The 72,089-nt window shown below is 42.6% G+C and overlaps 1 long non-coding RNA gene across 1 annotated transcript; it reads left to right on the top strand.

The window, feature by feature from the left end:
* Nucleotides 1–14,312: 14,312 nt before the first annotated feature.
* Nucleotides 14,313–29,608, top strand: LOC111766090 (uncharacterized). Its single transcript, XR_002798236.2, has 4 exons — nucleotides 14,313–14,518; nucleotides 22,200–22,358; nucleotides 22,713–22,852; nucleotides 28,286–29,608. It is a non-coding gene; the product is annotated as an uncharacterized lncRNA (long non-coding RNA).
* Nucleotides 29,609–72,089: the final 42,481 nt, after the last annotated feature.

A 72,089-nucleotide genomic window follows, 5' to 3' on the forward strand; every position in this document is an offset into this window, starting at 1 on the left:
GGTGTCTTGATTTGGACCTTTCACAGCCTTGGAACTGTAAGCTTTTACCCAAATTAATTTCCCTTTATAAAAGCCAGCCCATTTCTGGTACTTTACATGAGCAGCCCTTTGGCAAACTAAAATAGATATTTTATATGAAAATCCATGTTTCCAACTTCTCCTGGAAAAGCAGACAATCTGATATCGGGCCCACATTCCCACAATGCAAGAATCTGCCAGGAATGGAAAATGGCCACCCATAGCTGACAATGCAAGAACTTTCCATTTCATCACAATATCTACTCAGCCCACTTCACACATTGATCTTATCTGTCTGGCTCTCATAGGCATTTGATTTGCAAGCCCCATTACAAACACACACATACACACAGAGTAATAAAATTAATCAACTGGTTAAACATTGCACGAATAGAGATCTTTGCAAGGCAGCCCTCTTGAATTGAATGGGCAGTTCCAGAATTCCAAACTTCCCCTTTGCCATATCTCTGCAGCCTCCTCACAGAGAGTTAAAAAAAGAGAACCACAAGTCCTCATCAGTTTTCTCCCTGCAGAATAAGCATTGCTGCAATGAATAGGAAAAGATCATTCTCAAGAACATTGGGAGATATGGAGGGGAAACCAGTTTTGAAAGACACTTAATGTGGCTGAGATTGCTAATTGTTTACCACAATCCACTTCTTCTTGGGTACATAGCTAGCCTACTTCTCTTGTGGTTAGGTGTGGCCACGTGATTGGTTCTCACAAATGGATACAGCTGGAGACTGATGACGACATGGCTCCAGAGGGTAATGCAAAGCCACAGGATGGTAGGATCTTGGGTCTCTGAGTCACCATGTGGAGGTGAGCCACCCAACAACCAGGAACACCCTCACTAGGATTGGCATGGGAAAAGAAATAAACTTGTGTTGGAGCCACTAAGCATTTATGTTGTTTTGTTTTGTTTGTTTCTATAGCATTTGTTTTATTTTTTTAATTTTAATTATGATAATAGACATACAACATAAAATTTCCAGTTTTCACCACTACCATGTAAAATACAGTTCAGTGATATTAATCACATTCACAAATGCATGCCACTAAGCATTTTGAGGACTAGTTGTTGCCTCAGCTTTGTCTAATCTAAAACACTCAATAAGTTTTCAAGAAAAATGTAAATGTAAAAATGTGGGTTTTTTTTTTAATTTAAAAAATGCAAATAAAAATACACATACAGGGCCACTTTTGTAGCTGCCATTTTTGAACACCAGTTATGTGCCAGGTGCTTTAGGTATTATTCCTGTTTTAAGAATAAGGAAACAGAGGCTCACAGGAGCTAAGTAACTTACCCAAAGTTACATAGCAACTAAATAGTTGGGTCTGGAATTGGAACTCAGGTTCTGATTTTCTATATGGATGCTCATCTCAGAATTCCTGTGATGGGCCAGTATTTGTGTGAGTTGTTGTGCCTATTTTTCTTCAGGTATTCCCACAAACCAATGACGTTAGTAGCTGCACTGTCTCTAGGTTGTAGCTGATGAAACTGAGGCTCAGAGAAGAAAGTACTTTTTCAAGGTCCCCATTTGTAAGTGTTAAATTCAGAATCATTACTTTCCAAACTTTCTAATATTTTCCATGAAATTTTGGAAAGGTTTGGCAAGACTGAAGAATTTTGACACATTTTGGCATTTTGATAAATGAATTCACAAATTAGAAATAATAAAGTGCTTGCTTTGTAAACACTTGTATTATCATTACATCACTTGTAATACCATTACAAATTATTTTCATCTATATATGTATATACTTGAAAGACCAACTATAATCAATTTACATGATAATGTCATATTATAGACACTACATTCTAGTATCATATTATAGACAATAAATGCAAAATGAATGAATATGAACAATGAGCTCATTAGAGCTCCCACATAGACATGGCTATTTCATGTTTCCATGACTTTGCCCATTCTCTTTTCATTGCCAGGGATATTGCCATCTCCCCCCTTTGTTACCTGACTACAGCAGTTTGATACACTTATGAATTCCAAAAATAGATATTGGATTATGTTTGTAATCTGGTCTGTACCTGGGTGTGATTAAGTTATGATTAGGGCTTTGATTGGGCCATGTCATTAGGGTGTTGAGTCCTCACCCACCAAGGGATGGGGACTCACAGATAAAAGACATGGCAAAGGACAGAGTTGAGGATGTTGGAGTTTTTATGTTGGAGTTTGATGCTGAAGCCTTAACTGGAGTAAGTTCACAAAGGAAAGAAAAGCCAGCTCCAGGAAGAGAGGAATCCTGAGCCCAGGAAGAAGCAAGCCCTGGGAAGAGAGGAACCCTGAACTCAGAGAGAAGCAAGACCCCAGAAGGGAAAAACCCAGGAAGCCTGAACCCCCACAGGTGTCGGCAGCCATCCTGCTCCAACACGTGAAAATAGACTTTGGTGAGGGAAGTAACTTATGCTTTATGGCCTGATATCTGTAAGCTCCTACTCCAAATAAACACCCTTTATAAAACCAACCAATTTCTGGTATTTTGCATCAGTACCTCCTCGGCTGACTAATACACTGATTAACTCTGCACACCACTCAAGACTCAGCCCAAGCATCTTCTCCTCCAAGATATCTCCCAAGAACACCCCCAAAGGTAAGTTCCCTTCCTCTGAGCTCCTACAGGGCATTATACCCCCTTTTTTTCTTGCATTTAATAGATTTTATTGAAATTGTCTGTTTTTCTGTGCCACTCCCACTAATCAGTGAATTTCTGAGGGCAAAAACGAACTATGTTTAATTTTTATATGAAAAATATTAGCATGTAGTAGGTGTTCAATAAATATAATTTCCTAATCTAAACAAAGGAGCATAGGCTGGAAGCATAAAGAATTTCCAATAACATGTAGGCAAAACATTGTACAACTGGTCCCTGAGAAAATCAAAGTCTTCTAATAGTAATTCCTCATGTTGGAGACTGACTGTCCCTCCTTCCCTTTCTTTGGTACCCTTGCATCACCCAGAATGATAAACCATATCAACTAAATTGGGCCACACACATAGCAGTTGCTCAATAAATATTTGTGGAGTGAATCAGTGAATGAATGAATGATTAATGCCAACCATTTAGGAGGTTAATACCATGCATAGGATGAGGAAATGCCTCAACAGCAATCAAAATTATTTTCTACCCATGAATCATGTCGTTGAATGTCTTTGAGTCCCGCACATGTAATGCAAATAAATTCCAAGGTCCAGTGTGACTTAGGCCCAACATGGAGTCACATATAAAGAAACAAAATGAAGCAGCCAAAGCAAATGAAAAGGAACTGCAGTCTTGACTTGGGTCTCACAGAGAACATTAAAGAGGAGCCAAGACATAAACCCCATGCAGATTTCTCCAAACTCCATACCCTTGCCTCAAATTTTTCTCACCCCAAAACATCACCAAATCCTCTCCTTCTTACCAAACCCCCAGAGAACTCTTCCTCCATGCCATAAAAATTATCTTTTCACCCTCCCTCACCCCTTCTCCTCTACTTTGACTTCCTTTTCCCTCCCTTCCTTTCTGCACAGGCAATAGTTCTTTCCCCTTTCCTGCCACTTCACAGTCTTGTTGGTCACCAACCTCCCAACCTTGTATCAGTAGCCCCTTGATGGCTCCACCACGAAAGCATTCATCAAAAGCGTCATGACAGTGTTCATTTCTGCCCTCCTGCCTGGGGAGCTCCTTGAGGACTGCGGCTGCATCCTATATAGCTCTCTATCTGCGGTGCCTCGTGCAGTACTGGGACAGTGTAGGCACTTGGTGGACACTGGTTGAATGAATTAATGGGAAATGCCTAAAAGCTCGCATTCTGGCCATGACCTGCTTGATGGAGGTTTCAGATTGGTTAAAATGTAAATACTCATGTAAACAATATTTTAAGCCTTCAGTCATTTCACCCATGTATTGGGAGGAGACAAGACCAGGAGGACACCGGCCATATAAAGAAAAAGTTGAATAAATTGGAGGCAAGAAGACTCTCCAGACAAATTTTCTTTCCTCCCAACTCTGCCCAGAGTTGGACTTATTCATTGGTGACCTTAAGAATCCTGGAGGTTTATCAGGAAAAGAAAGATGTAATGAATCAACAGCACAGAAGTCAAGTGTCTGAGGTCTCCCGCCGCCCCCCCCCCACACACACACACCAATTATCTGGCCTAAACAGGAAATGCAGTACTATAATCAGACAGTTTATAGGGTTTGAATTCTGGCTTTACACATGAAGTCTCTTGGCCTTCGTTATCTCATCTGTAAAATGAGGAATACAATGAACTTACCTGCAGTGGTTATTGGGAGGAACAAATGAGTTGTTATAGGTAGATTATGGTGTCTGGTTGTTTCGTCAAATGCTGGCCTAGATGTTGCTGTGAAGGGTATTTTGAAGATGGGATTTGCATGTACAAATCAGTAGACTTTAATTAAAAGAGATTACCCTCAATGAAGCCTAATCCAGTCAATTGAAGCCTTAAGAGAAAATAAGCAAGGTTTCCAAAAAGAAGAATAAATTCTGCTTCAAGACTACACCATGCTCTCCTCTCTGAGTTTCCAGCCTGCCAGCTTGCCCTACAGGTTTCAAACTTGCCAGCTCCCACACTTGAGTGAGCCAATTCTTTAAAATAAATCTTTTAATATATACATAGATACACACATGTCCTGTCAGTTCTGTTTCTCCAGAAAGCCCTGGTGAATGTAATGTATGTTCCATGCTTAGTTCAATGTCTGGCACATAGTAGGACTTAATGAATGTTTCCACTGTCATCTTTCAAATGTGACCTCTACTCCCTGGATAGCCCCAGTGTCTCTGTCAAGGGAAGACAGGTGTAAAATTCCTTGAACAGATGTCAGAGCAATAGCCAATGCTGGTACATGTATGAGAAGAAGGACAATAAACATGAGAAGGAAACAATACCAGAGGAGATGTCAAAGAGGGATCTGCAGACATGCAGATGGTCTCCACCTGATTCCTGCCTGTTGCTCCATGCCCACCATGGCCAGCTGCTGAGATGAGCTGCCAGCTAGGAATTGTCAGGAGAGAAATGCCACATCGTGGATCCAGAATTTGAGCAAAAAATACTACAAACTCAAAGGAAAAACATATGGTACAGCAGGAAAAAAAAATGGCTTTGAATGTCTCCAAGAAGCAGGACTAATCAAATGAAGGAGCCGCAGCAGCCACCACGAAGCAGTTTTCAAGAGAGCAATCTCCCCTAAATGAAGAAACTAAATAGGCAGCTCCCAGGTAACAGGAGCCTTGAAAAACCCTCACACAAAAAAAGAGAGTGCCTCCAAACCAAGAACGCCTGGGCAGGGACTGTCTAGCACACTGCAGTAGCACGCATTGCAGGCTGGAGGTGTGCCTGAGAGAAAAGCCATTAGCAGCTTACATTAATTCCCTGAGCTGATTTCCTCGTCTCCCTCTCCAGGCACCTTTGGGTAGGTTTACCTTCCTCAATAAGCAGGAAAAATAGTTAAGGCATCAAGTTGCCCAAAAAGCTAACAGTTCAAGCTATCTCCCCAAAGCCACCCCCGATGAGGTCTTTGGTCTCCCAGGCTCAGAGTTCCCTCCAAAGCAAGAGTAAAACCTGCCAGGATGAGGCAGATTTACAAAAAATTTAGTTCATTTACCCTGACAATGAACTTGGAAAGTTCCCTTTTACTTACAGCCTAAGTCTTTCCTGAGATCTTCTATGTCCTCTCAACTCCTTCTATGTCCTCTCCTGCCCCTTCAAGAAATAGTCCACGGAGAAGATGATACATGAGCAAATAGGAAATGAAGTGAGGGGGTCAGTTTTGTGTGCATCCAAGGAATAAGTGTTCCAGGCCATGGCACCAGCAAGTTCAAATGCCCTGCAACTGGAGTATGCATCTACTTGTCTCCTGATAAAAGGAGCCACTAGCATGTTTTTGAGGTTCATTATGCTGTGATAGATGCCGGACACCAAAGGTCACATATTGTATGATTTCATTTCTATGAAGCATCCAGAAAAGGTAAAAGCATAGAGACAAAAAGCAGATAGGTGGCTGCCCAGCACTGGGGGAAGAGGAGAATGAGGAGTGACTGCTACTGTTTAGAAGGTTTTCTTTTAGAGTGATGAAAATGGCCAGGAACTAGATAGAGGCAATGACTGCCCAACATTGTGAGTGCACTAAATGTCACTGAATTGTTCATTTTTAAATGGTTAATTTTTTTTTATGTTATATGAATTTCCCCTCAATCCCCTCCCTGCCCCCGCAAAAAAGAGCTACCTCTGAATTTTCTTCACATCCTTCCCTCCTAACCAAACTCACCACCCCTCTAGCTTTGTTACTATTTTTCTTCACGTGCTCTCTCCCACCATTTCCTCCCTTGGATCCGTGTGTGAATAACTTTCATAATTGCCAATTTGCCCAAAAGACCAAGCTAAAGGACATACTTGCCAGACCTTCCTCAAAGAACTGGTTGTCAGGGAGAAAAGCAAATCCTAACAGATAGAGGGAATGACTTCCTTGGACACTACAGCAGCCCTAACTAAAAATACAAGAAATATAGCATTTCATCCACTTTACCATCCACCCTCGACTTGTTTTCTCCCTTCTGCCCTCTTGAAAAAAATTTCATTATTAATAGACTCAAACCATCTCATGCCCACTTTTCTGTTTCTTCTGTTTCTTTCTGGTAGGTGACTTGTCTAACTCCAGCCTCTTACTGGACATTTGCTTCCCCATTTAGACCCTTCTTGCTTGTGTCAGAAAGAATTTTTAATAGAAATGTTATCATGTTAATTCCCTGCTCTGAAACAGCAGGTGGCTCCCCACTGCTAACATAACAAAGTTCAAAATCAAATAGAAGAACCACATATTGTAAGACTGCATTTGTATGGAATGTCCAGAATAGGAAGATCTATTTAAAGAGAAAAGTAGGTTAGTGATTGCTTAGGGCTGGGGAAATGGGGTTTTGAGGAATGAAGACTAAAGGGTATGGAATTTCTTTTTTGAGGTGATAGATATATTCTAAAATTGTCTGTGCCTTTGGTTGCACATATCTGAGAATAGACTGAAAACCAATGAATTGTACATTTTAAGTGGGTAAATTGCATGGTATGTGCATGACATCTCAATGACTCTGCTAAAAAATTCTTATTAAAAAGGCAAACAGGAGACCCCGTGGCAAGATGTCCCTCACCCCATCCTTCTAACTCCACCTCCATTCCTAAAGGATACAGCACTGTCTTCCACATGCTTTCACGTTTTGCATCATTACTTATCCATTGTCTGCCAGAAATCCTGTTCATTCATCCCTTTCTTGGCTATCAAAATCTGTCTCATCCTGATAAGTCCATCCCTGTCTCCAATTTGGGGACATCTCGGCCGACACCCACGCTCAGAGTTCACCTCCCTCTTCTGTTTTCAGTAGCGTATGTCAGACAGATGAGTTGACATTAAGTGGTAAAAACATCTCAGTCAGATCAGAAACACCTGTAAGTCCAGTACCTTGCTGTGGTTAGCTCTCCCTTGTCTACCACTGTGACTGGCACATGTGCACAAGTCATGGTTTATTGAAGTAAACAGGTTTGAAAATTTCCCAAGGACACCGAAAGGTTTTTCAGCAAGGAGTCCTAGACTTCCTGAACTTCCTTGCTTCCATAACAATGAGATCCTCAGCAGAGACCTTGGAGACTAATTAAGTATTCAGACACTTCTATACTCAGACACAGGCATCCCTGCACTTTGGTGACACCCACAGAATGGCACCATTGGCCATGTTCTCCTTTCTTCCCTCATTAATATTTAACTTCTCTGGCTTTCAGATGCCTTGAATATTTTAATTACAGAATCTTATTACATGCTCAGAGATTTTAAAAGAAATAGACACAATTTTCATAAAAGTTTTATGAATCTGACTCAATATGTGAATATATTTCAATCCAGTAAGTATTAATAGTAATTAAAATTTATGGTACACTTACTTGGTGCCAAGCATTACCTCATTTAATCCTGACTACAGTCTTAATGAGGTTCAGAGAAGTTAAGTATCTGCCCAAGGTCACACGGAGTCCGAATCAATCAACACTCCTCGCCACTTTAAGTTGATGGTCTTATTATTTTTTTATTTATTTATGACTAATACTTACAGAACCCTGACTATAGATGAGGCAGTGTGCTTGTTCCCAGGAATGCCAGGAAACCCATGCTGCCTTCCTCTCCCAGAGCAGCCCTCGCATGATGACTGATGATCAGGGTGGATAAATACCCCAACTCCCTTGCCCCTTGGGGCGATTAACTCAGAGGCCCACATTCTACAGATTCCCAGAGTTGCCCAACAGGACCCACACGATAAGCAACTGGATCACACACCATTACTGGATGCCTTCTCTCTCTTGCATTTTAATCTCACTCTCCAACAGTGTTTCTGGGTATCATCACCCAAATAAAGTCCTTATACTCAAGGCCTTGTCTGAAGATCAGCTTTTGCGAAGCCCAAATCAAGATAATGTTTTGCATCAAGGTCAACAAATTTTTTTCTATAAATGGCCAGATAATAAATAATTTTGCTTTGCAGGCCAGACAGTCTCGCACAACTAAACTCTGCCATTGTAGAACAAAGTTAGCTGCAGGCACCATGTAAAGGAATGGGTAGGGCTGTGTTCCTATGAAACTTTATTTATGGACACTGAAATTTGAATTTCATATGATATTCGTGAGTCATGAAATATTATTTTTTAAAAATTCTAAACCATTTAAAGCTGTCGAAACCATTCTTAGCTCACAGGCTGTTGTAGTTTGAATGTGTCCCCCAAAAAGATATGTTGACATCTCAACCCTGGATACCTGTGAATGTGATCATATTTGGAAAAAAGGGTCTTGGCACTTCTAATTAAGTTAAGATGAGGTCATAATGAATTAGGGTAGGCCCTAAGTTTAATGACTATTGTTCTTATAAGAAGGCCATGCAAAAAAACAAAAAGACACATATGGGAAAAGAAGGCTGTATGAAGACTAGGGCAGAAATTGGAGTGAGGTGCTTACAAAACACAGAAGATCAAGTATTGTTGGAAGCCACCAGAAGCCAGGAGAGAGGCATGGACAAGTTCTCCTTCAGAGCCTCCAGAAAGAACCAGATCCTGTACACCTCGATTTCAGACTTCTAGCCTCCAAAAGTGTGAGAGAATAAATCTGTGTCATTTTAAGCTACCTAGTTGTACTCTTTTGTTATAGCAACCACAAGTAACTAACACACAGACCATACCAAAGACTCTCTCTCCCTGGTGGCCACAGAAGTGGAGGGGAGCTGTGCATATCCTACAGGGCAGTGAGGGGTGGGGGACGTGACTTTTGGCAGCAACTCAGGTGCAGCCCCATTGGCTCCACCGCTCTGCAGAAAAGGATGTTCTACGCCTCCCACCCATGCTTGGATTTTGTCTGGGAAGGGATGGGTTTTTTTTCTGGAAGTCTCCCCTCCAAGGTGAAGGATTTGAGTCTGGACTCCAATCGAGGCAGAGGCTGCAGGGCCACAGGGTGCCTCCTGCCCTGCACACACCTCCAAAGAGCCTTGGAAGGCATAGCCTCAGGGAGCCCCTGGTGCCCCTGGAGGAGGCAGCAGAGTGTACCTTGGGTCTCTGGGCTGTAAAAGTCACAGCTCTGGGTTCCTTCAACAACTAAAAGAAGAGAGAAAGATATTCCCAAACACTCTTAGCACAGTTCCCCTTTGTAAGGTCTTCCCTCACTATGCTCAGAACTTCCCTCAATATGCTCAGAATAAAAAGATATCACACACACACACACAAGACAGATAATGGGCTGGATTTGGTTGACAGGCTCCAGGTGTCTGACCCTTGCTTTAATATTCTCTTGTAATCCTCCCACTAAACATATGAGATCAGAACCATCATTAATTTCCATTTTCCTGATGAGGGAAACTGAAGTTTAGGAAGGGTAAGAGGCTTTAGGATAACAAACATGCCCAAGTCCCAACCGATAATAGTGGTCAACCAGGTCTGGGAGTGATCCTCTAGAATATCCATTCAAAAGTTCTCATAGATCCGTCCCATGCCCTGATCAAGATGGGGGAGTGAGACACTTCAGGACTCCATCCCCCAAAGAAACTTTGAACAACCAGCAAGTACGGGCAGAAACATCTTTCTCAAAGCTCCAGGAAGCAGTTAAAGGATTGCAGTCATAGGGCAAGTGTCAAATTAAGAAAAAGGCAACTTAAAAGTGGTAGGATCTCCTGGTTCCCTGGCTGGACCCTTCCCCATCACCTCATCAGCTTGTTCCAGAACCTCCAGTGCTGCTCCCAGAGCGGATCCCTGATCCCACTTCTGGAGGGAGCTGAGTATAACCCTCATGCACATACTGGAAGAACATATGTATGCCTGGCCCAATCTAGATGGGGGTGGCTTGAGGGACATGCTGTCCCAGAACTTTCAACAGGTACTGTGAGATAATTGTTTCCTAGAGAAGAGGGGACATTGGCATCAGTATAAATGGAGAAATTTCTATGGCCACATGCATATGCCCAAGACAAAAGGCATGCCAAGAAAGGATCAAGGAGGTCCCTATGCTTTGGCCTGGAGCTATTCTCTAAACTCACTGTATAGATAAGCCCTGAAGGGAAGCACTCTTCAAAAACATGGAAAAGTTGTTTTCTTTCTTTCCTTCCTTCCTTTCATCTTTTCTTTTTGTTGTTGTTCTTGTTGTTAGCTCTTAGTCATGACACTACCTGGATAAAAGTTTAAGGAACAGATGCCTTAGAGCATAAATTCCAGCAATAATATGCTGAGATATCAAAATGCCCAGGTTTCAACAAAAGATCATAAAATAAAGAAACAGGAAGCAATGGGCCAGGCAAAGGAGAAGATGGAGATAAAAGCATTAGAAATCACCAATGAGGAGGACCAGACCTAGGACATTCCAGAAAAAGACATGTAAAAATGGTTCCAAATATGCTCAAAGAGCCAAAGGAATATATGGACAAAGAACTAAAGGAAATCAGGAAAATAAAATAGGAACACAAAGAGAATTTCAACAGAGAGAAGGAAATAATGAAAGGAACCAAACTGAGCTGAAGAGGAACAGAAGCTAAAAATTCCCTAAAGGGCTTCAACAGCAGATTGGAGCTGGCAGAAGAAAGAATCAGAAACTTGAAGATAAGACCATTGAAATCATCCAAACTGAGAAGCGAAGCAGAAAGAGGAAAGAAAGAAAAAAAGTGAACAGAACTGAGGAACCTGTGGGACACCATTAAGTATACCAATATATATGTGTTGTGGAAGGCCCAGAAAGAGAAGGAAAGGAAGAAGCAGAGAACATTCAAAGAAATAATGGCTGAAAACTCCCCAAATTTAATGTAAAACGTGAAAATACACATCCAAGATGCTCAACGAACTCCAAACAGGGAACACCCAAATAGACCCACAAAGCCACTATGTTATTATCAAATTATCAGATAAAGAGAGAGTTCCTGAAAGCCATAAGAGGGAAGCAATGGGTCACATACAAAGGAGCCTCAATCAGGTAAGTGCTGATTTTTCATCAGAAGCCATCAAGACAAGAAGGCAGTAGGATGACATCTTTAAAATGCTGACAGCAAACAATTGCCAACCAAGAATTCTGCATCCAGCAAAACTGTCTTTCAAAAATGAGGGAGGATTAAGACAGTCCCAGAGACTCAAAGGTTGAGGTACTTTATCACCACTAGACTGGCCCTGCAAGAAATGCTAAAGGGAGTTCCACATGTTGAAAGGAAAGAACACTAGGCATTGACTGGAATAACATGAAGAAATAAAGATATCTGATAAAAATAATGACATTGGTAAATAAAATACTAGTACTATTATACTTCTGATTTGTAACTCCACTTTTTACTTTCTATAGGATCTAAAAGGCAAATGCATAAAATGTAAAGATAGATCAATGGTTTTGAACTCACAGTTTATTAATATGTAATTTGTGACAAAAACTACATAAAGGTAGGAGAATGGAGAACTACAAGAATTTAGTCAGGGAAACGGACTTGGCCCAGTGGTTAGGGCGTCCGTCTACCACATGGGAGGTCCGCGGTTCAAACCCCGGGCCTCCTTGACCCGTGTGGAGCTGGCCCATGCGCAGTGCTGATGTGTGCAAGGAGTGCCCTGCCACGCAGGGGTGTCCCCCGCGTAGGGGAGCCCCACACACAAGGAGTGCGCCCGTAAGGAGAGCCGCCCAGCGCGAGAGAAAGTGCAGCCTGCCCAGGAATGGCGCTGCCTACACTTCCCGTGCCGCTGACGACCACAGAAGCGGACAAAGAAACACAGCAAATAGACACAGAGAACAGACAATCGGGGGAGGGGTGGAATTAAATAAATAAATCTAAAAAAAAAAAAAAGAATTTAGTTAATGTATGTTATTGAATTTGTTGAACTGGTATCAAAGCAAATGAGATTGTTATAGATTTAGGATGTTATATTCAAAAGAATAGATACTCATAGATAGATAAAGTAGAGTACAGTTTACCACCGGTGGGGGGCAGGGGCATTGGGGAGGTAATGCAAAATGAGTGTAGGGTTTCTGTTTAGGGTAAAAGGAAAGTTCTGGTAATGGATGGTGGTGAAGATACTGCAACATTGTAAATGTGTTTAATCCCACTGAATTGCAGGTTCAGGAGGGGGTGGTATGGGAAGATTTATGTTGTATATGTGTTTCCACAATTTAAAAAAAAAAGTAAGATAAACCAAAGAGATAATGACAATTAAATATACTACATGATACTGGATGGGATCTAAGAATGGAGGAGAAAGGCTCAAGAGGACATTATTGGGACATAAGGAAACACTGGAGTATAAATGAATGTAAGATTTATATGAATGTTAAATCTTTTGAACTTGATAATGATTTTTAAGGTGATTACATAGTGAATATACTTGTTCATAGGACATCTACATGGAAGTATTATGTGTTCAAGGAGTGTGATGTGTGCAATCTGTTCTCAAATGTTCACAAAATAGGTAGGAAAGGTAGCAAAATCTTAAAAGTGTTGGATCTGGGTAACTAGGGAAGCCACTGGGGGTATGTTGGATTTCTCTGGTGTTTGTAATTTTTTTTTTTTGCAACTGTCCTATAAGTTTGCAATTATTTAAAAATAAAAAGTTTTTTTTTAAATTAAGTATTCTCACAGCCCATCACTCTGGAGAATGAAGGGCTGACTTCCATTTCTGACTTGGTACCTTCCTCTCTACGTAACTCAGCTGAGCTGACAGAGCAGCATGGTAACTCAAATGTGAGAGTGGCTGCAGCTGAGCCCAGACACCAGCCAAAAACAACTTGCTGGAACATGCCTTGGAAACAGCTGCTTCTCCTTGGTTTGCTAAGAAACCTGGAGCACAGCAGCAGGACGGAAGAGCTTGAGAAGATTGGAGGGACAGCAGTGCAGCACCTTGGAGCCAGGAGACTGGAACACTCCTCGATTCGCCTGCTGTACTGTTGGCAGAGCCCAGCTTGCATTTCTCTATAGCGTTTTTTGTAGATATATAGATACCCTGTAAGAGAATGCAGAATACAGGGCATTACACACCAGGGGCTAAACAGAACTTGGTTTAGGGAAGCATGAAGCTCAAGCATGGGTTCCAAGTCCTATGTTTAGTCAATATAACATAGCAGAGGCTCTGCTTCAGACCATCCCATCTTCACAACACTCTTGGAATGTCCTTACCATGTTCACACAATAACCCCTCTAATTCCCCCCAGCAATCCTAAAGGTAGGTGCCACTGAACCCTACTTTACAGGCGAGGAGTCTTAGCAGTTAAGTAATTTGCCCAAGGTCTCTAAGCCAATGAGTGGCAGAGCTGGATTTAGAATCCAAGTAGGCTGACCCCATGCTCTAAACCAGGGGTCAGCAAGCATTTTCTGCAAAAAGCCAGAGAGTAAATATTTTAGGCTTTGCAGAACATGTATGGTCTCTGCCACAAATTCTTCTTTTTCTTTTGTTTTTTTTTTTTCTTTTTTTGTAACCCTTTAAAAATATCAAAAATATTCTTAGGTTGGAAGCTGAACAAAAAAAGACCAACACCCAGATTTGATCTGCAGGCTACGCTTTGCAAAACCCTTCTCTAAATGATTATTCTATGGTATGGACATTTGAGGAAAAAAAAAAAAGATCCACATTCTTCACATTCTTCACCACCATCACCCTGTTTCCACCTCTTGCCATGTGACTTTACAGTGCCCACCATTCTGATTCTGGGCTTGACTGTGTGACTTGCTTTGGCCAGTGGCATGTAGGCAAACGTGACACAGGCAGAGGCTTGCAAAGCATTTTCTAGTCGCTCACTATTGCATCTTTCCTGCTGTCACCACAAAAACAAGCCCACATTGTTCTGCTGGAAAATAACAGAGCAGAACCTGGTTGTCCAGTCACCCCAGTCTCCCCAGCAGCAGCCACGCTAAACTAGCCAACCCCCACACTACCCCAGACATATAAGAAAGCCAAGCCAAGTTCAGCAGAGCTGCCTCTCCAACTCACAGCCAACCACAGCTATACAGGTAAGCCCAGCTGAGACCGATTTTGAGCTAAATTCACGCTTATTATTGTATGCCATTGACTTTTGTGATTGTTATACAGAATTATAGTGGCAATAAGTAGCTGATATATATGACATGAGTTAAATCCTCGCATTGCAGCTAACAGAACTCCAAGTGAACCAGAAGAAGAAAAACACAGTGTTGTCATAAGGTTCCTAGAATGGTCCAAACCCTTCTCTGGCCTCCTGTCACCAGTCAGCACAGTAGATAGCACAGCCACCCACAGCCCTTAAATTTTATCCTTTAAGGGGAGAGACTGATAGACTCCCCTACCTCTGACGTGAGTCATGATTCCAGGGGAAGCTTTTCATTGGTTCTGGAAGGGGAGGTGCCTTGATTTGACCAGCTGGAATCAGACAACCAGACAGAGTCACATGAACACATGGCTGTTCCTGCTACCACTATAAGGATATGATGGAGAGATAATTCCTAGCAAAGGGGTCTCTGTGGGGAGCGGATGTGGCTTAGGCAGCTGGGCACCCACCTCCCACATGGGAGGTCCTGTGTTTGGTTCCCTGTGCCTCCTAAAGAAGACAAAAAACAACAAGCAGACAATGAGCAAAAACAGTGAACAGGCATCAAGCAAACAACAAGAAGAGAGCGAGCAAAAACAGCAAGCAAACAGACAAGAGAGCCATGGGGGATGGGGGCAGTACTAAAAAGAAAAGTTCTCTGCATCTTCCCTTCAGTGTACATTTGAACACAAGTTCCTACATAAAGTTTAAAATTGTGAACTCTGCAGCCTGACCGCTTTGGTTAAAATTCTGGCCCTATCATTTATTGACCTATGAGTTATTTAACCTCTCTGTGCCTCAGTTTCCTCATCTGAAAAGTGACACTAGTAATGGCTCCTTCCTCATAGGGTGCTATTGTTATCCTTATGAAGAGCAAAGGAGTTATTGTGACAGTTTGAAGATTTTTGTAAAGCCCAAAAGAAGACCATGTTCTTGGAGCTAATCCATTCCTGTGGATGTGGGACCCTTTGATTGGATTGGATTTAGTTGGGAGCCTTTGATTGGGTTGCTTCAGTGAGGTATGACCCAGGGTGGGGTCTTGGTCCTCTTGCTGGAGTCCTTTATAAAGGGAGGACTGAAAGCAGAGACACGCAGAGAAGATAGAAAAACCCAGAGAGGCTGAGAGAGAGATCCCAGAGTCCAGAGGCTGGAATCAACAAAGCACAGAGGCAGAAAAGAGGTCCCCAAGGGGCTGAAAGAGAATAGGCCTAGAGGAGAGGAGAGAGATGAGTCATATGCCTAAATGCCCACAGCTGAGCTTAGGGAGAAAGTTAATCTGGAGTAGAAAGAAGAGACCCAGACCAGAGAGCTGCCACTGCATAGTGCCTCATGGCAGGGGTCCAGGATCACCAGCAGCCAACCTTTGGTGAGATAGCATGTCTAGATGATGCCTTGACTTGGACATTTTCATGGCCTCAGAACTGTAAGCTTTTAATCTAATAAATTCCTATTATAAAAGCCAACCCATTTCTCCCAGAAGCTTTTAGCAAACTAAAACAGTTACTACTTGTAAAATGCTTAGAACAATGCTTACCATGGAATAAGGAGCTTCCAATCTCTGGGGGAACAAGTGGAAGCCAAGGAAATATGTATAAGAACTCTCTAAAGGATATGTATATACATAAAGCATGTACACGTAAGTACAGCTATGAGAAGAAAAAGTCTAAAACCATGGCTGGAATCAGGAAAGAATGGGGAGTCATTCAGAGTCAGGCCAGAGAGAGAAAGAGTCAGAGTATTCATCCAGAACAAAAATATAAAAATAAATGCTTCCATTCCCCCTGATGCCATAATTCTTGTACGTTGCCAATTTGCTTTAAAAGAGGAACTAAAGTAATCATGTTAACCAACTGAGGAACAGACTGCTGGCTTATTGTTGGCTGAATCTTTCCCAAAACTCCAGGAAGCTTTCCAAGGACTCATACATGTCCACCTGAATAGGGTTCCATAGACATGGCCGGCTCTACTATCTGCCTACCCATTACTTATTTCTCCTCTTTTCCAGGATAACAGAGCCTAAATTTAGGTCAGACTATGTTCCTGCCCAAGCAAATTATCATGATTGGTTTAAGCCAATCCTGTTCCAAATAAATTCCCCAGCCTTATTGGTGGCTAGAAATCACATCGTGGTTCTGGTCGTTGAGTTGTTAGTGAACTCTGCTGCAAGAGTTTCTGGGATCTGGGCAAACACACTTTCTTGGTAAAGGATTAGAAACACAGCTGGCATGACCCTTCCATCATCCAGATTGGAATGCAGTAATTGTGGCTGGAGAAGCAGCAGGCACTTTGTGAATAAGGAAAAGACCAGGAGAATTACAGAAATATCAGCCACAGTAATACTGAAACAATTGAGCCAATGCCAGGCATTGTCATTAAGCGAGAAAAATACATGCAGAATGTTATCCTGAACTCTCATGAGAATATACTCCAAATGGATATAGTGGAGCATCAGTGGATGCTTCTCCATAAAAAGGGCATATAAATAAATTTGGGAAATGCTGCATCCTCAACCCTCTTCTTGGAACACAAATATACTGAGAGCTCCTGAATATTGCATGTTGCAAGGAGAGACAGAGACCCCTCACTCTAAGGTCCCGGAGATAGGACTTACTAGTTCAAGAGGATGAAATATTGTGATTGTCTGATTCAGGCAATCTCCGTCTGTGAGCACGGGAAAGCTTCTCCTGTTACAGCACATGGCTGAGGAGGAGGAGCAATTCCAAGCAAAGAATGTCGGGGATCCTCACTGTATCGGACATCCCAATGTGAGTGATAAGCACCCCCACAGTGAAGTAATAAAGCACGGTGGCAAAGATTACAAGAGATCACCTCTCTGTGTTCTCGGGTGCTGGCTCCATTCTCTGACAAGTGCTCTCCTCTGTGGTGGCAAAATTATATTTTTATATTCTCAGAACTCCAAAGAGAGACAGTGCCTGTTTTCAGTTATGCAATCCAAAGTCCCAGAATTGACTCCTATTGACCTATTGACTTGCCTTGGGTCACGTGACAGCATCCGAGTGGCTTGAAGGACGGGAGCACCTGCTTGACCAGGCCTGGGTCACATGCCTACCTCAGAAGTGGGGAAAGAAGGGGAGGGGGCAGAGGGAGGGGGAGGGCAGTGACGGCATCTCCTCTGCCAGCACGCATGGACTACATGCGGGACTGAGATGGTAACTGGGAGGAAAATTAGGAAACCCTTATTAGAGAAAGAATGTATAGACTGTGGGCAGGAAATAAACAAGCGTGATCCCCAATCCTTACGTAACCTCCCATTGCTCCACACTGTGTTTTGAGTTAAGGGGGAGGGGATCAACCTAAATAAATACAATCCCTTGAATGAACTCATTTTTTAAAAAACCTTTTTAGAACCATCCAAAAGGACAGTTATGAATCAAATATTAGGAAATGGATTTTCAATAAAAGCAGATAAAATTTCTACTGAAAAACTTAGGAATAGCTATAAAAATAAACTATTAAAAGAGATTTGGGGGGAGCATAATTCCCCACTTCTTAAGTGTGGAACAGTACACAGTGACCCTCTTCCACAGAATCTAGAATGAAAAAGGAGGAGAAAAAGAATAACTTTACAGGGGAGAAAGCTGACAAGCACTTCTCAGCCGGGTGGTCAAGGTCAATGTCTACAGTCATAATTCATGTTGGTAGTACATACCTTGAGAGAATGTGATGAAAGTGGCAGTTTCCCTTTGTCATCCTCCTTCCCAAAACGCATAGCCCCAATCTAATCATGAAAAAAACATCAGATAAATCCCAATCGAGGAGAATCCTACAAAACACATGACCAGTCCTCCTCAAAATTGTCAAGGTTTTCAAAAAACGGGGAGTGGATGTGACTCAAGTGATTGAGCACCTGCTTTCCACATGGGAGGTCCCAGGGTTTGGTTCCTGATGCCTCCCAAAAACAAAAAACAATAGCAACAAAAAAAATAAATAAATAAACAAGAAAACAAACCAAAAAAAAACTACTCAGGGGAGCTGATTGGCTCAGTGGTTGAGCACCAGCTTCCCTCATACAAGGTCCTGGATTCAATCCCCAGCCTCAGTACCTGAAAAAAAAAAGGATGGAGCAAGAGTAGCTCAGTGGTTGAGCACCTGCTTCACATGTGCGAGGTCCCAGGTTCAATCCCTGGTACTTCCTAAAAAAAAATGTGTACTTTGAAAAAAAAGCAAGGAAAGTTTGAGAAACTGTCACAGCCCAGAGGAGCTTAAGGAGACATCAACCAAATGTAATGTGGAATCCTGGATGGGATCAAGGATCAGAAAAAGGATATGAGGTAAAAAAAAAAAAAAAAAAAAAAAAAAAAAGGAAATCTGAATAAAGTATAGACTTCAGTTAATAATAATGTATCACTCTCTATTCATTAAATGTAGCAAATGCAACATAATAATATAAAATGTTAATAATAGAGGAAACTGCAGGAGATATATATGTGCAGAGAGTTGCTCTGTCCTATCTGCTCAAATTTTCTGCATTTTTTAAAATTTTCTAAAATTAACAAGAAAGCACTTGCTGGATATGGACTGTGTTTAACAGAACAAATATGAGAACATTCTCACACAAACTATACCAAATATATAATACTAATACAGAGTGTTAATAATAGGACAGGTTTGGGGAAAGTATACCCAATGCAAGATATAGGTTATAGTTAGTAGTAATATTTTGATGATGCTCTTTCATCATCTGTAACAAATATTCTACAACAAAGCAAGGTATTGGTGGTGGGGTGATGTATGGGAGTCCTATATGTTATGCATGCTTGTTTTCTAAGTTCACAAATTTTACTATACACCTGTTGTTTATGTATGTTAACATATGCATGATACACCTCAATAAAATTTTTTAATGAATAAAATCATCTGCTATTAAATAAATGGTAGATACTTGCTGTTAAAATAAAAAAGAGAGGGAAGCAGATGTGGCTCAAGTGATAGAGCTTCCGCCTAACATGTGGGAGGACCTGGGTTGATCCCTGGGGCTCCTAGAGAAAAACAAGAAGAGAAAGCGTGCCTGTGTGGCAAGCCAGTTCCCCCGCGAGTGCCCACGTGGTGAGCCAGTGCCCCGTGCAAGTGAGTCACACAGCAAGATAATGAGACACCAAAAGAGAGACAAGGGGAGAGGCAAGGTGAAGTGCAGCAGAAACCAGGAACTGTGGTGGCGCAATTGACAGGGAACCTCTCTTCCCATCAGAGGTCTCCAGGATTGAATACTGGTGAATCCTAGAGGAAAGAAAATGAGAAGAGAAGACAACACAGACAGCAAAACCAGCAAGGTGGGAGAAGGGGAAGGAGGGGGAGTAAATAAATAAATAAATCTTTAAAAAAAAAAAAAAAAGACTGAGGAAGAGTTCTTTAAAAAAAATTTAAAAGAGATTTAGATATTACAAGGTTTGCCTGGGCAGTAAACCTCAAACACCAGTGAGTTTCATTCCTGAGCACAGCCTCTGAAGACACACAGAAAGAGCCATCACATTTTGCAAACTGTAATCAGCTTGTTAGGGTGCCAGACAAGCAAGAGGCAGGCAGTGTGCTGACTCTCAAAGATCACCACTCAGTCAGACTTCTTCTCACCAAATAAAAGCAGGGAAAAGTGGAAATTAAGGAAGACTACCCTCTGCTTCCAGGGATTAAATTTCTGAGCTTTCTTTTTCTTGGTTGAAAGCTCTCAGGCATCTCTTCTAAAGAAACCAGCCCAGCTGAACATCCTTGTGACCAGTCATGGCCAACCTACACACACCCTGCTACTTACTCTATATTCCCTGCAATAGAAGAGAAGGTGAAGAAGCATCATTAGTTCATGTTTACATGTAGCAGTTACCAATTGACAAAATAGTGCTGTGTAACAAACAACTCCAAAATTCAGTAGCCTGAAACAATAGGTAGTTGTTTGACCCTCATCCTCCTCCTACAACCAGTGGGCTAGCCTGAATGCCCTTCTTGTTCTAGTGGCAGAGGGAAGAACAGACAGGCCCAGTCATTAAGCACTTTCTTGCCTCTACTTGTATCATGATTGCTAACATCCTACTGGCCAAACCAAATCATGGGGCTGAGTCCAGAATCAGAGTGGACAGGCAAAGTCATGTGACAAAAATCATGGATCTCAGTAGGAATGAAGAACGGGACCATTTTCACAAAAGCTACCACAGGAGACAGCCATGAAGCTGGCAATAAAGGCAGGCTTGGGTCTAATTATGGCATTGGAGCAATACAAAGGAGCAGTATTTATTTGTCCATTGGGGTCACATCTTTTGGCTAGCTGTTATTTAGAGCGGGGATCAAAACAAAGGCTTCCTGAAGATGTCAAGTAAGAAAGGTCCAGATACCCAAGGAAAAGAAGACTCTAGCAAGGTAAATGACCATGTCTAGCGTCGTTCCATGGGAGAGGGGCTCCTGGGAGGGGCCTCTCACCTACATAACTGCTAATAAAGGCCTGTTCAATACTAGCATTTGGCCAAGAAATCTTCAAAGTGACCCAGTCAGCAACTTCAGACTTTGGGGAAGGAGAGAGCCATGGAAAAAAAAAAAAAAGGGAAAAGAAAGAAGGAGCCATTCACTTTCACAAGTGGTTAAAAAAAAAACCCTAAAATTAGGAAATTAAAACTAAATAAGGGAATTCAAGCAGAACCATTTCCATCAAAAGTAGCAAGCATATGGGCCATGCTGTCAAGTGAAGACCATCAAACTGAAAAGTGTAAATGAATTTAGATAGATAACTTGGAAAAGGAGGAAAGTGCCCTCTGAAAGCCCAGCTCATGGATTCACTTTGTCACCTGCAGGCAACTGCCCGACAGGGCCGTCTAGCTCTTAAGATAACTACCTTCCTTAGACCATTTGGCGTTGCCCCTGGAAAACTTTCTACAAAGAAAGAAAAAAAGTCTCCCAGGATATAACTCAGTAAAAAGCTCTGTCTTGAAAATGCCTGTAACAGCCCGTTGTGTGTGTTAATGAGTTAAAGTGTGTGCCTCCTTTGGCTGGGGTTTTAAAGCGAGCCTTTTCAGCCTGCTCCCTCTGGCTCCTACCAGTTCCCGTTTGATTCTGCATATTCATAAAATGCTCCGCAGGACACAGCACAGTTCAAACACGCTTTCAGCTTTGACTGCTTCAATAAGCCCGGTCCTCCCCACCCCGCAGTTAATTCACCCAGCCCGTAAGACCCTCCCTACTGGGCATTCGAGCCCCAAGTCGGCAGAGCAAGGTGTGGGTTTCAAAGGCTGGGGAGTGGCTTTGTGGAGGGACCCGAGGATCTGAGGATAGTGGTTTGCCAGGCGGGCTCTGCGGACTCCTGATAAGCCGGGAGATTATTTGCTTCCCCCGCTGCAAGTTTGCAGAATAGTTTCTATTTTACTTTCCTCCCTCTTCTTTCCCTTTGGGAAGTTCTATTAAGCAAGCAGGCAGTTATAAAATCCAAAAAAGGAAAGAAAGAAAAGGGCAATGATGAAAAATGCCTACCAGTAATTTATAAAGACAAAGCTTCCTTCTTATCTTTTGACGCCGTCTGCTTCCCTCCACCCAAATTTTCATGATCTTAATTCAAATGCCCACCTTAAAACTAATACTTAAATATATTTTTAAAAGTCCACCTTAACCTTTCATTGTGTTTCGGGCACCAGCCTCCTCCCTGGTCTCCCTGCCTCCACTGTGGTCCAGTGAGCTCTCCACCATGCAGCGAAAGTGGAATTGCAGAGCCCAGCCCTGATCCGTGTTCCTTCCTTCATTCAGCGGCCGGCGTGTTGGGCACCCATCACGTGCCACGCGCAGGGGAGACAGAGGTGAGCAAAGCAGACAAAGCCCCTGGCCTCGTGAAGCTCACAGGCTAGTGCAAGAGGTCACTTTTGCTCGGAGTGCCATGAAGTGGAGGGATGCAGAGCCCTGAAAGCCTGAAAGAGGAGGGGCGGAGGAGGGTGGGGAAGGCTTCTCAGAGGAGGTGGGGGTCGAGGTAGCTGATAACCTTCAGGCGTTAACTGGAAACCTGCCTGTCTCCTGTCCCCGTTGCTCTTAATCAAAAGACCAACCTCCCTACCCATCCCCCCACCCCACCCCACCCCACCCCCCCGGGTGCTCTGCTCTCTGATTGCCCTTGCTCGTTCCACTTTTATTCCACCTCCTGTACCTCTATATTCTAGTCAACACCAAACCCAGCCCTCAAGCCCATCCGTGGAAACCCTTACGTGCAAGAGAGGAAGCTCATCAGTGGAGCCGGAGCCAGGCCTTGTGCTAGATAAATTGTGTCCTCCCACCCCCTCATCGCGGCCGGTTGTGTGAGGTAGGTGCTGGTGTTGCTCCCAATTCATAGGGGAGGAAACTGAGGCTTGGTGTCCTTAAACAACTAGATCAAAGAGTAGGAGATGGAGGTGGGATTCAAATCCCAGTGGTCTGATGTCAGAACCTGAACTGAGATGTCATGCTGCTCTCCTTCAGTGTGGTGGAATTCAGGAAAAGAAAATGGGTGAGGTTGTACGGAGTCAGGAAGGCCCAGCGCATCCCTTCTCTCATGCCAAGCTCACTCACTTGGGAGTGGCTGTCTAGAATGCAGGGCTGAAAAGGGTTGGGAAGCCAAGTCCAGGCACTTTGGGAAACCTATTGTGATTAATTAGCCTTGTCTGCCATGGGTGCAGGACATGGAGGAGGCAGTACACACGCTGGACAGTTTTCATCCCAGGTCTGGATAAATGTATATTCTGGATTCTTCCCTACAGGCCAAATCTGGGGAGTGTGGATCAGAGTTCCTAGGCTGCTCCAGGGCTTCTGTGTTTAGGACCATGTTCAAATGCCCCAACCCAATTGCAGATAAAGTCAGAGATGCAGCTTAAACCCAGGTGGGCCGACTCTCCTCCCACATTTCTTTCCACTAGGCTTTTCTTGTCAGGATTCCTGTAGCCCTAACCTCCAAGAGAACTAAACCCATCTCTTCCCAGCATGAAAACCATTAGCTGGTTGGCTTCCTCCATGTTTCCACCAACAAAACTTGAAGAGAGGGAAGCAGGAATTTGATGATCTCTGACCACATGAAGGCCTCGCATTTTCAGAGACCCCAGTTGATTTCCCAAGGCCCCCACGGACACTGCATTTGGAAAAGCTAGGGTTGTTTTCCCCTAGCAGTCAATTACAGTAATGCCTTCAGGGCTGGCAGGGTCCGAGCAAGTGCCCAAATCTGCTGGTAGAGTTTCAGCAATTTTAACCACGCCATCTGTGTCAAGAGTGCAGATACAAGTGCTGCTCCTTTTCACTGCACAGAGCAACTAGAGCTTCTTGATGAAACATAAATATGCATGCTCCTTTCATCCTCCTTCTCCCTTCTCTGCCTCACCACTCATATCATGAAGAACACTTCTGATGCCTGGAAATGCAGTCAGCTGTGTCTGCCTTTTTTTTAAGACAGCCTTTAAAAATCATCTCTCTGGGTCTAATTATCTTTTATAGGGAAACTAATACTTCACCTCATTTCTCTGTGTTATTCAAGTCCAGCAGTCATGCTCCCTCCCTACAATAATCTAGACACATTACAGGACATTAAGATTGGGGGTTTCATGGGACCCTGGGGTCCTTTCTGCAATCGATTGAGAAGGGAATGGCCAGGTCCTTAGAAAGCTCCCCCAAAGCTTTAACTACAATTGAGTCAGATCATTCCAGCTCATTTTTATTTTTTTCTCTCAACTCCTCTATTTTGAGTACAACCCTGCATTAGCTAGAAATCAAGGTAGTGTTTTCTGCTGTATTTTGAGAGGCAGTTGGCATAGAGGTTGGGAGAACAAACTCTGGAGCCAGCCATCCAGGGTTAGAATCACAGCTGCACGGCCATGGGCCCGTTATGCCACCTCTCTGGCCTCCAGGTACTCACCTGCAATATGGGATTATAATGATCCCTTCTTCATGAGTTATGATGGTGAAATGAGCTTAGAACATTGCTGGCCCATAGTAATAAGTGCACGAGTTTTTGTTAAATAAAGCAAATATTTTGCTCAAATCTCTGCCCTGATATTCCCCAACCTCCTTTCATCCCAACTAACAGTTGATTGTGTCTCAGAATGGAATGCATCTGTGTAAGGATGGACAGATATTAGAGGGGCAGCTGCCATAGGCCCAAGTGAGCTGGACGTCCTTGCCCTATCACAGCAAACAAAGTCTCAGGAAACCCTCGGGTTTCTCCCTTCCTTCCTTTCTTTCATTCTTTCAATCATTCTTTTCCTTCCTTCTTTCTTTCCTTCCTTCCTCTCTCCCTCCTTCACTTCCTTCATCCCTTTCTTTTCCTTCTTTCATTACCACACAATGTTTTTTAAAAATGTTTTAATTAGTTGCCGCTATTGTAAAAGTGGGCTATTTCAAGTGAAAATATGGACTGATGGCTTTTCTTAAAGAAGTCAGAAGCCCTGCCTCCCTGGGCCCTCAGCCCCTCACAGAGGCAAATATGCTTCCGGTTGCCTGCCCCCTCCTGCCTGCTTCCCTCATTGGCCTTACCTGCCTGGCCCTGGTAGATGTTTGAGATTATCACCCCACCCTTGCTCCTAGTTGCAATTCTATGGAAGGAGACATCAAAGTTCAAAGCCACAGGATGGACCTGGGCACACCACTTCTTGACTCTGGCCTGGCATCTCCATCACTTCAGCGAGCGGTGGACTAAACACACAGTCTTTAGTCTCTCTTTCCAAGAAGACCTAGGGCTCCTCAGAGCTTGCCTGGGGACCACAGCAGGAGACACAAGAGAGGCTGAGAAATCAAGACTTGGATTCCTCCCCACCCCACTTCACCCCAAGCATATCCTCTCTTATCTGCTTCATAGAAAGGTTCCACCAGGGCTTCATTTAAAAAACAAATTCTGGTGCTATTTTTATATTGACTTCCACTTCTAACATCCTGTAATTCAAAAGATTATCATCCTGAGAAAAATCTACTTGGAGGTTAACCTTGGGTTGCCCAAATGAAATGTGAATTTTCTCCCATTACCAACTGATAGTACCTAAGAGTCCCACCTCATTTAAGAATTTAAATGCTCAGTTGCTGTGGAAAACAGCTTGGTGATTCCTCAATAAGGTAAACAGAAAATTACCATATAATCCAGCAGTTGCACTCCTAGGCGTATGCCCCAAAGAACTGAAAACTGGAACTCAAATAAAGACATGTCCATGCATGTCCCTGGCAACACATTCACTGTAGCTAAAAGGATCCCAGCGTCCATCAGCAGACAAATGGACAAACACAATGTGGTCTAGCCATACAATGGAATCTTACTCAGCCATAAAAGGGAATGAAGTGCTGCTACATGCTACAACATAGATGCTCCTCAAACACACACTAAGCGAAAGAAGCCTGACACAAAAGGTCACATATTGTATGATTCCATTTATATGAAATATTCAGAATAGGCAAATCCATAGAAAGAGACACTGATTGGTAGTTTCCAGGGGCTGGACAGAGGAAGCAAAGAGGGAACAACTGCCTAATGGCCATGGGTGAGGAAAATATTCTGGTATTAGATAGATAGATGTGGTAGTTGCACAATATTGTGACGTACAAAAGGCCACTTAACTGTTTGCTTTAAAAAGGTTAATTTTGGATGGGTACTTTTTAACTTTTTATTTTGAAATAATTTCAAACTTACAGGACTGTTGCAAAAACAATGCAAACCCCACATAGAGAACCCCAACATACCCACCCCCAAGATACCCAGGTCCATCAATTTTAACGTTAACACTTTTGCCATCCCATTTTAATTATTATCTATCTATCTATCTATCTATCTATCCTGTGGACATGTGAGAGCAAGTTGAACACATCATACTCCTTGAACACATAATTCCATGTATATTTCCTAAGAACAAAGATAGTCAACTCATCACCTTAAGTGATATTATCAAGCTCAAGAAATTTAACATTGATATAAAACTTACATTCTATATTCCAATTTTTTTTATGCCCTTGCAATGTCCTTTTGAGCTTTTTCTCTTCCATTTTTAGATCCCAACCAGTATCATGTATTGCATTTAATTGTCATTATCTCTTTAGTTTCTCTTCCTTTCTCTTTTCTTATTTCCTTCTTTTTCTTTCCTTCTTTCCTTCCTTCCTTTTTCCCTTCCTTCCTTCCCTCCTTCCTTCCTTCTTTCTTTTTTTCTGTTTTTAATTGTGGAAACATATGCAACATAAAGCTCACCATCTCAACCCCTCCCAAGCATACCATTCAGTGGTTTAATCACATTCACAATGTTGCAGTACCCTCTCCACCATCTATTGTTATAACTTTCACTTCACCCCAAATAGGAACCCTATACTAATTTTGCATTACCTCCCCATTGCCCCTACCCCCCACCTCTGGTAACCTGTTCTCTACTTTCTGTCTCTATGAGTTTGCCTATGTGCTAATATTTTCTTTGTGGTTATCATGGGGCTTAAATGTAACATCCTAAATCTGTAACAATCTTTATTGTTTTTATATAAAATCATTAATTTTGTATCAGGAATTTCACCTCAAATTTTTTTAGAAAAGAATCATTTGCTGATCACCTGCTATATACCAGACCCCAAGTTTGATATAAACTTATATTAAATATAAATAAGACAGGGATAAATAAAACAGAGATCTCAAAGACTTCACATTCTTGCAAATATATCACATATTCCCAGGACCAATGTCTTGCCCAACCCACCATATTGTTGTATTATGTAATGACTTTTTAGGGAAATCCAATAAAAATCAATTGACAACCACTGCTTATAGAAACGTCCTTCTTAAAGTAAACAAACCAACCTTAAAATATTTGAGTATATTTAAGGCTAAGGGAGCAACTGATCTATCCACCAAGATATAGTAAGAATTGGCAAGAACTAGTGGACAACACTTTCCTTTTGCTTATTTTCTATACAGAATCCCAGGAGAAAGAGGGAAACAGTCATTGCATTCCTACATGCTGTTGTTTCCCCTTCCCACCTGGGAAGGGAGCAGCGGCCACAATTCTGCACTTTCAGGGACTAAGCATGAACTCAAACAGCAAAATAAACAACTTGAGAAGAGCAGGGTCATTTTAAGGCCTATGGGATGCTCAGAATGGAGTTTCTGACCTCGTAGAAGGATCTTTGTCCAAACCAGCTGATCAGAGCAAACTTTCTCTAATGGTCTGGTAGAATTGCAACCACTCTACCAAACAGTGGGAGAAGGGTCTCTTGGTAACAATCCTTTTCCATTAGAATAAAGCAGAAGAAAAGATTCAGATGAAGTTCCTGGAATTTGAAGAAAAGTATTTGTTTGGGTGGTAAAGAGTTTTCAAGAACTCTCCTGGGTCTTGGGCCCTGATAATGCCTTTTGTTAACTCTACTGGGTTCCCAGCTTTGCCCACACCTCCTCAGAGCCTCCACTCTTGCAAAGTTCCCATTCCAGCCCCGGAGGTCCCTTTGTAGAGCTCTAGAGTCAAACAGAAAAAACTTAACAACCACTGACCTTGTCTTGCTCCCTCATTGTACAAATGGGATGCTTAAGCCCCGCCCACCTTGGCCACAGACCAACCACCCAAAGATGGGCACCTGGCTCAAGTCTTATGTGATCCCCTCCCCTTGAGTGTGAGCAGACCTGGGACTTTTCTCTAGGCATGCAGAATACAATAAAGGTGATGGGATTTATGTGATTACATGTATATGATTATATGTATAGTGATTAGGTTCCACAAGGTGATAATTCCCATCTTAACAGGCATCTTGCTGTCTTTTGCAGGTCTGATGACACAAGTGGCCATGTTGGGAAGTCCATGTGACAAGGAACTGTGGGTGGCCTCTAGGACTTGAGCTCAGCCCCTAGGAGCTGAGGGCATCCTCCAGCCTATAGCCAGCAAAAACTGAAACCCTCAGTCCTACAACCATTAGGAAATGAATGGATCCTTGGCAGTGGGTTCTTCCCCAGGTGAGCCTCAGACTAGACCACCAGCTCAGTCAACACCTTGACTGCAGCTCTGGGAGACAGTGGACCTTGTTAGGCTGTGTCCAGACTCCTGACCCACAGAAATTGTGAGATAATAAACGTGTGTTTTAGCCAGTAAGTTTGCATTAATTTTTAAATGGCAATAGATAGATAATACAGCCAACGAACAGAATCTCTGTTCCAAGTGTCTCCACATGTGCCCCCAGTCAAATTTTGGCAGTCAGGAGCAGAAAGCTGGCTTTGCCACACCCAGCAGCAATTTGTAATTCACCAGAAAAGAAAAAAAAGTTAACATGGGCTCTATTTAGGGAATGCTTCTTTGCCTCCAAGGTTACTAAACAATGGGGGCTGTTACTACCCAGCAGTAATGAGCTAACATCGCTTAAAGACAAAAAAGAAGTATCTGAGATTTATTTGACCTTTTTTCCTGCTGGTTGCTCAAAATACATTGAAAAGTACATTCATGTGTTAGAAGACATCACGCTCATCCATATACATTCCATATTCTAGAGATCTAAAAATAATCCAATACCATAAATAAATGCTGAGATAGTCACTGACTCACTTGAAAACACTGTTCTATAAACATAGGGGACTTTTAAAAAGGAATATAGCCTGGGGAGTGGACGTGGCTCAAGCAGTTGAGTGCTTGCCTCCCATGTTAGAGGTCCTCGTGCCTCCTAAAGAAAACAAACAATGAGCAAACAATAAGCAAAACAACAAGCAAACAGACAAGGGAGCCAACTCAGAGGAGCCGATGGGGCTCAGTGGTTAAGTGCTGACTTCCCACATACGAGGGCCTAGTTTCAATACCCAGTCTCGGTACCTCAAAAAAAAAAAAAAAAAAAAAAAGCAATATACTCCAAAAGTTGTGAAAACATCAACTAAAGAAACCATTTTTTTTCAAAGTATGAATATAAATAGCAAACATTAAAAAGTTAACTGAAATAAATTCAAAAGAGATGATTTTATGCCTGTTTAAATCAGAAAATGTTAATAATGGGGGCAGGAAACTGTTTTCAGCATGATTTTTCTATAAACTTTTGTAATTAAAAATTACTTGGAGCTATTGAACATGTGAAGAAATAGGCACACTCATTTATTGTGACTTGTCACAATACATTTGGAGGATAATATGGAGGAAAGATTGACTATAAAAAATTTTTAAAAATTTTTTAAAACTCATGCACACTGCCCTTCCTTGGACTTTGACCCAAGGAAAAAAATATATCTATCTGTAAATGTACAAAGATGTTTACGAGAATGCCCTTTAATAGGAAAAAACAAAAGCAAAACTTTGAGAAAACTGTAGGAAGAAGGTTGGAGAAAGAAGTCCAGTAGGGGAAGAGGTTAAGAGAACATGAGGAAAATCAGGAATCTGAGGCCTGAGGGGAGATGAGGCCATGTTCCACTATCAAGGAATTCTGGGAAGCAGATTGGCTCAACAGATAGAGCGTCCACCTACCACATAGGAGGTCCAGGGTTCAAACCCAGGGCCTCCTGACCTGCATGGTGAGCTGGCCCATGCACAGTGCTGATGTGCTCAAGGAGTGCTGTGCCATGCAGGAATGTCCCCCACATAGGGGAGCCCCATGTGAGGAGTGCACCCCTCAAGGAGAGCCACCCCACACAAAGAAAGTGCAGCCTACCCAGGAGTGGCGCCACACACATGGAGAGCTGATGCAGCAAGATGACACAACAAAAAAAGATGCAGATTCCCAGTGCTACTGACAACAATGCAAAAAGACAAAGAAGAACACAGACAGTGAACGGACACAGAGAGCAGACAATGGGGGGGGGGGAGGGGAAGGACAGGGGGGAGGGCAGAGAGAACTAAATAAACCAAAAGAAATTCCCTTCCAACCTGCGTGTAGGAAGTCTGGGTGTTTCTATTTGTTTTTATTCTCTCCCAATAAAGTCTTTCTTTTCCAGCTATCAAATAGGTAGATATAGTGATCTGTGTTCCCAAAACAGGTAGTTTCTTGGTAAAGATAATGGGGTGCCCTGCTGAAGCTTTAAGTTATGTGGTTTTTTTCTTTACCTTTATCTTTCAAGGGTTCAAAAAGCTATCTTGGTTGTTTCTGGGAAGGGAAATCATAATTGAAGCACTCTCGAGCAGGGTTTCTCAACTTCAGCACTGTTGACATTTGAGGCTAGAAAATTCCCCTTTTTGGGGGGCAGGGGGACTGTTCTATGCATTGAAGAATGTTTAATAGCATCCCTATGTGTCATGATGATGGGAACGAGTGTTGTTGGGGGGGGGGAGGGGGGGAGAGGGGGGGTGGGGCTGAATGGGACCTCACATATATATTTTTAATGTAATATTATTACAAAGTCAATAAAAAATAAAAAAATTAATAAAAAAAAAAAAAAAAAATAGCATCCCTAGCCTCTGCTCACTGGATGAGAGTTGCACACACACACACACACACACACAGCTGTGAAAACAAAAATGCTGCTAGTTACTGCCAAATGTTCCACAGGGAACAAAATTGCCCCTGTTGAAGAATAGAATGGAATACAGGGCATTTTTAGGGCATTAAAATCATGCTGCATGATCTTGCAATAACAGATACAGGCCATTTTAAATTTCATCAAAATCTATAAAAGTGTATGGTGTAAAATGTAACCCATAATGTAAACCATTGACCATGCTTAGTAGCAATGCTTCAATATCTGTATATCAATTGCAACAAGTGTACCATGCACATGTAAAATGAAGAGTGGAAAAGGGGGAAGGTGTTGGGTATATGGGAATTCCCTATAAAATGAAAAAAAAATAAGGCACTGGGGCAACATACTGAAGAAATTGTCAATGTACACACAAGATGACAGACCTTACAGTGATGAAAGACATGATGTTTAAAAATTTGTGTTTTATTCCAATTTTTTTCTATTTTTTACTTTTGTATTTCATTTGTTATTTTTTAAATTATTATTTTTTATTATTAATTTTATTTGGTTTTTTTTTATGGTTTTGTTTTTGGTTTTGGTTTTTTTGCTTCAATTTTGGAGAGGTTTTGGAACACAGAAGGGTCACAATTGTAGCAGGGTGTCAGTGACGGGGAGCTGTATATATGGGGAAATATGCACCTGGTGCATGCCTCTAAGGCCTGTGAATATGTTCAAGTGTTCATGAGGTGTTGTCTCAGTGGGTGGCAACGCACACAATAACTGAAAGAATATTGAATTCCCATCCTGAGGAGTCCTGTTACATTCTCTAATAGAACAACAAGAATCCCCTGAGGACAAGGAATCTTCCTTCCTACCAACAGAAGGCAGACCATTATGCCAGGCCCTTGAAATTGATGACTGTATTTATGAACTTTTTCTTGTGAATTTGAAACTTGCCCTGACATTATATATTGCCTAAGAGTTACCTCCTGAAAGCCTCCTTGTTGCTTAATATGAACTCTCTCTAAGCCAAACTCAGCATATATATATATATATATATATATATGCAGTACCTTCCCCTGATATGGGACATGATTCTTGGGTATGAGCCTCCCTGGTACTGAGGGATTATTACCAAGCACCAACTAGCAATGCATCTGGAAAAAGACCTTGACCAAAGGGGAAATATTAAATAGAAATGATATTTTATGACTAAGAGATTTAAAAGTTAGTTAGGAGGTCATTCCAGAGGTTCTGCTTATGCAAGTCTCAGCAGGGCTTCATTGACTGCCACAGTAAACAGTGTCTCAAACAGCAGGGCTTCTGAGGGATCTAGAGATATCTGGACACTATAAGTAGTACAGACAAGCTCAAGAATTTGGCACCCTGTCAGTGGGCCTTAACTCTGGTATTTATGCTTCCCAGGGTAACAGAGTTAGACTCATTTATAAGTTCTCTACACATGGCTCTTCTGCTCCTTTTACTTGAACCTACAATTAGCACTATACTTGTTAAATATATGTCCCAGAGATTTAAATCTTTGGTCTGTTCATGTAATAATTGAGCCCTGAATCTCAGCAGAGTTGCAACATCTATTCTCCAGTTCGTCGGACTCACCCAGGACAACAACCAAGAAGATAATGATGGACAACACCCTTCCCAAGGAACAGAGAGTGTCTGCAACTGCAAGCAAGACAGTTCCAGCCATCTGTCCCATGGTTTCTAAGTCTCCTCTCAATTAGAAGTAGAGTGGGCATCACCATCCCAAAATCCTCAAGATTGGGGAATGAACAATGGACTAAAGTAGACTTAATATTATTCTATTATAGACATTATTATTCTAGCAATGGAAGAACATTTTTCACTGATATAAAGGCAGTGGCCAACAGAGGTTCTAAGGGGAGGGAGAGGGAAGAACAGGTGTAATATGGGGGCATTTTGGGGACATTGGAATTGCCCTGCATGACATTGCAATGATGGATACAGGTCATTATACATTTTATCGAAATTTATAAAATTGTGTGGGTAGAGTGTAAATAAAAATGTAAACTATATTCCATTGTTAGTAGCAATGCTTCAATATGTATTCATCAATTGTAAAAAATGTACCACACTAATGAAAGATGTTGTTAATATGGGAAAGTGTGGGAAGGGGAGGGGTGGGGCATATAGGAATATGCTATATTTTCATGTAACACTAGGTAATAGAAACCTTCTTTAAAATAAAGAAAAACATTTTTTCAAAAAAATTGCCCACTCTTAAGTATCACTGATCTAGAGAAATTACAGTCTATTGGCAAAATGAGAATATAGAGGTTCTTTGAATTTTTTCTCTCTTTATTTTAAATGTTACATCAAAAAAATATGCGGTCCCCAATATACCCCCCACCCCCCTCACCCCACTCCTCCCACATCAACAACCTCCTTCATCATCGTGGGACATTCAGTGAATACATTTTGGAGCACTGCTGCACCACATGGATAATGGTTTACATTGTAGTGTACCCTCTCCCCCAGTCCACCAATGGGCCATGGCAGGACATACAATGTCCAGCATCTGTCCCTGCAGTACCACCCAGGACAACTCCAAGTCATATCTCTTCTTCCCTCTCCCTACCCTCAGCAGCTACCACGGCCACTTTCTCCACATCAATGCTACAATTTCTTCCAATACTAATCACAATAGTTCCATAGTAGAATATCAGTAAGTGCACTCTAATCCATACTCTATTCCTCCATCCTGTGGACCCTGGGATGGTTATGTCCACTCCACCACTATATCAAGAGGGGGCTTAGATTCCACATGGATGGTGGATGCAATTCTCCTGCTTGCAGTTGTAGGCACTCTTGGCTCCCTGGTGTGGTGATTGACCTTCTTCACTTCCCGGTTAGCTGGCTGGGATAAGTCCAATAAACCAGAGGGTTGGAGTTGCAAGTCTGCTGAGACCCAGGGCCTGGCTGTCACATGGACAGTCCAGAGATTCAGTCTCCTGAGTGTACACCAATCCCAGCACCAACCACAGGTCTGGTAAAAGTAACAGAAGAGGCATATGTAGAAAGGTCACATCTGAGTCCAACTCCATCAGTGTTTTGGACAGGAAAACTGACTTATTCCTTGTATATGGATCCCCAGGGAAGAGATGGGGACAGTGGTCACAGTTCTAGAAGGCATAGATGAGCAATCATTTGGGCCACCCATTCCTGGTACACCTCGTCCCTTGGTGATGGTTGTGCTGGACACTAAGTTGTGATGTCCTCAGTCAAATTTTGTACTGGCAGAGTGGGATCATTTTTCCACGTGGGCCACCAGACAGAGTCCTGAATTGGCAGTAGACCAGTTTTGGCCATCTGACGGTAGCCCAGTGTTACACAGTGACACCATGTGGCAGTGAGGAGCAATGGCAAGGAGCAAACTGGCTGCCTGGGTCTGAAAATTGAGAACTCTCCCTGTAACTGTGAAAGTCCCAATCTTTTTGGTCAATTCATTGTGTTTGGGGCAAAGCCCCTGCAATAGATGTTGGGCTTCCTGCTAATCTGTCACGTGGAGGCTCTAGCCTGTTTTGATGTTAAGTTAAAAATAATACAACCATATATGCACATCACCTTTGTGATATTCATCCCAATTACTAGAATTTGGGGAGTGGATTAGAAGGCACTGAATGGTATAAAAGAAAGAGCCTTGGGGAGCAGACGTAGCTCAAGTGATTAAGTGCCTCTTTCCATGTACGAGGTCCTGGGTCCAATCCCCAGTACCTCCTAAAAACAAACAAACGAGAAAACCAACTCTCATTGGGGAGCTGATACAGCTTAGTGGTTGAGCACCTGCTTCCCATGTACGAGGTCCTCAGTTTAGTCTCTCATACCTCCTAAAAATGAAAGAGCCTTAACCTTGTGGTCAGGAGCCTAGCTCTTCCACTTACTAGCTATGAGGTCTGGGGAAAATTTCTTCACTTTCAGGGTTCTGAAGTTCCTGGTCTCTGAAACCCTTCCTCAAGTCTCTGCATCCAGTTAATATTGGGGAACAAGCTGCAGAATGTTGGTGCGGAGGAGAGAGAACCCAACTGGGAAACTTCTGCCAAGATGTAAGGAAGGTTAGATTACCCCTCTGAGCCGCAGACCCTACATCTAAAAATGGGTCCAGCAATTAACCTATCTCATGGAGTCATCAAAAAGACAACAAGGGTTGACAAGTGTTTACACTGCAAAACAGTCAGCACCCTGGATCACCCTTCTCCACAATATTCAGCTCGAGCCCTCACCCCACTTTTTATGTTTAATTGAATGATCATCCCCAATAGCTCTGAGGATTCCTAGGAACAAGGATTATGTTTACCTGGTCGCTTCTTGTGCAGGTTTTCTGCTTCTGTGGAGTTTGTCATCTCCTCTCTGAAAAATCTCTTCTTGGGATACCTGTAGTCTTTCTATGCATCTTCATGTCACACTGGGCTCACCCCTAAGTCTTTCATTATTCCCCAAAGCACCAACACCACGAGGAAAGGAAGTGTGCTGCAGACTTTTGCTGAAGGTTGGGGTGGTGGAGGGGGGTTATGGCACAGCACAAAACTGACCAAGACACAAACCAGAATTGGACATTAGATGTCACCATCCTGGTATTTCTTGGCCACTCTCTGCCCCAGGAAATTGCCTCTGATCTTGTCCTCCTAAGGCCCTGGCTCACCAACATCGATCTTCTCAGACCTCTCCTTCCCTAGAATGTCCTCACATCTCCCTTCCTCTCTCAGTTCTTGGATCTTTCACCCTCTTCCATGAACTGCTAGAAATTCAAGATTCCACCTCACTTTAATATGCAGCCCACTCTCAGTCTCACCACCACTTGTCCAGGCTTTGCCGGGGAGCGCTGAGGGTATGTCTGCTTTCTTAACTAAAATGTCTGTCAAGGCATTTTTCAAAACAACAGAAACTTTGAACCTCTGGGATTAATGATGCTGTTCCTCTAGAAAGCAGAAAAGCTGCAGCCAGCTTCTGTTTAAAATAGTAATACCATGCCTCCTGCTCTACCATGTCATGTTAGAGCATTTAATGAACTAGTCTTTGTGTTCTCTCCCGCCACTGGTACCCATAGTGCTTGCTGAGAACCACAGTTTGGCAAAGGAGGAAAGTGCAGAGCTAGAGAGGAACTCTACCATAAATTACTTCCTAGTTACTTGAGGAAGCTGAGCCCCAGGGAGAGAAAATGACTGGCCCTGCGTGGCTCGGCAAGTTAGTGGCAGAGCTGGGAACACAACCCGGGCCCTCTAGTGGCCAGCCTGGTTTCCCCTCCACCTGTCTGGTGGCTTCAACACTTGAGGGTACATCAAAATTGCCTGAGGCAGATCCATCAGCAGAGATTCTGATCTAACAGGTTGGAGTACGTGCAAATAATGGAAACTCCAATTGCAACATTGACAGTTTATTCTCTCTTAAAACAGGAAGTCCTCAGAATCAAACTCAACTGTATCCAGAGAAAGAAGAGGGTATTGTACCCAAGAGTTAAGAATTAACTAATGATTATGATTACCAAATCATTACAGAGATGCTTTTTCTTACTTTCTAGTATATTACCGAATAGCCAAAAGTTAAGACCTGAAATTGCTGAAACTCTCAGCCCTTGTTTATACCTAAGTCTCGGCCCTTGTTTATACTTACTGTTATGATGGTTATTCTAGACTAATCCCAACACTTGTTCATTCTTGCTCTTGTAATGGTAACCACTCCACCTTCCCTTGTTTGAACCATTAAATCCCTAAGCTCCTTAGACTCAGGAAGATAGATTTTTAGGCCAACAGGCTGTCTGATCTCCTGCTTTGTGCTTAGCAATAAACTCTTTCTCTCTTTGAAACCCCCATGTCTCAGGAATTGGCCACTGGAGCACACAGGGCAAAGAACCCCCTGCTTTAGCTCAGTAACACTGTATCTTCCTGTGTGTTTTTCTTGGGGAAAAAGGGAAGCATTTTTTTTTCTGGAGCCTTCAGCAGGCTTCTCTTTACCTCTCCCCGGACTAAACTGGGTCAAATACCCATTCTTGAAGTAATCACTGGCAGGAAGAGAGCAATTCTTTGGGGAGGCAGGCAGCCTGCACTGGTGGTAAGATTAGTTTTCCCCAGGTTCATAATGACATGGAGGATGGGTACACTCTCGAGGCACAAAATCACGATTCTGTCAGGGAAGAGAAGGGGCAGGAGGGAGGGAGGCTGAAATGGATGCTAAAGAGCATGCTCACAACCTGTGAGGCAGGGAGTGCAGGAAGCCAGGGAAGGCTGCTCCTCAGCGAGGGAAGGCTGCTGGGCAGGACATGGCTGCGAGGCCCCGCCTGGACAGCCCGAGGGAAGGCGGCCACTTGAGAGCACAGACATAACCTTCCAGCCCAAAAGCCCGCCAAGACGCTGGCCACAAGGTCCCCTTTGAAACTCCCAGGCTCAAAGAAAGCCCTGGATAACGCCAAACAAAAAGGCCTCCCTATTGGTTCCCTGAAAGCTGACAGGCGAGGGTGGCAGCCAATCAGGCCAGTGAGGAGCTGAGATCCCGCCTTAATATGGGGGTGGCCTTAAAAAGACCTACCCACGGGCAAGTCCCACCCTGTAGCCCTCCCACACTCCTGTCTTGAATGTGTACTTTCTCTTTTCCAATTTCTTAAACTCTTTACTCCTTTGCAGCCCTGCGGCATAGCCTTAAATTCCTTTATGCGACGTAGCCAAGAACCTAGAACACTAGAGTATTCTGCTAACAAATATCCACCTGCATGTGTCTGGGGTGGACCCAAATGTGTGCCTTCTGAAAGCTCCCGGATGGTTCTAAAGTGCGTGGTTCATGAACCACACTCAGAGGCACAGCCCACGCCATGCTGCCTTTAGAAGGAATCATTCGTGTTCACACCTCCAACCCAACTGAGCCTAGTGGTAGAAATTTCAGAAATCACAAGCTGAAGAAGTAAAGTCCCAGAAGCTTTAGGTTATGAAGCTCAGGTCAAACCAACCCTAAGAGGCATTTCTGTTTCTGAAAATGTGCCTCTTCTCCCAGTTTCCTTCTTCCCATAATCCTGGGTCTGTTGGCAATTATGAAGCTGTTTCCCCGCTTCTCATTTAAAACCAAGAGTAATCAAGAGCAATCCAGGATTCGTTTACATGCCTGAGTTCTGCCTCTGTCCTGTAAATTACTTCAATTACTATATGGCCACAAGGAAATGATGCAACTATAATGACAATAATATTGGGCATTGAAGCAAACACCAGTTTACTGTTTTCTGATTTACAGGGAAATTCCTTTGGGTCCCCAAGGGCAAGAGGAAAGAAATGACCTTCAGAAGAAGATCAGGTTTCTGTAAGTTTTATCAGACCCCAAGCACTTCCCCAGGCTGAGTTACAGCCCCCACCGTCATCCTGCTCAGCACACTGCTTATTTGTTTGTGTAGACTTGGGGCTCACTGAGGACAAGACCGTGACTTTCTCTCATCCTGGCTGTTAAAACAGCCTTGCCTTCTTCCCAGGGTGCTCTTCTCTGAATCCTTCCCCATCTTTCCACCACCAGGCCGATTCCCACATACCTTACAGCACTCACCCTGGAATTAATTCCTTCCAGGAAGCCTTCCCAGACATCCAGAGACTGGTCCTTAACACATGTCATTATATTGTCATCGCCTGGGTCCCTAGGACCCTTCGAGGTATTTAAACTTGATCCAAACTTCAGTTATGTGGCCAACTGTTTCTGTGCATTCCCACAGCTTTTTCCTTCTTTTTACCTCTGTGTTCCCATCTACAGGGAAGCAGAGGTGGCTCAAGCAATTGGGCTTCCACCTGCCACACAGGGGTCCCAGGTTCAGTTTCCAGTGCCTCCTAGAGGAGGCAAGTTGGCACGGCGAGCTGACGCGACAAGAGAAACAAAGAGGAAAGACAATGAGAGACACAACAAACCAGGGGACTGAGGTGGCTCAGGTGACTGAGCGCCTGCCTCTCTTCCACCTGGGAGGTCCCTGGTTCGGTTCCAAGCACTTCCTAAAGAAAAAAAATGAGCAGACACAGAGAGCAGATGGTGACGGCAAAACAACTAGGGGGGGATAAATAAATACAATAAAATCTTTAATTTAAAAAAAGACCATTATACACAAAACTTAAAATGCATAGTCATGGCAGCGGACTTGGCCCAGTGGTTAGGGCATCCATCTACCACATGGGAGGTCCACGGTTCAAAACCCGGGCCTCCGTGACCCGTGTGGAGCTGGCCCATGCACAGTGCTGATGCGCGCAAGGAGTGCCATGCCATGCAGGGGTGTCCCCCGCATAGGGAAACCCCACGCGCAAGGAGTGCGCCCCATAAGGAGAGCTGCCCAGCGCGAAAGAAAGTACAGCCTGCCCAGGAATGGTACCGCACACACGGAGAGCTGATGCAGCAAGATGGCGCAACAAAAAGAAACACAGATTCCCGTGCCGCTGACGACAACAGAGGCGGACAAAGACACAGCAAATAGACACAGAGAACAGACAACTGGGGTGGGGTAGAGTGAGGGGGGGGTGAGGGGAAATGGGGGGGAGGGGAGAGAACTAAATAAATCTTAAAAAAATAAAAATTTAAAAAAATTTTTAAATGCATAGTCATGTTGAAATACGTAACAAATGGTATGTGTGGATCAAGGCGTAAACACAAGAAGGATTTTCATAGCAGCATTCTCCACCAAAAACATCAAAATCAACCTAAATGTCCACCAATAGGGAACTGGCTAAATATTGTACATTTTCATCATACACTGGAATTTTAAGCAGCCATTAAAATTGATGAGATATTTCTAAATTTGTTGACCCAGAAAGAGGATCGTGGCATAATGCTTGAGTAAGAAAGCAGGTTATGGAACAAGAGAATATGCACAAAGTCATCTCATTTACATAGAAGTATATGTGAATGTGTGTGAGTGTTAATATGTAGGTGTGTGAATGTCTAAGTGCATGAGTGTGCATGAGTGTGTAAGAGTATGTGGATGTGTGTGAGTGTGTGTATGAAAGTGAAAGTCTGGGGATGCATGAATATGAGCATGTGTGTTTGTGTGAGTGTGCATGTGTGTGAGTGTATGTGTATAAGCGTGTGAGTGTGTGAGTGAAAGGGTGTTTGAGTGTATGAGTGTATGCCTATGAGTGTGTTTGAGTATGAATCTGTAAGTCAAATGTGTGTGTTTATGTTGTATGCAGGTTTGCAAGGGTGTGCATGGGTGAGTGTGACTCTGAGTGTGTGTGTGGATGTGATTCTGGGTATTATGTGTGTGTTTAGAGATACCAGAAAAATCTTTGTCAAAATATTAACAATGATTATCTCTGGGTAGTGGAAATTTGGAAGGTTTCGCTTTCCTCTTTGTATCTCTCAGTACTGAGTGAAATTTTTTTTATAATGAACACATATAATCTTTACAATAGCAATGCTGTTTCCTGGTTTTTGTGACTTTCAAGCCTTAACAGGGGCAGGAGTCATGGTGAAACTGCCCACTCCTTGCCGTGATGATGGGAAAAGAGAAAAGAGTCATGAGCTGACTATAAAGCAGCTTTGCTTCTTTTAAAAAAAAAAAAAAACATTTTGTGCTTGCACCCTAGAGTCACTGTTTCTGCTGAAAAGAACCTGAAACTACAGGTCCCTCCAAAGCCCTGGTGGGGGCATTTGCCCCAATTGTCCATTCCCTGAAAGTCTGTTTGCTCACACAGAGCAGGGATTTTTCAACAACTTCTAGAAATTTCTGGAAGTCTCTGTGGCAAGCTAAGCAATCTCCCAATGAATAGTCTATAGAAAAGAATGGTCCTCTCCCCTTCGATCGATGCTCCCACTGTCTCTCAACTTATCCTGCCACACATGAGAAAATTCCAATTCAGAAGCTTCTTTTTCCCCTTCATCTTCCCCGAAGCAGGGCCTTCCAGAAAGGATACAGTTCAAAGCCCCCATCCCTACCCCACTAAGCACAACAGGAAGATAATGGAGAAAACAGGAAAGGAATGAAAAACATCGTTTTGAGATATTCGGGACTGGAGCCATTAGCACAGCTTGTTTGTGCTTCCTGGAGCTCTGCCGAAAGTTCCAGCAAGTTTGCCCTTAAAATGCTGCTAATTGAGCATGGCCAGGGAAACGTGCAGGCACTTAAAGGAATGATGAGCAAATAGAGTGTGAGGAGGTGAGCCCCGTTAGAGAAAAATGTCAAAGGCACAGGGCAAAATCACTTAGAAAGGTGTGGGGTTAACTGCTCAACACTGGCTTTGGCAAAACCCTCACTCTTTGAAGGGTAAAGAGTATATCTGAGGGATAATTGGGGGCAAAAGGTACTATAATCCTTGATCACTGCTTTCCCTCAGACCATCCGCAAAACCTCTGGGCTCTGCCTTTGAAAAATAGTTTAAACCACTGCATCAGTCAGGGTTCCACCAGAGCAGCAGAAGTACCAGGGGACCTATAAGGAGAGTTCTTGGCAAGAAATTGGTTTACGTGGTTCTAGGAACTGGCGAGGCAAGGTCAAAATCTGTAGGGCAGGCCATCAGGAAGGGCAGGCTGGAACTCTCCCCACGGGGGGCTGAAGCTGTGGCGCACCAGTAGAATTTCTTCTTCAGCAGTGAAGCCTCAGCTCTGCTCTTTTTTTTTTTTTTTTTTTTAAGATTTATTTATTTATTTAACTTCCCCCCCTCCCCTGGTTGTCTGTTCTTGGTGTCTATTTGCTGCGTCTTGTTTCTTTGTCCGCTTCTGTTGTCGTCAGCGGCACGGGAAGTGTGGGCGGCGCCATTCCTGGGCAGGCTGCTCTTTCTTTTCACGCTGGGCGGCTCTCCTCACGGGCGCACTCCTTGCGCGGGGGGCTCCCCCACGCGGGGGACACCCTTGCGTGGCACGGCACTCCTTGCGCGCATCAGCACTGCGCATGGCCAGCTCCACACGGGTCAAGGAGGCCCGGGGTTTGAACCGCGGACCTCCCATATGGTAGACGGACGCCCTAACCACTGGGCCAAAGTCCGTTTCCCTCAGCTCTGCTCTTAAGGCCTTCAACTGACAACGTCAATTGTCTAGGCTGATCGGCCTTACTTAAAGTCAACTGATTATGGACTGCAATCTCATCAGCAAAACACCCTCACAGCAATGCCTAGATGTGTGTTTGGTTGAATCGCTGGGGGCTGTGGCTAAGTCAAGCCGGCACCTAAAACTGATCATCACATCCGTCCACTACACTCTGACTCCTGGCTCAGTGGTCCCTTCATTGTCCCCTGGACTGCTACAATGGACTCCTGTTGGCTTAGGAGCCAGAAGGACCTTCTTGAGACTAGATCTGCCATCCATGGCTTAAAAACCCTCCAAAGGCACATGGGATAAAACCCAAAGCTACACAAAGGCATCGTGGTCCTTCAGGATCCAATCCCATCCACCTTTTCAAGGCCCCTGTTCTACTCTCCCCCTTGCTAGCTCTGGCCCCAACCACCTGCCCATGAATCATCCCTGCCTTGGGGATTCTGTACGCACTTTTAGCTCTGCCTAGAAAACTCCTGCAGCTTTTTCCTGGGTGGCCCCTTCTTGTCTCTCTGGCAAAGCCTTTCTTTGTCCACCCTGTACATTAGTCCCCTGTCCCCCAAAGCACCATCTGTCATTTTGACCTATTTTGCTTTCTTTATAGAATTTCCCATTGGCTGAAATGTTGTTTCTTTACCTCTGTACTTATTGATTGTGTCTTCGCACTCGCTCCTGAAAGCTGCAGCAATATCTGCTCACTCACCCTGAGTCCCCAGCACCTGGCACAGTGTCTGCCACTTAGCAGGCATGCAATAAGTATTTGCTGAACAAATGAATGGATAGGTGATTCCAGGGACTTTACACACCATATCCAACTGAAATACTGATGGATAAAACGATCTGAGGCTGGGATTTGTTTCAGAAATATGGGAAGGAGAGAAATGGCAAGTGTAGAATTGAAACAAGATTGTCCATGAGTGGATTGTTGTGGAGGCCCAGTCATTGGTACACAGAGGGCCATGGTGTTCTGGTGTCTAATTTCGTATATGCTTGAAATTTTCCATAATAAAAGTTTATTGGAAAATATACCAGGTTCAACCCTTTAACCAGGGACAATATTCTACAATTACCTGATTTAGTCCTCATTTTTCAACTGGTCTAAGTCAGTGGTTTTCAACCATGAGCAATATTGCCCCCCAGGGGGACATTTGGCCAGGTCTAGAAACATGTTTCATCATCACAGTTAAAGAGGGCTTATGATTGGCAGCTAGTGAGTAGAGATCAGAGGTACCACTGAACACCCTGCCTTGCCCAGGGTAGTTTTCGCAACAAAGACTTACCCAGCCCAAAAGTCAAATGTGCTGAGGTTGGGAAACCCTGGTCTGGGCTATTTAAAATCATGTCTAGAAGCTGTCTGCTAAAGCAGGCCGAGAGTCAGAAGTCCAGCAGGATATGAAACATCAGGTCATAAGATAAGCATGTAAAAAATAATAATAATTTTTTTAAAAACACTCCAAAGTCATTGGCCATTGAGCAAATTAAAATAAGGTTGTTGCATTAAGGAAGACATATAAGGGGCTCCCATACTGACTCAGGCACTATGAGGCCACAGTGGGCCATGACTCCAGCCCATTGCTGGGGGGAATAGAGTTAATCCAACTTTTCCTGAAAGCAATTTGGCATTTGTCAGCAAACTCTCGATGATGCTCATACCCTTTGACCAACTAACTCCACCTCTAGGAAATGTGTCCTAAAGAAAAAATCTAGAAAGCAAAAACTCAAAACCAACCTAAATGCCCAACAATGAGGGAGTGGACACAAGCTAAAATAGAGAGTGAGATATTTTATACAATGCTTACAGTAAGGCTGTAATAATGTGAAGAGATGCTTAAAACTAAATGCTAAGAGAAAAAAGCAGGATTAAATTAAGAGTGCAGTATGATCTCGTGTATGTAGAAACGTTTAAAAATCATCTCTGGCCACCTTTATATACTTTGCCAGATTTTTTTTTTTTAATTGTGTTTGATCAAAATAGTCTCTATTTTCAACCACTTGTGATAAAGCACCCACTCAAACTTCCTTAATAATAATGGAAATTTATTGACTTATGTAACAAAAAGGTCAAGCTGTAGGGTGCATTTCAGGCAAGGCAGAATCCAGCAGCAATGATAAGATCACGAAGTATCTGGTTTGCATCCACCTCAACGCTCCGCCTTTCAAATGCTGGCTTCATCCTCTGGCTCCAAGCAGTGGTCTTGACTCTCCCTCCCCCTGCTCTATGCACACATGCACGTGCATGCAAACACAAACACACGAACACACACCTGCAGCTCCAGGCTGACTCTCCCATGATAAGAAAATAACAGAAGCTGATCCAGACCTCACTTCCTCATGCACATCAGATGAAATAGGATAGAGAGTCTTTTCTGGGAACTCCAGCACAAGGCTGAGGATTCACTTTTCTGGTAAGCCTGACCTGGCTGATGTGCCCATCCCTAACCCAAACACTGTGGTCAGGGGCATGGGACTTGCCAATTGGCCTAAACCAAGGAGGGTCCACCCACTGGGGCAAGAAATAGAGTCAACCCCCTCTAAGTCACATAGCTGAGAACAGAGAGGGTGAATTCCACCAAGGAACGTTAAGGCACTTTCTGTTGTGGTGAGAAAGGGATGCTGGAGAGGCAGGCCTTTAGGACAGAGATGGTGGCTGTTCACAAGGGTTTATCCTCCCACTTCCACAGGGCACAGTTGCTGCTGGGGACAGGTGGTCCAGCCATAGACGACATTTCCCAGACTCCCTTGTGTCTAGCTCAGACCATGTGACTAGTTCTCACCAATGGAATGAGAACCAAAGCAGAAATAGAAGTCACCAAGGCCCTAGAGGAGGGAAGAGGAACACAAAAGATAAGGAGATTATTTCTCCAATTTACCACATAGAAGGCCACCTACCCCACTGGAGAACACCCACATTGGACTGTCATGTGAGATAGAAGTTTTTTATATATGATGTGTAGGGTATCTTTGTTATAGCAACTAATCTCACCCTGACTAATGAATGCCCTACAAGCTTATATCACTTTTTACATTAATAAGAAGAATTTTTAATATTTTAAAAATATGGGTCATAGTTGGGAATGAAAGGCATGAGACTATTCTCTCTAATTCATGTATACATGATAGGAAGACATAAAACAATTCATAATTAATAAGTAAATTAGAATAAAATCCCAATCTTTGAATAGAACCCAGTTTTAAATGTACCATTTGTACAAGTTTGGGATGGGGAGCAGATTTCAAACGCTCCTGTCTGAAGATTCTCAGATCAAAGAATCTGATTGACATCCAGTATTAAAAACCAACAGATTCACAGATAAAGCACTCAAGCCCCTGGGCAAGAGACTGACATAAAAACAATTATGCCTTCCCTTGTGAAATGGCTACCTTCCTGAAAGGATCATTTATTCCTTCTCTTTTTTCCAAGTATTCAAATAACTATTTAGTGAACCTCCACCGTGTGCGGTGTTGGGGTGCAAAGGATGTGATAGGGAATAAGTTCTGATCCCTTCTCACAAAGAGCTTATAGGTTTGGGACTAGGATAGGCTAGCAAACAGGCAATTCCAAAGAAAAAATGCTATTCCAGGGCAATTTGAAAACACATAGGAAGAGCACACAACCCAGTCCTGGGAATGAAGCAGAGACTGTTAATTCCAACCAAATAGTCCTTGTTTGTCCCTGCATTTCCCAGCTTCCTCTAAAGTTAGGAGGGGGCCATGTGGAAGGTTCTGACCATTAGATTGTGATCAAAAGTAGCACTTCCAGGTCAAGGTCAAGGTTGAGGTCATTAAGCAGTGGTGAGCCTCCTCTCCCCTCCAGTCCCTGCCTCAGAGAGCTTGGAGGCCACATGCCAGAGGGCACAGCAGTAAGACAGAACAGGGCAGCTCGATTTCCATGGTATTTTACATGAGTGAGAAATAAACCTTACTTTGGTTGTAATTATGGTTACTTGTAAGTAGAATGTAGGTTAAAAGCATCCTCTTCTTTTCTCATTAATTTGTCTTTGAGTTTTAGAAATTACCCCATATCCATTTCTTCATATTCGCCAGCAGAAATTCCTACCTTTTAATTGGAAGCTTCCCCTCTTATTATTCCCCATCTTCTCCCTCCAGCAGCTAATGACCAGTAAATAAATCCACAAGGGCCCAGCCTTGCTGCTGTTCAAACATTTTATTGAACCATTCTCAGACACCCAGCCACAGAGCTCTGCTGAAAGTCTGCAGTTTTGTGTGTTTTCATTACTGAACTATGCATCCCACTTTTGCAGCATGAGTCGTTTCCTTTACTTTCAACTGTGCTGAAAATGGTCTGCTTTCTACCTTTTAGTGATATGGGCTGCTTCAACCTATCCACTCTAACCCCCCAGAGCTGGCTTAATATACTACATCACAGCAAAGACCTCTCTAGCAACAAGCCAGCGTTTGCCCAAAGTGCTGCCTGCAAGATGCCAACGGGCTCCTGGCTCACAAATAACCAGTTTAAGTAGCCAATGGGTGGGGCTTTCACCCAGGGCCAGTGCTAATTGAATTTCCAACCCTTGTTCTTTGTTTTTTTTTTTACTCAGCCTGTCTAAAAGTAGCCATTCCAAATAGTCATAAACGGAAGGAGAAAGATCAATTTGCAGCAGGTACACAGATAGAAATCAAGTCCCAGTACTCAAGAAAAAGACTTTCAACTCCAATTTGCAGAACAAGGGGATCCAGCTCATCGTCTGCCACTCCAATAAAAAGGAAAGTGAATCAGGAGACCCCGGGCTACCATTTGGACCTCAAGTGAGAGTACACAGGATCAGGCAACAGAGAAGATGGGACATTTAGCAGAACAGAGATGCTGTAGATGGAAAGAACTTGCTAGCAGTGTGATATATTGAAGAGAGGGAAGACCTTAGGGTGAAAGGGATCTGGGTTCAAATCCTAAATCCAACTCTTGGGTCAGTTCCCTCTTCTGTAAAATGTGGTGATAACATCTAACTTGCTTAGTTGTGAGACTTATGAGATAACATGTTGTGATGATGATGATGATGATGATGATGATGCCACCACCAGGCACTGCTATAGAAGCTGCACATCTATTAACTCATTTAATTCTCCCAACATTATGCACTAGGTACAATTAATAACATGCCTCTCCCCCATTTTGCAGCTGGGAAATTTTCACAAAGACGTCAAGGGACTTGTCCAAGACCAATAAGCAGTGCAGTTGGCATTCAGATGGCTCCAGAATCCGTGCTCTTAGCTGCCGTGGGTAGTAAGGGTTCAGATTGATGAAGCTACTTTTGATGTCAGGTCACAGGGAGGTTGATAGTCATAAACAAAGCACTATGCTAAATGCTTTACAGAAAACCTATCCAATCTGCACAATAACCCAATCATGCAATGACTACTAGCTCATTTGGTAAATGAGAAAACGGAGGGTCAAAGACCAAGCACTACCCACTGCACCATCCTGCCTTTCTAGGATAAGAGTAAAAGGCTACACAAAGACTTCACCAAGGATCCAGGTTACTGCTTTCTTCTGATCTGTGGTAGAGGTTTAGGTTCTTGTTTCCCTAGAGACTAAGTTCTCCAGGGTCAGATAAACGTGTGCGTAAATCCCAGCTGTCCACATAATAGCTGTGTGATGGGGATTTGGGGAGGGAGGACTTAACCTCTCTGAGTCAGTCTGTAAAAGGAGGATCCTAAAACCCACCCCTCAGGACTGTTGCAAGGAGTGTATCTAGCTCCATGACTGGTATGTTCTAGATGTATAAATAACAGACAACCAATACTGTTACTTCCAGGCTAGATTACAAAGCAAACAAAAGACATCCCATTTCTTTATAGTCCATTCTGGGTTTTTACCTAAAATGATACCAACCTGCCTAATCTTACCTTATTCTCTAGATCTAACTGCAATGTCTTCACTAACAGCAGTGAGGGGGCATAATAATCTCCAAGACATTCAGGCCAAAGGAGATTTCATGTTGGCGTGATCATAATTAACACAGCCATGAGAAGGGAATTCTTTGAAGCCTTCAGTGTAGTAGAGACACTCAGCTTACCCAGGATTCTGTGAACTCATCCTCCACAATCCAACAGTGATTCACAGAATACTTACCTTTTGTCAGAAACTATCCATGGTGTCAAGATAAAAGACAGAAAACACAAGGTCAGGTCCTGGTTCTCAAGCAGGCTTATGGACCTGGTGGGGCAGTGAAACAGACCTTTCCCATGCAATGTGGGAAGATGTCAATCTTTATTGAGCTCTTACAGTGTTTCTGGCATGGTGCCACCATTTTATTCATCCTTTACTTCCATTTAATTCTCAAAATTTCCCCTAGGTCCTATGCAATAGATTCTATTGTTATTATTCCTCTTTTACAATTGAGGCTCTGAGAGGTTAAATAAACATGTTCAAGGTCTTAGCACTAGAAGTGGCAGGTCCAGGAAGCCTAATTCAGAGGCTCTGGTTTTCTCCAGCATGATATGATAGAGCAGGGGTTCTTAACCTTTTTTGTTCCATGAACCCCTTTGCTGGTCAGGTGAAAACCACAGACCCCTTACTAAGTCCACACTATACTATGTACTATGTAATAAATATATCACACTCACACCAACACATCCCCACAAGAATATTGTTTTTTTTGAATTTCAATTCAAGCTCACAGACCCCTTTGTAAAGAATCCCTGTGATAGAGGTAAGCCCAGGAGGATACCACGAGATCCCAAATGTTGTCAGGTCTGACCAGATGAGGGCATCTTGGAGGAAATGACACCTGACCTTGACCTTAAAGATGAGTAAGCATTAGTCCGGGAAAGCTGGTAGGAGTGGGGCATTCCAGGAGGGGGAAGAACATGAGGGACGACCGAGAGGCATGGAAGAGTGTGAGGCATGTACTTAGAGATGTTTTCTTGTTCCAGCTTGCTTTTAGAGTGTGAACATTCTAGAGTTCAGAAGAAAGGCTCTGGGTGGTTTCTTTTTACCATTTTTACAGGAATGTACTAGTTTGACACAGCTTCAGGAAGAGACAACCTACATATCCATGGCCCTTTTCCCCACCCCAGCTCCTGCTGATCAGGCCAAGAATAGACACCAGATTCAGAGTCTGATAATCCTTCAACTTCCATTGACCAACCCGATGTGCTCTCTCTTTTTATGGAATGTCAACTAAATAACACAGAAACATGGCTATGTAGGACTCTTCTTTGAAAGGTCTTTTAGAGTCTGGACTGGGGAGGCCATTTTCAGCCATGAAAGTCCTCATAAATAAACATAGAAAGCTGCTCTGTGGAAAGAAAGAAGGGACTGTGTGGATGCAAGAATGACAGAGGCTTAGCCCTAACTCTTAAGTTTCCATTTCCAGGCCCCCCAAGGTCCAGTTGTACATTGGGACAGATGCCTGTTCTCTCTCTCCGGTAAACCACTTTTCCTAATCTAGTTCAGTGGGTTTCTATTCCTAACAGCTAGACGATCCCTCTCGAGGGTATGGCATAAATGCTTCCAATGTTTATCCCCATACTTCAAACATAGATGTTGTTAGCCATAAGATGCTTTAGAACTAAATCATTTGGAACTTTATAATGCATCATTCAAAACAACTTAAAAGTTGCTGTTTATGCATGCCCTGCCACCCAACAATTCTACTTCTGGATACATTTCTTGAAAACAAAGCAAAACAAATGGTAGGTATAAGGATGCTTATTGGAGCATTGTTTTTAATAGCAAAAAATATGGGAAAAACATAAATGCTCATCATGTAGGGTGGCTAAGTAAAATATGGTTCACCCAGACAATGGATAAAATTATGCACAGTAGTTAAAAATAATGAACCAGATCTCTATTATCATATGGAGAACCCCCCAAAGCACATTGAGTGAAAAAAGCAATTTGCAGAAACATATAAACACAACAATACCATTCATAAAATTATTTCAAACTCATGAAATTATAAATTATTGAAGTATTAGCCACAAGTGAAAAGCATAGATCAGAAGCATTTACACCAAGTTCATGAAAGTGATCACATTTGATGAGTGAAGGGGGAATAAAAAGGAAGGGGGTGTCCTAGTTCGGGTTCTTCTGAAAACAGAGCCAGAGACAAAGAGTTGGGTGCAAGTAGTTTTTTGGGAGTAGCAGTTGCAGGAAGTACAAGTAAGAATGTGGGTACAAGTAAAAAAGGTGGTGAGTGGGTGTAGCTCAGTGGTTGAGCACCTACTTTGCATGTATGAAGTCCCAGGTTTAATTCCCAGTACTTCTGAAAAATAATAAATAAATAATTTTTAAAATTAAATAAAATAGAATTTTTTGGAAAAGAATGTGGAGAAAGAGAGATGAAAAGGGGATAAGAAGCAATAAAGGGTTACCACTGTGGCTAACCATGGCTTCAATCCAATCGAAACCCATAGAACAGACCTCAGCATTATTTCACCAAGGGATGAGGAATCTGGGATATTTATTTTCTAGTCTCCATCTCTCACTGATTGACAGTTGGCTCCAGGGCTTTGCATCTCTGGTCTTTCTGGAGTGCCCTATGGAGAACTTGAGCAAGACCCTTTGCTGTTGGAGAAGGGACTGAGAAACTGAAGGACGTGGGCAATCAGCCGGCATGATAGGAACTGTCCGCCATCACTGCAAGGGGCCCCAGAGATTGACCGAGGGGATGTGGGAAGGTCGACAATCACATCTGCTCCAGGGGAATAGCTCTTCCAGCAATATTAAGCTTTATTTAAAAATAGACATATCGGAAATAAATATAAAATAGTAATGTTTGTTCATTCTACCCAGTGGGTCAATGGGGGTTGTTATATTTCTCTTTTCCTTTCTGTATTTTTAAAATATGTTTTAATTGTAGTGACATATATTCAACCACCAAACTGTTTCTCACAGCAGCTGAGCCATTTTACATTCCTATGAACAAGTACAAGAGTTCCTATTTCTGTACATCCTCACCAACACTTGATACTTTCTGTTTTTAAAATAATAGCCATCCTAGTAAGTGTGAAGTGGTATCTCATTGTGGTTTTGATTTACATTTCCTTGATGACTAAAGATGTTGAACAACTTTGGATGTGGTTATTAGTCATTTGTTTATCCTCTTTGGAGAAATGACCTTTGATCATTATTTAACTGTCTTTCTTTGCTGAGTTATAGCGGTTCTTTATATATTCTGGATATTGCACCTTGATCAGATAAATGATTTACAACTATTTTCTCCCATTCTGTGGGTTGTCCTTTCACTTTCTTGATAATGTCTCTTAATGCACAAATGTTTTTAATTTTTATGAAGTGCATTTTGTCTATTTTTTCTTCTGTTCCTCATGTTTTGGGTGTCATACACTTTCAGGACTTTCAAAACTTTTCAAACTAAAAACCTAAGGTCTTGCAATGGAGACTATTACTTGAATAAAGCAGCTACTTTTTTCAGGAAAATTACTTTCTTGATTTTTCCCTGACAAAGTTTAGTCTATTTAATCTCTCAGCAAATTCCAGCCTCAACTGCCTCATTCATTTCCTCTGTCAGCAAGTTCCCTCAGAGAGCACTTACAAAGTTCCTTTGCAACATACAAACTGACAGTCAAATCCAACTTTGGGCAAGGTCCAAAAAGTCACATACCAGGAGGCAAAAGCAAGAGTAAAATCAGGTTGTCATCAGTTGTCAACTATCCTTCATTCCAGACTAAAGACTAAAGAGACCTTGGGGACTTGGGGCTTTTTCCTTTGGTTTTAAATCAGAATACTATCTCTTCTCATGCCCTAATCCTAAAATAAGAAATAAAGAGTAAGAATTTTAAAAAGGAAGTATTCTCTCCCCCCCTCAAAAAAAAATTTATAAAAGCACCAATTTCTGTTTATATCAAATTTCAAGTCCTATGAAGTTTGCCAGTTTATAGTATAATCATCACTCTCCACTAGAGTTTGGACCTAACTAACTCTTCCCTCTGTTCGTAAGTCTATTATACAATGTTCTTTGAGAATAATGAACCTCATTCAATATTTTCCAATACTATCCTTAATCAAGAGAATGCCTATGTGTGCCATGATTCTAGGAATATTAAAAGGAGCATTACAGGGAGGCAGATGTGACTCAAGCAATTGGATACCTATCTACCACATGGGAGGTCCCAGGTTCAGTTCCCAGTGCCTCCTAAAGAAGATGAGCAAGACAGCGAGCTGACACAATGGGCTGACACAGCAAGCTTACACAACGAGATGGTGCAACAAGGTGATACTGCCACGAGATGACGCAACGAGATCACATAACAAGATGATGCAACCAAAAGACACAGTAAGGAAACACAATGAGAGACACAACAAGCAGGGAGTGGAGGTGGCTCAAGCGATTAGGTGACTCCTTCCCACATGGGAGGCCCTGGGTTTGGTTCCTGGAGCTTCCTAAAAAGAAGATGAACAGACACGGAGAGCACGAATGAACAGACACAGAAAGCAGACAGTGAGCACAAACAATGAAAGGGGAGGAGAAATAAATGAAATAAATCTTTGGAGAAAAAATGGAGCATTATAAATGGAGTCATTAAATAATTTATAAACTTTCTTAGTAGGAAGTTATTTCTACCCCCTTCCCCCAAGTCAGCACCATGGGCTGTGGAGTCAGACTGTCCAGGGGAAACTGTATTACTTTATTTGAAGGGATGGTACAAATCAAAGTACTTGGTGGATATTGATACAGATTATAGAAAAGTTAAAGGTAAACCTAACATGCATGTCCTGCCAAGGTGACCCCAGAAGTCAGTCCCCTGGCTATGGGGAAGCCAGTCTCAGGCTGAGCTCTCATCTTCACTGATTCCCAGCATGAGTTTCTCTGCCAAGCCAGACTCCAGGGCCTCCATCGTAGACAAATTGGTTACATCATCACCCAAGTCCTTGATGGAGTTCACCTGCTCATTGAGGTAATGCAGTTCTATGAAATGACATAAGAGGGAATTGTATTTGTCTGTGGCCAGTTTGTGCAGTTCCAGTTCTGACTCAGGGCCCCTTTTCTCCAAGTGTCATGCACATTCCATTACATTCAGCCCCCTCTCTGGATTGTCACGATCTGGTTTCTCGACATCCTGAAGGAAGACTAGGCCACCTCATTGGCTCTGCAGCTTCATAACTTCTCAACATGTTCTCTCTCCTCATGAAGTTGGTAAGGAAATAGTTGGCACATTCTTCAGGGTCACATCCTCCCAGTCAAAGTAGTTAAGATACGGACAGGTGGAGTTAAGAGGCCAAGGGCTCCAGGTGGACGGCAGCCTCCCATCCTGGTTGCCGTGTCCTTCTGGGGCCCCTGAGATGGGGATATGGTCATCACAGCGGGCAGCAGAGGAGAGGGAGTGGTGGGGCCTTGGAACAGTCCAAAACTGTCTCTAAGTGGCTGGCCAAGGGGGGCAAGCAACAAGTTCCATTTGAGCGCTGTTGAAGGGGGAGGCAGCAGTGACCCTCTGAGGTCTGACTGTCAGTTTGTTTTTTATCTGTAAAATTAAAAAGGCAATAATAATAACAAGGCTGTTATTATGAACAGCCTAAGTACCAACTTTATCTAGCTTAAACACTAAAGACATTGAATGTATCTCATTTAACAGGAAGACCAGAGGTCAGGGGGCTCTCATGAGTGATAATGTCATTCATGACCTAAGGTCTCCCCTTCTCACTGTTCTACCAGCCAAAGCATTAGCCTCATCCTAAGGCCAGTTCCATTCCAGAGAGCTGCCAGTCCCAGGAGTCTTTGTACATACCCCTCAGAAGGTAGCAAGCTCCCCCACCCCATTTGGTTATGGGTGGGGGTTTTTCCCTTGGACTGGACCAACTTGGGTCACATACTCACTCCTGGAACAACAGCTGAAGGATGGTTCCTGAAACCAACATTGGAAAAAGAGGGTTGGGTTTACCACAAATGGCTTAGACTACACAGGACCCACTTGTGCAGCTGGGAAGAGAGGGGTCAGCTTCCCCATGAGCTACTGGAAACGGAGAGAGGACTAGGGAATAACTGAACAAAATCAGGGGTTTGCTGGGAAGGAGAAAGGGAATGTGGGGGAGACCAAGAGATAACCACTACATTAAATATTAGCCTTGTTTTAAGAGCCCATAAATGTACAGCCTGGTACATAGCAGGTATACAATAGAAGGTAGTTTTTACAATCATTTAATAATTTTGAGCATATCTTGTCTTCCTTATAAAACTCTAAGCTTCTTACAGATCAAAGCTATTAAATATGGTCTTTGATTTTCATAAGAAAAGGACAACATCCCACCTACTCATTTGTTAATGGAATTATATATATATATATAATTATATATATATATATATACATATATATATATATATATATCCTTTCAGCTGACCGTAGAGGGATGCATTTATTCCTCCATCCACCTGTCCATTCAAATAAATATTCATAGAACGCTTACTACAAACCAGGCATTATGCCTCTCAGAATTTGACTGGTATTACATAAAACTATTAAAACTAGAGTAAAAGGATAAATGAATGAAATGTAGAATGAAAGTAGAGGGACAAGAAGTGAAATATTTGTACTAGAAATCTTAGGTTAGGGGTGATTGTTGAAAATGAAACTGGTCTAAGTATCCAGACAAAGTAAATAGAAAGTGGAGCTATTTTAAGTTATTAAAGGTGACAAAATTAGTTCATTGGAAAATAGTTTTACCCAGATGTTAAACTAATTTAAGTTTGCAGAATTAAAGAAAAAAAAAAAAACTGAATCAGGTATGGTCCTTGCCCTTGTGAAGTTTTCAATCTGGTTGAGGGAGAGAGAAGAATAAAGAGAAATGCCCAGGTACTGTCTGGCAGGAGAAATGTGCAGCATGTGACAAGGACAAGAAGAGGCAGGTCAGAAAAGACTGATAAGCGCACTTTGAGCTGAAGGGTCATCTGCTGTGTAGGACAGTTAGAATGGACATGATTGACTTGCCTATCCAGCACTGGGGTAATGGCACCTTGATTTTTCTCTGAAAACACTCTCTCTTCCCAGGTCTCAGTCCACATGGTATAAGTTGTCCCCACCCCTGGCACTAGGGTGGTTCCATAACCAAGACCTACCTGATCAATCAGCACAACTCCTTCCTGGACAAGGGATTGCTTCACATGGTTACTTGTCCAAAGAGTGTCCAATGAGGGGCCCATCCACCCCCAAACTTTTGCTGAAACTTTCATTCCTCTGGGGTTACTAAGATCGTAGGATGGATGCCTGGAGCTACTGTGGGCCATTGCACACAGACAGCCTATGTGAAGACAAAAGGCAGAGAGAGAAAAAGGAGCAGGGTCTTAAGGACACCATGTAAAGCCTTGGGGCCAGCTGTTCCTGAAAGCAAACTATAGATCCCCGGAGCTGATCAGTTACATGAGCCAAGAAAGCCTACATATGTACTTCTTGCTATGTTTTTTAATTAAATCAAATCGAATTGAGTTTCTGTCACTTGCAATCCAAATAACCCTTAACTAATAAGGAAGTAAAGAGTGAATAAGATTTCAAGGCTGGAAGAGCAGGTGGCAGGCCAGGGATCTACAAAAAGCTTGGTACAGTTGGGAGTGGATAAAAAGAGAGATAGCAAGAAAAACAAACCATGGAATGCCTTAAGACATAGTTGAAATAAGTGTGTGCCCTTTTTTAATGCTATATTCAAAATTCTCTATTTCAGCAAAATTAGTGAAGTTCTGCTGGATATGAGATGCTTATACCTGAAGACAATGACTATATGCTAGAATCTCCTATTCAATAAGTTAAATAAATATAAATGCCCCTCCCTCCCTCTCCCCCCCCCCCCCCCCCGCTTTTAATTTTTATTGTGGTTGCTGTTGTTTTTGAGAAAATCCTGACCCAAAAGCCTCCAGGCTCCTAAGAAAGCACTGAGGAGGGAAGTGTGGGAAACCAGGTGAACCTGGAAATTCTCTGGGCATCCCTCCACCTGAGTAGCTCATCTCTCCAAACCTGTGACAGATAAAAGAGTGGCACAAGGGAAAAACCAGTCCTTCTGGTACCTCCTCTTCTCTATAACTTGGATAAGACTGCAGAATCCCAGGTGGGAAGTCCATAAGCTGCTTCCCCTGGACCCCACCCGGATATCAGTCAAATCTGTGAAATCCCTGGTGTCTGGACTGTGTGTGTGCTGGGGCGGGGTGAGGGCTTGACTTGTGCAGAAACAGGATGTGGCTCTCATTCGCTGAAATTGTGTAGCTCTGAGGTCTGACCCTCAAGGGCAACTGGTCCCACGATAAACAGAGGTATCAAATAAAATCAGAAGGAAAGAGATGTGATCAAAGGACCAGGAACATGAGAAAAATTAAGCCAGCAGCCTGGACAGTCCCCTTTCTGCTTCTGGAATCCCTCCTCTTGATCAAGTACGGACAACAGAGTAGCCAGCCCCTGCCCGAGCTACAGTCCGGAAGAAAGCCGCATTGCAGCACGTTAACACCGAAATGCATAAATAAACAGAATTAGAGCTGAAGCAAGCCGGGGTGGGCAAGCTTTTCCGTTCCTTCCCCTGCCCCCTTCTCCCCTTCCCTCCTACTGGTGAACGTCAGTCCTGTCCTGAATTTAGGCAACATCCTTGGCAAACTCCTTATTATTTACGCATCTGGAATAAAATTACCACATCTTGTTAGCATAGGAATGTAAAGCAAACACGGATGGGAGCTGTGGCTCTCTGCTTGCACGGTCCCCTGAGGAGCCCTCTTCCCCAAAGCGACCCAGTTTCCAACGCAGGCGTCAGAGCGCCATCTTGTGATGAGCAATGAGAAGGACACCGCTCGCGAGCCAGGAGCTGCCAAGGGTTCCAGGCTTGGCCCTCCAGTCTGGGGCCTGCAGCTGATTTTTCTCCCATGGCACATGGTGTGTGAGAGGATGGGGAAGCAGTCACAGCCTGCATACGTCTTTCTGCCCCCCAGGAGGAGGAGAGGAAAAGCAGGTTCTTCAGTCCTTACTTTCTCATTTTAGTTGAGCCTTATCTCAACCAATCCCACCGCAGCTCCCTGACCCGCAAGTCCCATTGACCCATCTCTTCTTGTGCCCAGCTGCAGGACAGCTTGGATATCTCAGAAAATCCTCCTCTTCATGCACTTAGCAAAGCTATGTTCAGGGAGCCTTATCTGGGATGTGACCAGGAAGCCAAGGGATTCCTTTTTTTCCCTAAACTGAGTTTTCTTGGTCAAGTTTTACCAGGGCCTAGACTTCCCCCTGTAAATTCGTGGCCTCCCAGGGGTATCAGAAGGAGCCCAGTGACCACAGAGATGTGTCTGGGGTGCAGAATCTCAAGGATTCTCCTGGGCTTGCCAGGATTGTCACATTGCAGGTCTAAGTATTCCCAGGTCCCAGGAGCAAGCTCCTGTAAAATCTTGCATAACCCAAACCTGTGCAACACGGCCCCAAATCTAGCCCAGATTCGAGCCTCTCCTGTCACCATCTCAACCAATGCAAGCAACAGGGTCTGTCATTAGGAGAGCTGGGAAGAAGACGGGGCTCCTAGCTCACTGGGTTTGTCACGGGAACAAGTTGATCCAGGAGCAGTGCTTGGAGCTGCGTTCCACACACGGTAAGAACTATATGTTTTTAAATGATTTTCAGTGCTTGTCTTCAGAAACCCCAATTCCTCTAGTGTCTGGATATAAAATAATCAGCACCATCAGCCAGTCAGAACTTGAAAGCCTTGATAATTGCTAATAAAAACTGGCACTTGAGTGCTTACTATGTGTCAGTCATTGTTCTAATCCCATGGTTCCCAATGTGGGGCGGTGGGGAAGGGCAGTTGGCAATGTCTGGAGATGGTTTTGGTTCACAGTTTCACAACTGGGGAGAGGGTGCTACTGGCATCTGGTGGGGTAGAGGCCAAGGACGCTGCTAAGCATCCTTCTGCAAAGAACAGCCTCGTAACAGAATTATCCAGCCCAAGATATCAATAGTACCAAGGCCGAGAAACCCGACTCGAATCACTTGAATGTGTTAATTCATTTAATATTCTCAACCCTCCCAGAAGACCGGGATTATTATTATTATTATCCGCGTTCTACAGGTGAGGAAAATGAGGCATAGGGAAATTCCATAACTCATAGAGAAATTCCACAACGCATTCAAGTCCCACAGCCGGGAAGTCCCACAGGCCTGGGGTTTTTTCACCTCCCCACTGGGGTACCTCCAGACCCTGGTGCTAGAGACACGCTCATACCCCCTGACCAATATGAGTTACGCACATGCCCAATGTCTCTAACATGTAGCTAACAAAGCAAATACAGGGAAGGGAGAATTCCACCTCTCATTCCTCCCCAACCCCTGCAGGAGACCTTACAGTGTTCTGAGACAACCTAGCTGCCCTTCTACAGCCCAAACCATTGGCACCAAGGTCTGAAGGATCTAGAACAGGGCATGGCAAACTATGCCCCCCCCCAGCCAAATCTGGCCCCCTGCTTTTTTTCATAAATGAACTTGTATTAGAATACAGCTGGAAGCGGCTGTGGCGCAAGCAATTGACCTCACATTTACCATCTGGAGGACCAGGTTCCACCCCTGCGACCTCCTGGTAAAAAAAAAAAAATAGGCGGACCTGACCAGACCCACGTGGCAAGGCGATGCGCCAAAAAGATGAGGACACAACCAGATAGGGGTAAAAAGAAAAGAATACAGCCGCACCCCTTCATTTTCCTATTGTCTTTGCTGTGCCCCATAAACTCTAAAGAATTAACTATCTGGTCCTGTACAAACAATGTTTGTCAACTCCTACTCTCAAAGAACACAGGCAACCAACTAAATAGGCTTAAGACACATATTGCCAATATTTGCCCTGTGATTCTGTCCCTGGAGGAGAAGATTTACCCTGTGCCTGCCTGAGCATCCCCATTCCCCCTCGGAAACTCCTCAATGAAAACGAAACCCAAGCCAGAGATCAGGAAACCTTGTTCAGTCTAAATTAGCTGCGTTCTTAACTTTCTGCCCACAGAGAACACTATGTGTCCGTCGGTAAAAATATGTACTGTGGACTATGGGAAGGTCCTGAACCATTCTGATGGACTCTTTCCAACTTCCCTCTGTTTCCCACCTTCTTGTGTCCCAAAGAGGTGGCATCATCACCATCATCAACGTCATCAATAACAAGCATTGATCTAGCAAGCGCTCAAATGGTTTGTCAAGCCCTTTTCTAGTGACACGTGAGCCCGTTTAATCATCACAACAACCCGCCTGGTAAATATTATTAGCAGTGCCATTTTGGAGAGCATGCCTTTGCAGCTGGCCCAGCCAGGGCTAGGGAAGCATCTGCCTCTGTCAAGCAAAGCCTTTGTCGTCATCATTCTAGTTGGTCCATAATATATAATCCCCCGCAATAAGCATATACTGAGCCACTAAGGCCCAGGTGTTACAAAGATACCGGAGATGCAAGCTCTGTCCTCACGGAGCTCAGCTCCTCATTAGGAAGCTGACTTGGAAATGGACAATGAGCCTTGAAAGGTACACAGGCGGAGCTCACAGCCTGGGGAAAGATACAGAGGTGGGAAAAATTATACATGGGCAAGTCCAGAACCTGAAGACCACCTAGCCAATCAATGATCTGTCCCCAAAGCCCCGACTGCTGACCACCTGTTGGTGATGCCCCAGTGGGTCACCATCACTCCTACCACAGGTCTCAAGCTGGCATCCCCAGTTTGACTTCAACCTGTAGATATATTTTGTTTGGTTGACATAATATTAATGCATACAGTATTTTTTTTATTTGAAATAGTTGCTCATGTGTTTGCATTAGCAGTTTTCTCATTAAAAAATTGAGATTTTCAGCTTTTCCTAAGGTTGGCATCAAGGAGCCCTAGTTTCCGTGGAGCAAGCACAGGCTGTTCTGAGTAGTGCTTGCCTGCCTTAGTTCTCCCACACGGAGGCTGGATGTCTTTGCCATTTGTCAGCACCCTTGCACTGAAGTTATCTTGTGCCTGCAGGTAGCCTCACTCGCTGGTATTACCCACCTGGCTCCTTATAGATATTTGAGTTTTCAACCCCTGGGCTACTCCATAAAGTCTAAACTCCTAGGCATGGCTCTTCATCCACTGGCCTCTCTTTATCTTTCCAGGCTTCTCCCTCATAGCCTCACACACACACACACACACACTATTCCAAACTTCCTGAGGTTCCCTGATCTCAACATTTTCCTCCCCACCTCCTTGACTTTGCACGTGTTGTTCCATCTGCCTGGAACTTCCCTTCTTGTCCTGGTTCACCTGGAAAATGCCTATTCACCTTTCAAGATTTAGTTAAAAAGTCACATCCTCTGTGGCATTTTCCCTAACCCCTCTCCAACCTAAAATGGCACTTTTTCCTCACGGTTCTCATAACATAACACTTTATGCCTTACTTCATGGCTTCCAAACTTCATTAACCATAGCTCAGACTAGGCACTGTATTTTATATTGTGACTCAGTACAAACAAAAGTTTCATATGCTTTCTTTTTTTTCTTTATAATTTTTTATTACCCCCACCCCCACCCCATTCCCCCATTCCCCCCATTGTCTTCTCTCACTGTGTGCTCTTCCGTGTCTGCTTGTATTCTCATTAGGTGGCTCCAGGAACCAATCCTGGGAACTTCCGGAGTGGGAGAGAGGTGATTACACTCTTGCACCACCTCAGCTACCCTGTTCTGCTACGTCTTCTTATTTTCTCTCCTCTGTGTCTCTTGTTGCATCTTCTTGTTGCACCAGCTCTCAGTGTCGGCTGGCACTCCTGCATGGGGCAGCTTTCTTGCACTGGATAGCATTCCCATACTACGTGGGCCAGCTTGCCCTCACCAGGAGGCCTGGGCATCGAACCCTGGACCTCCTTTATTGTAGTCAGGAGCCCAATTGGTTGAACCACATCAGTTTCCCCATAAGTTTTCTTATATCCCCTTTGATTTATGCCTCTATTACTCCAATTAATAAAGTCTCATATGGAGATCAAAGTTTTGTAGGCAGATTCTTGGATACCCCCTCTTGGTTATATGTTATTGTCATTTTACTCTTATAACCTCCACATTCCCTAGCACTTTACCTAGTGCATTTTTAATACTCAACGAAGGTTTCTGGACCTAATAATGGTCACTACCAGAGAGATTTACCTTTGGACAAAAGAGGGACTCTAAATAGCCAAGAAAGCTTAGTGTAAGTTTCTAGAATCTGGGTTCATGCCCCCCACTACTGTGTCCCACTACTACCATGACCTAATCACAGCTCATCCATCTGGGCTCCAAAAAGAATTTTGCAAGACAGTATGCAATAAGCTCCTATTTAAAAAACAAAACAAAGCAAAACAAAAAAGAAGAAACTATACTTCAGACACTTTTTTTAAATTGTATTTTTTATTTTTAAAAGATATTTAGATTACATAAAATATTACATAAAATATATAAGGGATTCCCATATGCCCCACTCCCCATACCTCCCACTTTTCCCCACATTAACAACTTCTTTCATTAGTGTGGTACATTCATTGCAATTTATGAACACATTTTGGAGCATTGCCACTAAGTATGGAGTATAGTTTACATTGTAGCTTACACTCTGCCCACTCAATTCTGTAGGTTATGGCACAATATATAATGGTCTGTATCTATCATTGCAATGTCACTCAGGACAATTCGAAGTCCTGAAAATGCCCCATATTATACCTCTTTTTCCCTCTTCCTGACTTCAGCACCACCAGTGGCCATTGTCTCCACACCAATGATATAATTTCTTCCCTTGCTAGAATCACAATAGGGCTTTAGTAGAACACCAGTAAGTCCATTCTAGTTCATATTTTATTCCCCAATCCTGAGGATTCTGGGATGGTGATGCCCACTCCAACTCTAATTGAGAGGGGGCTTAGGTCTCATATGGCTGATGGATGAGACTCTCTTGTTTGCAGTGTAGACTCTCTTGGCTCTTGGGTGTGGTGGTTGTCCAGCCTCACCTCCTTGTTAGTTGTCTTGTGTGAGTCCAATGAATTGGAGAGTAGGTGTTGCAATTCTGCTGAGGCTCAGGGCCGAGCTGGCACATGGACAGCCCAGAGATTCAAGTCTCCTGGACGTATGCCTACCAACTCCTGCACCAACTCTAGGTTCAAATAAAAGGGACAGAAGATGTATGTGTAAAGAATTCACATCTGAGTCCAACTCTGTCATACTTTGGAACACAAAATCCAAAGTAGGAACTCCTGGCAAGGCACCACGGTTTGGAGCTATCTGCCATGACCATAGGACCTGGGCATCTCCAGAACTCTCCGGAGCTCCACTATTTGGGGTAGTATCTACTTTGGCAGTCTATGAGATCTTGTGGAGATGTGGATAATCATTACCTCTCTGGTGACCTCCCAACTCATTTTCAAGCCTCTTAGCCATATAAACTCATTTGTCTTTACCTTTTCCCCCTTTTATTCAAGGTCTTTTTCCAGTTGTATCACCAGCTGATGCTTGGTAGTAATCCCTCAGTGCCAGGGAGGCTCATCCCTTGGAGTCATGTCCCAACACTGGGAGGAAGGTAATGCATTTATATGCTGAGTTTGGCTTAGAGAGAGGCCACATTTGAGCAACATCTAGGGTCTCAGGAGGTAACTCTTAGGCACCCTACCACACTAGGCTAAGTTGCAATTTTGAGAGCAAAGGCTCATAAGCATAGTCATCAATATCAAGAGTCCATCAGTGGACCATCCTTCTTTACTAGTCATTGTCCCTGTACTTGGGGGACTTTTGCTGTTCCATTAGAGCATGTGGCAGAGCTCCCAGGATGGGAATTCAATATTCTTTCAGTTGTTGTGTTCAGGCACTTTTTAAAATGTGCATAGTGTTTGACTCAATAATACCCCTCCTATGATTCCATTCTAAAGAAATAATCATATCTGGAGTTAAAAAGCTTATGTTCAAAAATATTCACTGCAACATTATTCACTAAGGAGGAAAATTAGAAATAATTCAAATGTCCAAAATGAAATGATGAAGGATGGTAATCTATGTAACTTATTTTTAAATACTTTTGAGGAATATTTGAAAACATAAGAAACTTTTCACATCATGTTAAAAGAAGAAGCCTGATAAAAATTGTATGTACAAGTGTTTAAGGGTGAATTGTACTGCAACTTACTTTGGAAAGTACCACAAAAAGTACCACAAAAGTACTTGGAAAAGATGAATGGATAAAGGGATGGGTAGGTGGGTAGATGGAGAGATGGGTGAATAGATGGAGAGATGGATAAAGGGATGGAGGGAGGAAGAAACAGATGTATGGAAAAAAGAGAAAGACAGAAAAAAGAGGAAGGAAGGGATAAATGGCAAAGCAAGCCAAGTGAAATGTTAATGGTAGAATCTACATGGTAGGTACATGGCTGTTCATTGTAAAATTCTTTCCATTTTTCTATATGTTTAAATTTGTTCACAATCAAATGTTGAAAAAACTATATGCAAACTATAGTAATAATTCTATAATATATGTTTGTAATCATATAACTCTATGTATAATGTATAACTATATTATATAATATTTAACTATGTCTATTTTTACATAGATAGTCATTCAGTTAGATAGTACTGAGAAAATAAGTCCAAATGATAATAGTGGTTATTTCTGGTAGTAGAATTACTGGTGATTTGGATTTTCTTTTTTTTTTTTAAGTTTTTTTTTCTTTTTATTCATTTCTCTCCCCTCCCTCCCCCCTCCAGTTGTCTGCTCTCTGTGTCCATTTGCTGTGTGTTCTTCTGTGTCTGCTTGTATTCTTGCCAGCAATATTGGGAATATGTGTCTCTTTTTGTTGTGTCATCTTCCTTCATCATCTCTCCGTGTGTGCTGCGCCATTCTTTTTGCATGCGGCGGCTCTCCTTACAGGGCATATTTCTTGCACGTGGGGCTCCCCTACATGGGGAACACCCCTGTGTGGCACGGCACTCCTCTTTACACACATCAGCACTGCACATGGGCCAGCTCAAGAAACGAGTCAGGAGACCCTGGGGATCAAACCCTGGACCTCCCATGTGGTAGGCAGATGCTCTATCAGTTGAGCCAAATCCGCTTCCCTTTGGATTTTCTTTTTAACACTTCTTTTTTATTCCCCAAATTTTGAACAACAAGCTGGTATTACTTTGATAATCATGAAAGAAAGATATTTTGGAGAAAAAAAGATCACCAGAGAACTTTCAATACCTCTTATTCTATTGTTTGGTGTTTTAAACCTGGGAACATCTCTGAAAATAATAAATTCTAAGGAACAGAAAATCCCACTGAGGCCCCTTCCTGGGCTATGACCCTCTCAGGCAGTTAAAGGGGAAGATAACTGGAACATTCTTCTGGAGCCAAGCCACACAATGAGTCTGCAACTAGGACTAGGGCAATGTACTAATAAGCATAAGGCAAGTGGAATAATTTTCCCACAGGGGGAAACTCTGGGAAAAGTTCTGAGAGCAGAAGGGGGAGGCAGTTATAAGGGCTGCAGGAGCCTGCCCTGACCATAAACCCTGAGACAAAGGCTGCAAGCCAAAATATAAATACTGTTATCTCGCTCTGTGCTCTTTCCAAACACAGAGCAGCATTTCTGGGTGCATCTTTCATCCTGGACCAGGAAGACAGACAGACGGGCCTGGGTGGGAGAAGCCCTTTCCCCCTGATCCCAGGGCCCCAGCCCATCTCTGTCCTCAGCTCAGAATCTCCCGCCCAAACATGCCAGCTTTGAGCCACCATCGAGTTTGGGCCATACACTGTTTAATGAGCCCAAAGTATGTGTGAGTCACTCAAAAAAAACTTTAAAACTATGCTTAGAGTTCACACAAGTCACTGACATTATAACAAGCGCCTAAAGGAAAGCGTGAATTTTTGTACCCTTAAGCAATGCAGACCCTCTCTGAAGACATGACTGGAATATTTGACATTTCTTTTTCAGTGCTGAGTTTCCGGTACAAGAGGTTCTAGTTATAAATGGACTCATTGTGAGCTATTTTATACTCATTTCACTCATTTACATAGGATACAATTTATCCTTAAGTTCTCATATTCTATATCACTTCTTTGGTGAATGACATACTATCTGAGCCATCTTTGACAGAGAAAAAACACATGATCCTATAATTCTCAGTACTAAGAGTGGTGGAAGGAAAATCCCTCGTTCATTCCTTTGTTCATTCACTCAACAAATATTTGTTGCCTCCTTACCATATGCTGAGCATTGCCAAGGCACTAGGACTAGAGCAGGGGGGAGAAAACAAACAAACAAACAACTCTGTCTCAGGATGATTCCATCCTACTGGGAGGAAAAGACAAACACATGAGGAATCCACAAATTGTGAGGTAGGGAACCTGTGAATGTGACCTTATTTTAAAAAGAAGTCTTTTCAATTGTAATTTAATTAAGGATCTTGAGATGAATCATCCTGCATCAGGACCAGCCCTAAATCCATAGACAATGCCCTGATAAAAGAAGGGGAGAAGATGGAGTGGGGATGGCAATTTCAAGATGGAGGCAGAGACTAGAGTGTCGGGAGTGTCGGGTTCTCAAGCCAAGAAATGCCCAGGATCTCCAGCAGCTCCAGAAACTGGGAGGGGGGCAGGGAACAGATGCTCCCTCAGGACCTCCAGGATGAACCAACACCTTGACATGTTGATTTTGGACCTTTGGCCTCCTTCTGGCCTCCAGAACTGTGAGAAAATCGATTTCTGCTGTTTTAAGCCACCACGTTTGTGGTAATTTGTTAAGGGCATCCACAGGACTCTAATACAGAAAAGGTGGAAACAATGAAGCAAAATAAGAAAGACTGGAAAGGGAATAGGAAACACTAAGGAGTCAAGGTTTTAAATAGGAAAGGCTTCTTGGAGAAGATGATATTTGAGCAAAGACTTGAAGGAGGTGAAGCATGAGCTGTGAGAATGGAGGGGGGGAAGAACTTTCCAGAAAGAAGGAAGAGCTATACAAATGTCCTGAGGAAACAGGAAGGCCAATGTGGAGGGAGGGAGAAGAGGCAGAGGTGGCGGTTAGACAGACAGATTAGGGCCTTGCAATCTTTGTGAGGCCTTAGGTTTTAATTTTGAATAAAATGAGCCTTTTTGAATGAAATGAACTCTTGGGTGCTGAAATGAACCTTCTCTATCAGTCTCGGCTATTCTGCTCCCTTCCTGATTTCAGCTGTAAGCTATCAGGCAAATGGCTCATCTCTCCCTAAGGCCTCAGCTGTTTGAGCCTTCTCCTTTCTGCCACATGGCAGGATCAAAAATGACAGTGCTCTCTTCCTGGGTGACTGTCTGAGTGAGTGTCTGTTTAAATCACACCCAGCAAGAGGACAAGAACTTAGTCTGAGACATGCCCACTGACATAGGGAATCGAAAGCCCTAAACTTAACAGATAAGCAAATCAAAGACCGCTCAGCTGAACTGAATGCAATCAAAGGGTCTCATACCCAGAGGAATAGATTAGTTTGCAAACATAATCTTTCTCTTTTTGGGATTCATAAAATAATCTCAAACTGCCATAAAGATGATAAATGTGATGATAGATAGATAGATAGATAAAATTTAAGATTTTTTTAACTGATAAAAAGCAAATATATACAATATGCTATCATTTGTATGAAGGAGAAAAATATTCTATTTACTATATATATTTACTATATATATATGCATGTATGTACTTGCACATGCAGAGATTATTCCTGGAAGATAATCAAGAAACTCTGGCAGAGGAGACTTACTTTCCTGAGAACGACCTATGAATCTTGTACCATGCATTACCAACACAGAATAAAGCATTTTTATACAAGAATAATCTCACAGATATGTCAGCAATATATTATGTGCACTGTGCCTTCCATCTGTGATTTAATGCATTGGAGGCAGTGTTAGTAGATGAACAGTGCTATATGGCGGTAGTCGGTAGTTTTAGGAATCATATAGATCTTTTTACATTACTTTTTAAACATTTTATTAAGAATGATTTTGAACATAAACAGAAGTAGGAAGAATAATATAAATCAAGGGTTGGCAAACTCTTCCTGGAAAGGGCCAGATAGGAAATATTTTAAGCTTTATGGGCCAGATGGTCTCTGTTGCAACTGCTAGGTTCCACCATTAAAGTACAAAATCAGCCAGAGACAGTATGTTAACTAATGGGCATAGCTGTGTTCCAATAAAACTTGATTTATAAAAACAGGTAGTGGAACACCCATATGGGCAAAATCTATGATAACTTTGGGGGGGGTGTGGTTGGACAGTGAATGGGTGTGAGAATTGTGCAGTGATGTGATTGGGATCACCACTGATCCCAATCCTACTGAGAGGCGGTGGGGTGGGGGGCTGGGTTGGACTATCCATGGAACCAAAGGGAGGGTTGCAGAAAGGAGCAGTGAACTTTGGGGATTTGTAGGTCTGTGATTAAAACTACAATATTGAGAATGTTCTTTTGACAAATATGGCAGGGGTGGGTTACTGGTGTAGGACACTGGTATGGGGGGATATACGGGATAGAGTACACCTGGGGCATGCTTCTATGGAAAATGTAATTGCTCATCTTGTTATAGTACATTATCTCAGTGGAGGGAGACCCACACAATAAACAAGAAAATATTGAACTCCCATCCTGGGGAGTCCTGCTATGTTCTCCATTAGAGGGGCAAGAATCCCTCGAGAACATGGGCAGTACCCAATAAAAGAAAACAGACCAATATGTCAAACCCTCTATAGTATTGCAAGTAACTATGAATCTTATTCTTCAAAAATTGAAACTTAATCACTACCACAGGTTCTGAGGAAGAATAGAATAGATGGAATATAGGGCATTTTTAGGGCATTAGAATTGTTCTGCATGATCTTGCAATAACAGATTCAGGCAATTTTAAATTACATCAAAATCTATAAAAGTGTACAATCCAAAATGTAAACCATAGTGTAAATCATTGACCACAGTAGCAATGCTTCAATATTTGTACATCAATTGCAACAAATGTACCATCCACATATAAATGTTATTAATAGGGGAAAGTAGAAAAGGGAAGGATGTGGGATATATGGGAATCCCCTATATTTTCTATGTGACTTTTCTGTAACCTAAAGCTTCTTTGATGATAAAATGGAAAAAATAAGACACTGGGGAATATACAGAAGAAACTGTTACTATAATGTATAAAATAATAGATCTTACAGTGATAAAAGACAAAAGGTATAAAAATTTATATATATTTCAATTTTTAAAAATTTTTGTATTGTATTTGTTATTTTTTTAACTATTATTATTTCATTTTCTTATTAATTTTATTAAGTTATTTTGTTGGCTTCATTTTGAAAGAGGTTTTGGATCACAGAAGGGTCACAACTGTGGCAGGGGAGGATCACTGGTGTGGGGTGTTGGTGATGGGGAGATATGTGGGGAGGGGTACACCTGGGACATGCCTCTAAAGGATATGAATATTTTCAACTATTCATGGGACATTGTCTCAGTGGGTAGGGACCCACACAATAACCGAAAGAATATTGAATTGTCATCCTGGGGAATCCTGCTACATTCTGTAATGGAATGGTAAGAATCCCCCAAGTATGAGGGCAGTCGCTAGGGAAAGAAGACAAACCATATACCAGGCTCTTGATATTGATAATTGTACTTATGAACCTTTTTTTGTGAAATTGAAACTTAGCCTAGTATTATATATTGCCTAAGAGTTACCTCCTGAAAGCCAACTTGTTGCTCAAATGTGTCCTCACTCTAAGCCAAACTCAGCATATAAACAAACTACCTTCCCACACACACACAGCAGCGTAGGACAGGACCTCTGGGGATGAGCCTCCCTGGCACTGAGGGATTATTACCAAGCACCAACTAGCAATGCATCTGGAAAAATACCTTGACCAAAAGTGGGAAATATTAAATACGAATGAGTTTTTATGGCTAAGAGATTTCAAAGTGAGTCAGGAGAGCATTCCAGAGGTTATGCTTAGGCAAGTCTCAGCAGGATCTCATTGACTGCCACAGTAAACAATGCCTCAAACAGCAGCACTCCTGAGGGCTCTAAAGACATCCAGACACTATAAGCAGGACAGACAAGCTCAGGAATTCAGTACCCTGTCAGTGATCCTACTCTGGAATTTATGCTTCCCAGACTCATTTATAGTTTCCCTACACGTGGCTCTTCTGCCTCTTTTATTTCAAACTATAATTAGCACAATACGTGTTAAATATTTGTCTCAGATACTTAAGTCTTTGGTCCATTCATGTGCCAATTGAGTCCTGAAACTCAGCAGAGTTGCAACACCTACTTTCCAGTTCATTAGGCTCACCCAAGACAATAACAAGGAGATGATGATGGACAATGCCCATCCAAAGGAACAGAGAATGTCTGCAACTGCAAGAAAGATAGTCCTATCTATCTGCCCCATAGGACCTAGGCCCCCTCTCAATTAGAAACAGAGTGGGCATCAACATCCCAAAATCTTCAAGATTGGGGAATGAACAGTGGACTAAAGAGGACTTATTATTATTATATTATAGACATTTGTTATTCTGGCAATGGAAGAACATTTATCGTTGATATAAAGGCAGTGGCCACCATTGGTTCTGAGGGGAGGGAGAGGGAAGAATAGGTGTGATACGAAGGCATTTTGGGGACATTGGAATTGTCCTGCATGACATTGCAATGACAGATACAGGCCACTCTATATTTTGTCATAACTTACAAAATTGTGCAGGATAGAGTATAAACTATAATGTAAACTATAGTCCACAGTTAGTAGCAATGCTTCAATATGTGTTCATCAATTATAGCAAATATACCACACTAATGAATGTTGTTTTTAATGAGGGAAAGTATGGGAGGTAGAAGGGGTAGGACATATGGGAACCCACTATATTTTTTTATATATAACATTTATGTAATCTAAGTCTTCTTTTAAAAATAACAATTGTTTAAAAAAAAAAAAAAACAAAGAAAAAAAGGCCGTGGCTGGATTTGGCCCCATGGGCCATAGTTTGCTGGTTCCTGATATAAATGAACCCCTCTGTACCTCTTTCCCAGCCCCAATTACCATCAACCCATAGTCAATGTTACCCCATCCATTCCCCTAAAGTTACTTTTATTTTTCCTTTTTTAGAAAGGTGAGGTGTGTTTATTTCCAAATATGATTAGCCCAACAATTTAATCCAAACTTAACATATTTTTAACACACATATTTAAAATGTTTACCACATCATGCAAGATATAAAGTTGATTAGGATAATTTTACAATCCTATGAAGAAAGTAAAGTACAGTAGAAAAAAAAGCATAACTTTAACATTAACATACAAACTTTTAGCAATTGCATTTCAGCTAATACCAGACAATATATCATTCCATCTTAACTGTGTTAAATAAGCTTCTAAAAGATAAGGACTCATTTTTTTTTAACATCACACATTTAAAAAATCAACAAAAATGTCCAAATATTATCAAGCATTCAGTCACCATTCCAGCTTTTACAAATGTAATAAATTTTCAAATTTTAAAAAAATCAGATGCAATTAAACTCCACACAGTGCCTTTGAGTCTCCTTTAAAATTTCTTACATTGATTCCATTTTCATGTCTTTTAACTATAAGTTGGGTTTTCCTGAAAAATGCTTGCTACAAATTATTTTGATTATAGTCTATGAAACTTCTGCGAGTGCACAGTAAAGCAAAAATTTTGGACTCTTGATCTGAACAGTTATTCTTGTGTTAATGACTGGTTAAACAAATCAAATATCATCACACAAATTCTCAACCACTTCCCTCCTATCTCTTCAAAGCTCCAAGAGTTTAAAAAAAGAAAATTTCAGCTTTGATAGTCTTCTCACTCCTAATAATTCATCCTAGTAAAATATTCAGAGATAGAGTTAAAAATGCTTGATCAAGGATTTCAGAGCTGCATTATTTATAGTCATACAATATTACAAATAGCCAAAACATTCAACCATAAAGAAATGATAGCCCAAACTGCAAATGCTGCTTCATTTACATGGTGAGTTAGTATGCAATGATTTAAAATCCTGTTTTATTATTGTGGGCCAATGTCCTTGACAAAATTTTAAATGAATAATAGCAAAATCCAAAATTGCATGCAAATGTGATCACATGAATATTTACATGACAAGCAATACAATATTGCATCGTTACCCCCGGATATGGGATATGCGTGATTTTCATTTAAATATTTACTTTTTTTTTAAACTTTCTGAATTTTCTTTAACATGCATACTTTACTTTTTAAATCAGGACAACAAAAGTATTATTAATTTTATAAAGATTCTCAGTTCTCCCCTTCCAGATCTCGTCTTGTACATCTCTTTGCTCTGGCTAGGTCTGATTCTCCCTTCTTGCTCCCTTTCTCTATCTTGCAAATTTATCAAGCATTACATCATCCCATTAATTTTGCTCAGGACCAGAAAGGCTGCTATTCCTGGCCCTGGAGGTCAGTAGCATTATGCCTGCAGGAACCCAAAACAAACAAGAGTTAAGTACAATGCTGAAAATGTCACCTCCCTGCTGTGATGGGTTGAAAGCGAGCAACTCACTTCTCACCATCTGTTTTCCCAGAGCCTGGCACCAAGTAAATGAAAACCACAGCAACTGCTCACAATTCAATATTTTGGAAAAGTTGAAACAATGTAAAAGTCCAGCAATGGGGTGGGGCTACATAAATTGTCCTGCTATAGAAAAGTAGTGAATAACAAAGAAAGAGCCTCACAGTTGGGGTCGGGGAGCTTCATGCTCTTCCCCTCTCACTCATGCCTCTGGTCCCATTTCCCTCCTCTCTCCCAGGTTGTCTCCACTCCATCCTCGTGGACCGCCTCACAGGTCCTGGTGTTGTAGAATTTGAGAGAGGTTCAATTATTTGCGTATAGAAAGGCCAGGACTCAGGAATGATTTTGAGAAGAAAAAATGGTTTATTGACGGCCAGCCAGACTCGGGAGCTTTCTGTTTCGAACCCAAGCCCCGAACAAGAATTTTCAAACAAGAATTTTGAGTTCCTTTTATACAGAGAGGAAGGGTCAAATGGTTCTTTTGTTTCAATTCTCAATAGGCTTGAATTAGCATATATCTTCCACATCCTAGGTAAGCTTTTAGCATGGACTTCATACATTCTAGATAAGCTTTTAGCACATTTGGCTTGCATTTTCCCTGAATATTTCAAGTTTATAGAGTTTGCATTAAATTTCCCTGAATATTTAAAGTTTACAGAGTTTGTTTCCTGGGACTGGAGTCATTGCCATGGTTACCAAGGGCAGGGCTGCAGCCTCTCACCA

Source organism: Dasypus novemcinctus, chromosome 23 (genome assembly GCF_030445035.2).
Source record: "Dasypus novemcinctus isolate mDasNov1 chromosome 23, mDasNov1.1.hap2, whole genome shotgun sequence".
NCBI classification, from domain to species: Eukaryota; Metazoa; Chordata; class Mammalia; order Cingulata; family Dasypodidae; genus Dasypus; species Dasypus novemcinctus.